Source organism: Thunnus thynnus, chromosome 9, assembly GCF_963924715.1.
Source record: "Thunnus thynnus chromosome 9, fThuThy2.1, whole genome shotgun sequence".
NCBI classification, from domain to species: Eukaryota; Metazoa; Chordata; class Actinopteri; order Scombriformes; family Scombridae; genus Thunnus; species Thunnus thynnus.
The window spans coordinates 9,416,325-9,469,293 of NC_089525.1; the positions used below are offsets into that span (position 1 = coordinate 9,416,325).

At 41.0% G+C, this 52,969-nt stretch overlaps 5 protein-coding genes across 5 annotated transcripts; 4 read left to right on the forward strand and 1 right to left on the reverse strand.

Moving 5' to 3' along the window:
- Nucleotides 1–6,162: 6,162 nt before the first annotated feature.
- On the reverse strand, nt 6,163–9,553 carry LOC137189076 (non-histone chromosomal protein HMG-14A-like). The gene is made up of 6 exons (XM_067598725.1): nt 9,393–9,553; nt 8,404–8,436; nt 8,185–8,214; nt 7,418–7,465; nt 7,205–7,324; nt 6,163–7,074 (listed from the first exon to the last, which is right to left on the reverse strand). The coding sequence occupies exons 1-6, from the start codon at nt 9,405–9,407 to the stop codon at nt 7,027–7,029; spliced, it is 294 nt and encodes a 97-aa protein (XP_067454826.1). The 5' UTR covers nt 9,408–9,553; the 3' UTR covers nt 6,163–7,026.
- A 959-nt stretch (nt 9,554–10,512) lies between these two features.
- On the forward strand, nt 10,513–22,599 carry sh3bgrl (SH3 domain binding glutamate-rich protein like). The gene is made up of 4 exons (XM_067598724.1): nt 10,513–10,776; nt 17,995–18,180; nt 21,207–21,287; nt 21,665–22,599. Exons 1-4 carry the CDS (start codon nt 10,732–10,734, stop codon nt 21,698–21,700), a joined length of 348 nt encoding a protein of 115 aa, XP_067454825.1. The 5' UTR covers nt 10,513–10,731; the 3' UTR covers nt 21,701–22,599.
- A 474-nt stretch (nt 22,600–23,073) lies between these two features.
- si:dkey-237j10.2 (uncharacterized protein LOC568721 homolog) lies at nt 23,074–25,292 on the forward strand. Its single transcript, XM_067598723.1, has 2 exons — nt 23,074–24,003; nt 24,220–25,292. The coding sequence occupies exons 1-2, from the start codon at nt 23,847–23,849 to the stop codon at nt 24,900–24,902; spliced, it is 840 nt and encodes a 279-aa protein (XP_067454824.1). The 5' UTR covers nt 23,074–23,846; the 3' UTR covers nt 24,903–25,292.
- A 5,514-nt stretch (nt 25,293–30,806) lies between these two features.
- Nucleotides 30,807–38,309, forward strand: LOC137189077 (sodium/hydrogen exchanger 2-like). Its single transcript, XM_067598726.1, has 13 exons — nt 30,807–31,146; nt 31,694–31,916; nt 32,764–33,004; nt 33,086–33,336; nt 33,448–33,665; nt 34,867–35,063; nt 35,168–35,257; nt 35,492–35,562; nt 35,755–35,889; nt 36,036–36,132; nt 36,225–36,353; nt 36,914–36,977; nt 37,997–38,309. Exons 1-13 carry the CDS (start codon nt 30,900–30,902, stop codon nt 38,170–38,172), a joined length of 2,139 nt encoding a protein of 712 aa, XP_067454827.1. The 5' UTR covers nt 30,807–30,899; the 3' UTR covers nt 38,173–38,309.
- A 378-nt stretch (nt 38,310–38,687) lies between these two features.
- On the forward strand, nt 38,688–44,853 carry LOC137189078 (transmembrane protein 182-like). Its single transcript, XM_067598727.1, has 5 exons — nt 38,688–39,035; nt 40,398–40,521; nt 40,859–40,957; nt 42,504–42,641; nt 42,977–44,853. The coding sequence occupies exons 1-5, from the start codon at nt 38,862–38,864 to the stop codon at nt 43,195–43,197; spliced, it is 756 nt and encodes a 251-aa protein (XP_067454828.1). The 5' UTR covers nt 38,688–38,861; the 3' UTR covers nt 43,198–44,853.
- The last annotated feature ends 8,116 nt before the right edge of the window (nt 44,854–52,969 follow it).

The following is a 52,969-nucleotide window of genomic DNA, read 5'->3' on the forward strand; positions in this document are numbered from 1 at the left end:
AGAGCGAGGCGAGAGGAGTGAGAGCAGGGGAGTTGATGGGGAGAGCGTGGGAGGTTGTCAGGCCTTCAGTCACAAGGGAGTCACTGTGAGGTGGCTGCAGTGACGGCAGCAGTGATGTCAGAGCAGGAGCACACACACACACGCACACACATGTGTACACGCATACACACAGCTGCATGCACATCAATTTTACTAATGGCCTGCCCACCTGTCTACCCTCAACAAACCTTTTTAAACTCACTGAGACAAAAAGAGAACATCACCCACACATATGTCCTTCTCTCTTTGTGTGTCTCACACACTGCGGCCAATATATTTGATTTGACTATCTTCTCTGTATCATTTTATAACCTTTTTATTCGTTCAAATTTCCAAATCTTTTAACACCTCTGAGCTAAAATAGGAATTGCTTGTGGGCACATTCAGCCTCTGCAGTATAAATGATAATAAAAGCATCAAGTTTGGGTTGGCAGAAGCTTAAGGGATGAAACATGTTGCTCTATCAAAAGTGTGAATCAAGAACCCCAATCTCCCTTCATCTCCCCTCCAAATTAATTCCTCTGTAACTTTCTTTCATTGCCAGCCATTTACAGTCTCATGTGAGTGCAATGTTATTGAATGCCATTATAAAATGGGATGAATAAACGTGCTATTATAAAACACTTAGTGGCACACAATAAATAGAAACCGTGATGACTTGTGAGTGTTTCATGCTCCTTTGCAGATAAGATCTATAATTTTAAGGTTTCTGTGACTGATGAATTCTAGGTAATAAAATGTATATATACTGTAGTATTCACCATTCATAATTTTTTTTCATTCACTACACCCTCCCCCTCACCCCCCTTAACCCGTACCACCCACGTCCTCTACCTTTCTCCTCACCCCCTACCCCCACTGTGTGCCTCCCACCCACCTGCTTCCTTGACTGCTATGACTCAGTCCTCTTCCAGCTGAGGATACAAGAGGATAAAAACCTGGATGAAAAACAGCCAAGAAAACCATTTTACTCAAAGAAATAGAGCAATTGGCAAGGAAAGTGGCTGCTGAATCTTTAGTTTTAATACCACCCACCACCCACTACACACACACACACACACACACACACCTCCAATCCCCCTTGTCAGATATGCACATACACCGCCCCCATATTGAAATTGATGCACTCTTACTTTATCCGCTAATTCATCCTTAAAAGCAAAATTGGAAAGGCAGTGAGGAGTGTTTCAAAAATAGTTTTTCATTTCTCTAGATAGATGTGTCGTCACGACTCTGTGACATGGATGGATGATTTCTTAAAGGCGAACTTGCCAAATACATGCCATACATGGAGGCTGAATCAGAAAACCTTGAGGAATCAAACCTGTCGATCATATTACTTTTGTTATTCTACTTGCGGCTTCAATCCATCTGGTCTGTTTCCAGGCTTAAATTGTACCATCATTACTCAAAATCCTCACATATCAACCAAAATTGTGTACTGATGCAGAATATGGTGGGTGATGATTATGTTTCCTGAATGGTGTCTGCGCTGCCTGTCTCTTAGGTATCAAATCCATTCAGGAACCTGTGGGTCACTGAGACCTCACTTTGTTAATTACGCAAACTAAATGCAGCATAATGGATCATAATGTTAGCCATGTGACAAAGACGCAAGCTTACATAATGGGTGATCAATCAGGCGGACTGGAAGGCAGATTTTCAACAGAGTGAGGTGCACCATTCACAGAAAAAGGCAGCACATGTGTACATGCAGCTGGCTGGTGTAGAAGTTTACCAATGATTTTACTTCACACAGAAGCCTATGTGTCACTGACTAATGTGTAATACATATTTTTGTATGGTAGAAGGAATGTGGATATCGTCCCCCATCACTTACATTGTCTGGTATGTCTGGTATAAACAGGACGCAAGATTACAGCAAGAAAAACCTGTGTCAGTCTTCATTTGGGCATAAGACTATTGCTTTAGAACAGACGTGAAAAGCTGCAAACCTAATTAAGATTAAGAGGCACTCAACCAATTTTGCACATAAAATTCAGTTTATTCACCATGCAAAGACTAAAATATAACTCTGGTGATGTCAACGTGATGTCATCAGGGTAATCATTTTTACTGTAATTGGAAAGCCTGCGAGCCTGCAAAGCCAAGACAGTGTTTACCAATAAGAGAGGGTTTAATCTAAGATGCTAGCCAGTTGCATTATGGGAAATGTAGGATCTAGTGTTTTTGAAGCTTCACTCATACTAAAAGTTAGGTTTGACAATTCATGTCTTTCCTCAAACTTTATGGAATTAAATAAATAAATATTATTATTATTATATTAAATAATATTATCATATTAAATAAATAAACTAAATTGCTGGAATACCCCTTTAATCATTGTACAAAGCAGGACAAAGTATGAAATACATGTTTTCAGACCCTTTAACCTTATGAATGATCCTACATGTTTGCTTTGTTGTGGAAACTTTTAAGATTTCTATTTTCTGCCTTACTGATTCTGACTGTGACAGAAAATAGGTATCTATGATTCTACTACATGATTGACAAAAATGAGAGCACGACATCATCAGACAGGTCAGAGATGAAACTCAGATCTGCGTGTCTAAGTGTGCGTATGTTTGAGTTTGGTGGGTGGGGGGTGGGGGGGGGGCTGTTTGTATGTGCTGATGTTTATGCCTGTAATCCGTAGCACTGCTGCTGTTTGCAGTGAAGCATGTATTAGCATGGGACTAGAAGGAGGAGGGGGGTGTCTCGGTGTGTGTATGTGTGTGTGTGTTTGTGTGTGTGTTTGCTTGTGTCTACACTGATTGACGTCACAGACGCCCACTGATTTCCATCTTGTCTGCGTGTGCGGAGAGAATAGATCCCCATCTGCATCCAGCTCTTCTCCCCCTGCACACTTCCATCTCCTCTTTGCTTTCTCCCCCCCCACACCGCCTACCCCTCTCCCTCTTCTTCCTCACCTCCCGGTACTTTCTCTTTCTCTCCTTCTCACCCTGCCTCTTTCCATTCATTCACTCTTGTACATCCCACCCCCGTACAGAGTGCAGCCAGCCTCGCGGATAAACAAGACAGTCGAACACAAACAGTTTAAGACGGCCAGACAACATCCTCTCAGAGTAGCATATTAGAGAACCTTGCCACTAAACATCTGTTCATTTCAAGCATCACCAAGGTCTGGTCTGGAGGGAGGACATTTGACTCAGGCTTTTTCTACACAAAATGGGAAAGTGTATTGTTCTATTGCTATTGTGTGTGTGTGTGTGTGTGTGTATGTGTGTGTGTGTGTGTGTGTGTGTGTGTGTAAGCATGTGCAAAAGTGTGACGTTTTTTCCACAACAAACGCTCATCCACATTTACACACTGGTATCCCTGGTGATGAGAGGACATCATTTAAATCACTTCCTCGCAAAAGGTCATCCTCATCTTTTACGCAGAGAATTCCCCCTCCTCCCCCCATCCCCCTTCTCCCTTCCTACTACACACTCATTCACCCCTCCCGCCTGCAAGACCTTGATCAGTTAACCACAATCATGTGGACAGTGGATATGACGTGGGGAAGGAGAAAGGGTGCCTGGAAATGCACGGGATGACAGAATAGGAAATGTTCATTTTTAAAAAGGGAAAAGGAGCTATTTTAGTCAACATATCATAACCCATCAAAGAGACAGAGAGAGAGAGGGGACAGAATGAGAGTGCACTGGGCTGGGAGGTGGGGGGAGGTGCGGGTGGAGGGGGGGGGGTCTGTGTGCAAGGCTGGGGCACAACTCCCTTGTGATTACTCAGGCTAGACGGCAAAAAGTGACAGAAGAAGAGGATGAACAGCAGACAAGCAGGCAGACTGGCAGATGGTCAGACAGACAGTTAAGCAGGCAGACAAACATTCAGTTGCAGGCAGAGGCCAGGCAACAAGCATGTACACACACACACACAGATAAAACAATACTGGAGTAATTAGCTCTTTGATGTCAGAGTGCCTTAGGAGAGAGGGCTATGTGTGTGTGTGTGTGTGTGTGCACGTGTGTGTGTCTAGATCTCAGTATCAAAGCCGGTAACGAGTCAGAGGCCTGATCACAGGAGACAGGATGAATGGACTGATCGATGAAGGTGTAGGAGAAGAGGAATATCACAAGGACTGCACAGATGAAAGAAGGTGGTGCGGAAAAGAGAGACCACCGTGGCTGAGATCAGAAACTTTCTGTCCGATCAATACTGTATTTCCTTTTAGTATCCCTCACATCACTGCACCTCATCAACAGCTCACACGGAGGATGCTGAATGCAAACAACCCGGGCCTGAGAATTTGCTCTTAGTTGAACAGTTTGATTAAACAGAAAAGTAAATGCATCAAACTTATGATGCTGACAGAGGATTAAAAGAGTATGAAGGGAGATGTGAATGGGAGATTTTTTTATAGTCTGGAGGGATTCACCTTTATAGTGCTGTTTCATGATCCATCTGCTATTATTCAGTCATCTAATACGCCTCGGGAGAAATAATAACACTTTTAATATACCAGTTAATAAAATGTAAGGTTAATCAAAGCTCTCCACAGGATGCCATGAGCACAGCTTCTCAATGAGGGGGAAAAAAATAGGACGAGGCTGCCATCTAGTGGCGGAGCGCCGCAATAACGCTCTCCACACGACAAAATATCGACAAAATGGAGCCCGGTGCTCGGCCATGACAATGCAGGTCAGAAGGGCTGCAAGTGTCGCACAAAATAGCGGAAGAAAAGTCGAAAACTAACAAGGCGTCGTGCACTTTGTAAAACGCGTTCAGTAATTCGTAGTTAAATCAACATTCACGGCTTCTGTAGCCTGCAAGAGAGAGAGAAAGAGAGAGACACACAGAGAGAGAGAGGCCTGCTGCAGTCTGCTGCAGCTGATCAAATCCTTTTAAAAAAAAAAAAGCTGTTTATGGAAGGCATTGCAAATTTGCACCATGTGATTAAAAAAGGTTACTTTGCACGTTTTAATGTACAGCAGAAGTATGGTTCAGGCTTGAAAGAATGCAGCAAACATGCATGAAGGATACACGCTGGACACACTGTCAGTGCTGGAGGCAAATACATACAAAAGCCTTTCATAGTGTGTTTGCTCAAAAGACTGCATGCGTTTTCTCATGCATGCTCTTAACATGAACTGATGTATGCAGCTTTGTGTATGCAGATCACTATGAACACTATGATGTTACTAAATAAACTGGTGATATGCTGTTTGAGGGTGGAGGTGAATGTGGGTTATACTCTTTGAGTTCATGTAGAGTTAAATCTGAGTGTATGAAGCCTAAAGGGGAGCACTTGTCTGCTCCATCAGTGGGTATACATGTAGGCCTCTGTAAGAAATTGTAACCTCCCTCTTTCTTGTGAAGGCTACAAGCATAAAAGGTATCTTAAAAAAGGCTTTACTAGAGGCCTTTATGGAGTTGTCGAGTATAATGTTCTTATCTTTCTGGAATAGTGTCCCAGCTGTGGCTGACTCTGAGCTGATCTGACTTCCCGACAGATCTGTGGAATAGCTCATGTTGCTTTGAAACACAGCGGACATAACTGTCCAGATCTCGAATCTAATCTAAATCTAGTCTAAGCCAACAAATACCAATTAAGTTCAGAGGATTGCTGAACTTCCACTCTGTAGCTTGACAAGGGAAACAAGTCGGATGTATTGTCTCAGTCGAGTCAGAATCTGCATCCTCTATCAGCAGTCTCAAATGTCTATATGAAAATACATTACAGGGATTTAGTCAAGAGGTCACAGCAACAGTCTGAATCCTGTTTAATGTCCCACGTCTATTAAAATGAATGCAACCATGTACCTTAAAGGTCTGATCATACATCTCCTTGTACAGATAAACACTGAAATGCTCTTACATGTGGTTAATAATGGAAACCACATTAGAACTAGGTTAAGCACAGGTTTATAGGCTACAGTGTAGCTTTAAATTTTCATTTTATAATGATACGTTGATGCCTTTGCTTACAAAGTGACAAGTGTTGGAATTTACAGCTAAGAAGTTTTAGCTAACACTGAAGTTGACTTTGGAAGTAGATGCATGCTTATAAAGTTCATAAAATTCACAATTACTGTGTCAATTTGGCAGATTCAACTTCTATCACTCTCTCTATCTCTTAAAGAAACAAACTCGAGACACAGATTCGAGGAAAATTCCCAGGACTTCTTTTTATTAAGAGAATTTCAGAACATAAGAGAGGGACCAGACACCTGCATTTGTCAGAGAAGGTTTCCAAATTCAATCGTTTTAAAAAAATCAGAGTGTTTAGAAAAGCTGACATGACAGCGTGGATGGAGCAGGAGCTGTTTTTTTTTTCTTTTTTTTTCTTTACACGCAGGGTCGTCTAGGAGACGGGTCGGAGGCATCGCTGTTCCCGGAATGTTTCACATGTTCGTCTTCCTCTTTCTTATGGACAACACGCTTCACACGCATATTTTTTAAAACACGATTTCAATGAAAAAAAAAAAAAAAAAAAGACCGTGAGACAGAAGCAAAGGGAACTCACTGCACATTTAGAGGTCTAAAAGAATCACCCACATTAACATGGCTGAACCGTTAATAAAACATGGATAAAAGGCTGAACTGTAGGAGAGGAAGGTCTAATCTGTGGAGGAGGAAGAAGAGGGGAGGAGGGGGAAGATCGGGGAGGAGAAAAAACACAGGAATACACAACTCACAACATAGCCAATCCGGCAGGGACACACTTTCTACACCAAACAAGCCTTTAACAATCATGAAATGCCATTTAAAAAAGATTTTAGTGTGTTCATCTTGCTTGCAGACACTTGATATGACCACTGCAAATCTGCAAGGCGCTCCATAATCAGCTTTGCTTTTTGTGCTAAAAATCTGTACGGATACTTATAAAATCATTGATAAAAATATTCCTCTGTTAACAATACGCCTTGGAGGGAAACCATGTGAGAGACTTGGGGGGGCTGGCTGGCTGGCTGGGGGGTTTGGGGGGGAGGGATTGTAGAGGAGGAGGAAGCTTGGGCAGTGGTGCTACTCGGACTTGGCCTCCTCCTTGGCCTCCTCGGGGGCTGCCTCCACCTGTAGGACAAAGCACACAAGCCAAAGTTAAAACTTTGAACTATCTTTAAGATGATGCTGTATGTTTAAAGACTACAATAACCAACTTTTACTGTCATTGAGAACTTTTTTCCCCCAGAAGTCTGCTCACCTCGTTGGTCTTGGCCTCTCCGTTCTCAGAGTGGTTTTCCTCGTTCGCCTCTGCCTCGGCGTTCTCCTTTGCCTTCTTGGTCTTCTTGTCCTCCTTCTTATCGTTCACAGCCTTTTCTTTCTGTAAAAGAAGCAACAGGACGAGCTGTTAGAGGGATGAATATTCAAACGCTACCTGTGTCTTCTCCTGCTTTGCAATGCGAGCGTTTCCTACCTTTGCTGCCTTCTTGACCTTTGGTTCCGGCTTGGGTGGGGCCGGTTTCTGAGAACAGAGAGAGAAAGAGATTAAGAAACAGCTCTACTTAAAGACAACAATACTTTCTTTGCTAATTTACAAATATTCTTGTTTTTCTGAGGACAATGGGTGGGCTTTGACTGAAGTAACACACTTCTTAAAGTGAGTGACAAAGAATAAAACCCTAATCTGTGCTTTCTTGAAGGAAACCTCTAAGAAAGATGCTTTATATCATTATTATGGCTCTCCTTAAAGGTTTATTGAAGATTTTAGACCATATTTAAATATTAAAAGTAATCAATCTGAGAACCCCCTTCATGCCATTAAAGGTAGTTAGTCAGTGCTGCAAGTAGTTACATGTGCAGATGTTTTTAATGCCCAGCCCTGTAGTTTTTGCTTACCAAAACGTTTCTAAATCAAGTTTTACTTGTGTTATAAGCAATTATAACAACTCTCATGTATTTGTGTCAACTTTACTGCAACCTAGTGCACTACATAAATGTTTTTGACCTATTTTCAAGCTTAATAATGTAAAAATAACATGTTTTGCAGTTTAGTGTTGCTAGAAATCTGATTTGAGTATTTAATAATAAGAAGATAAAGTTTTTATATGTGCTTTTGATTCTCTGTGTGGCTTTATATAGTTAGTTATGTGTGTGTGACTACTTATAAGCATTTTACTACTTTTTACATGTTCATTAACTGCATCTGATAATGTAAATGAGTTTGTATGTGTGTCTTCTTACCGCTGATAACCGAGCTGATCTCCTCTGGGGCTGAAACAGAACAAAGACTGTTATCACAGGGGATTCATACTGATTGGGACTGTATTCAGGAAACACACATTTGAATTGAATATAAAAAGTACTTTCTTCATGATGAAGCCCTCACATAACCCCAGACAGTGATTCAATTTTAATTCTAATCACATGTTTATGTTGTTACTTAACGTGCCCAACTCTTACCTCCTCCTTTTCTCCTCCTTCTGTTCCCTGTGACTGAAAAACACAAATATAACAGGTTAAGATGGAAAAAAGAAAAAAATAGCATTATTAAGAGTTTAACCAGTGTTTATATGAACAAGAAACAGTTGGTAAATGCTTCAGGCACTTATTACGCTTAATCACAAACCTGTTGAAAAAACTTTTTGGTTTCATGTGAAAACACTATTTTATTTCAAATACAGATGGTTTTAATGGATTGCAGCCCAGAAATAAAGGGCTAATGCGTGATTTCAGAAATGGGCTGCGAGAGCTCAGCCATGTGGGCCTCTGGGGACATATTTTGAGAGCCCAGGCCCTGCTTTTCCCTTTCACTCCCCCATCTCTTTCTCTCATTCAATGCATGAAGCTCAGATTTGAAAGCTGGCGCGGGAGTCTTTGAGAAGGGGGAGGGACCTGCGTGGGCTCGCGGGCGCCACCGGGCGGCAGAGCCACGCCATCGCAGCCATTTGGGACTATGAACAAAGAGAGAAAATATATTATTTTACCGAAACGCGACGGCGAATGTTTGTTTTTGCGGTCAAAAGGCAAAGGAAAGGCACTGATGTATTTTCTGGTGGCACTTTGAGGCGGTTTGGTGGCCGAATGGCGATAAGTGAAGCGTTTGTTCTCGGTAGGTCGGCGACGAAGGTGGACAAGAGCTGCAAAGCATGGCTGCTGCTTGTGCTTTAACTGCATGGAGACCGAAAGAGACTTCTGACTCTCCAAAGGACAGCGGCTCTGACATGAAAACGCGTTTTAAAGGCCGAGTCCGAGCAGGAAAATATTCATTCTAACACACAAAAAATGTACATTATATCTAGAAAATAGGCAAAAATTACCAGCGATATATAACAGCTATACGCTGCGTTATAATTGAGTAATGTCTCAGAGGGATGTCTTCTCAATCGTTTGCATTGCATTAATAGCTGATTTCCCCCTCAAACTATTTTTATTATTTTGAGAATACGTACCTTTCTCTTGGGCATGTTGATCTCTTGGAGGTTTTCTTACAAATACAACTAAAAACTGTTTTTCTCAGTGGGTTCAGTGCATGTGAAGACGAGTGTCTCCCTTATGCTCGGCAGTGTAGTAAACACACTGAACAGAGAGGCGAGTGGTTGAATGGGGGGAGGGGTGCGGCTAAACGCATGATTGATAGGCTCTCGGCCAATCAGGTGACGCCATTCGGGGCTGCAGAACACTTGGAATTTAGGAGCCGGTGATGTTCTGGGGTCTGCGCGAATGGCTTCTTGCAGGGAGAGATGGGAGGAAGCCTGCAAGAAGGAAAGGATTGCATTCGAGGACATATTGCCTGCACACGAGTGTGTTCAGAGACTGTGTGTGTGTGTATGTATGTGTGTGTGTGTGTGAGAGAGAGAGAGTGAGAGGCCGCGCGGCTAACCTGTAAGCCCCGTTATACAGGCCCCGGCGGCAGGCAACATGCCACTGTGTAAAGCCATGCATCCTTGTCTAAAAGAGCAAGCGCTCACATCTGCAGCGCCCGGCAGGGAGACATTTTCACCATATATTCACTTCGTGCTTGAGTCCAATATGGCGCCCACTCCTCTCCCGACACATTTTTTTTGTTTGTCAGTCGGCTTTCCTAAATTCGTTTCAGTAAAAAAGCCGTTTGCGTCGTCTGCCCCAGACGCCTGCAGGGGGCCCACAAAGCCCGTCTAATAATGAATGTGGCTGCTCAAGACGGCGCTTCCAGTGGCTGTGCTGTTACACAAAAGCGCACACGAAGTGTTCAAAAAAAAAAAAAAAATCACAGCAGAATTTGTATTTTATTCGCCGCCACAACACAAGCATACCTACGTTTTTACTTGATCACCTGCAGCGGTGCATGTTTGCAAAGTAAACAAGAACAATAGGTCTGTGCCCGCAGACAATAGGGTCGATGCTGAAATACTCAGACAATATAACCCTGTTGTCTTGCCATTATGATAGGTCTATTGCTTGTGTGCGTGTACGTGTCTCCGAGTGTGTGCACCACTCACACACACACACACACACACACACAGAGAGAGAGAGAGAGAGAGAGAGAGAGAGAGAGAGAGAGAGAGGCTCTAAGGGGCGGGGAGGCAGAGTAGAGGCGGAGGAGGAATGCAAAGCTCCATCCAGTGCTGAGAACAGGAGCATTTGCGCAGATTGTCTGCGCTGCCTACAACCAGACACACAGCGTTTCAGCCTGGGAACTTTGTTGTTGTTTGTTTCTGTGCCACTGCCGAGCAATCCGCCTGCAAAGTGTCCGCAAGGAGCAGAGCAAATCAACCGCTGCATACCGGACTCCATCGTCAGGGATTTAACATGGTGATCAAAGTGTACATAGCATCGTCCTCCGGATCCACTTCGGTAAGGGATTAAAGAATGGCATGGCTTTTATGTGTGAGGTTTTATAACTGTGTTACCATAGCACATCTGCAGCATCCAGTGCTTGTTTGGCAACAGAAAGGCGACTGAACTTTTATTGAACTCACTAACTGATGTCCATGGGGTTGTCATCCTCTCAGTCTGGAGTGGTCTGACTCATCACTAAACATGCTGCTCTGCCCTCCTCGAGACTTTGGAGACAGATGGAGTCTCTCAATGTCTCTCCCACCCTCTCTGTCTCTCTGCCTTTAACTTTGTCACAGAAGAAGAGACAGGGAGGAAATGAGAGGCTGGTTAATGAGCAGCCACACTTCTCTCTCAGCTGTGGTTTGTCACATTGTTTCTTGAAGTGACGGTTTTTTTTTAAACTAGGCTGAAAAACAAGACAGGCATGCAATAGAATAATCAATAAATACTTCAAATTCCCTGCTTTGTCACCTGATGCCAGGACAGGGAGTTTGTATGTTTGATAAGGGGAGCAGCTGCTCTGCAAAGTAGTTTTTAGTGTTTCCCCCACTGTCCTGCAGCCTCCTTCAGCTTCAGGCTCGCCAGTTTCTTCCAGAGTGGAGAGGAATGATGGTGATGCAATTCTCCGGGGCCCCCTTTTTAGACATGCAGCTGCAGCCCAGGATCACTTAGGCTATGCTCAGTTAAAAATTTGCTGGAGGTCTGGATCAGTAAGAACTTGTGCTGTTTATACTGTAGAAGTGCACTAAACATTGAATTCTGGCTACAACTTGTTATTCTTGTAATCAAATATATTCAAATTACAGCTGCTGCAAAATTCCTAACACAAACTGTGATGTAAAGTAGCACTAGCATCCACACAGTGTCAAATTTGAAAGATTTCTGATGGAAATGCAACAGAAATAGAGGCCACCACTGCACTGAAACATCCATATTTACTTGTTATCGCTGCACAAAGGTGCCTTAGATTAAAATTCACTTGTCATTTCATGTCATGTGAGGTTTAGATCACCTTAAGGATGATTTAACCTCATTTGGCAGCTTGTTTTCACAACTCACACACAGAGGAAGTGATCGAGCACAGAGGCTCTTTTCAGTCGGACAGCTCTGGGTAACTTTATTGCCCTTACAGTAAATGGCATTTGCAACGGCTCAGCAGCAGCAGCAAGCCTTACAGGACGAGACCTTCCCTGTAATGTCAGAGTGGTCGGACTTTAGAGCCAATGATGCCATCACCGTGCTGGAGCCTGTCTGGGAAAATGCATTACCTCTCATTGATTTGTCTCTAGTGTAGTCTGTTAGATCTACACAGACCAAATGGATGAGCTTATGTGCTTTTATGTGCTGCACGGACACACTTATACTCACATTATCGTCTCCATCCTGCATCCGTTTTTAGAGATGGCAGATCAGCAGCAATGTCAATATCTTGATCTGCTCTAGTGTGGTAAAGTCTTTGGATTCATTTAGATACTACATTACAAAGTACATAGGACTTACCCCATGAATTATATTTATTTATACATTTATTTTGTGAAAGGTCTCTCATTGCTTTCTTTAATGGAGTGCATCTGTAGTCAGACGAGTGAGAAGCTGCTTTATGATTAATTGTGGTTGAAACGCTCTGCTCTCACCAGGCTTGCAGTTCGATTGCATCAGTGGCTACAAAACAATGTGATTTCATTCCACTATCCAGCAGCATCTGCTGCTACATTAATCACTCCGGTCTAGTTGACTATGTGAACAGAGTAACAGTCAGTATTTCAAAAGCAACATTTTAAGCTTTTGCTCCACTGAGAAAATGATTGCAGGTCAGTGGGAGAGTTGGTGTAAAGTCAGCCGGAGGGATGTATCAGATTCAGCACTTCAGTCAGCATTATTCAGACAGCTGTACTTTCTAAAGATATAAAGTTCTTCTATATGTGTCTCTTATGTATAATGTGTCAGAGCACATTTATAGCTTTTAGTGATTTTATGCTGAATCAGAAATGGTTTTATGTAGCACCAAGGACGGTGACATCTTGAGAACAAAGTTTATTAATGTTTAATCTGATAAAAGGCAGCCACAGCTGATTCAATAAAGATGTATACTAATGCATAAAGGTCAGTTAGAGAGATGCACTGTTTAGTAATGAAACATAGTGAGCAACTGAGTTGTCTTTTTCTCCGTGCCTTCAAGTGTTGAACATGATAGCATGAATAAAGCTGCAAGGATTATTTGATTAATGTATCAGTTTATTATGCAACTATTTTGATAATCAATTAATCAGTTTAGTAATTTTTCAAACAAAAATGCCCAAAAATGTCTGTTTCCAGCTTCTCAAATTTGAAGATTTGCTGGTTTTATGTGTCATATATGACAGTAAACTGAATATCTTTGGAGTTTTGGACTGTTGGTCGGACAAAACAGGACATTTTAATACATTTCCATGAGCTGAGGGAAATTATAATGCACATTTTCACTATTTTCTGAAAACTGAAAAAATAATCGTTAGGTGAAGCCCTACAATACTGGAACAGTTGTTGCAATCCAGAAGTAAAGTGCTGCTATAAATACTAACTATAGTCTCATGATATAATGCTGCTTAGCACAGCAACACAAAGTGCAGTGTCATAAATCATTATGGAAGTGAATCATCACTATTTTGATACTACAAAGAACATCATAAACTTCACAAAATGAATTATCTCAACCATCAGCTATGGCTCCTTTTGAAGTGTCCCTGAGCAAAGCATTGATTGCCAGCTTAGCTCTCCCCTGACCCCTGACCTGTGCTAGTCCCTTGTGGAGGTTGGTATCCCTGCAAACTGACGTCATCATATTTCCACCTCTGTAATGAGAAGCAGAGTGAAGAAGTGGTGTTGTGACTCACTGCGAAGTCTGTGGAGAGACTTCTGGAGTCACTGGCGTTGCCTTTGTTAAGATTAAGTCGTACTGCTATGCGTATGCATGTCCTTATATAAACTTTAGCTGTAGCCTAAAGAAAGCCATTCAGAAACTTTAAAAGAAAAACACACTTGTATGATATTTGTACATATAGGTTAGATACATACAGAAGGTATACAGGTATGCAGCATAGTACCACATATTCTTGTTTCACCTGGTTTTTAGGTTACATTCAGGCCAGAGAATCATTTGAATAGCAAACAGGGATTTTTTTTAAGTACACACATGTAAATACAGTACATACGCTCATGTAAATACAGTACATACACACCTGTGGCAGTGTATACAGACTGTGGACGTCAGTGGAAATAGCCAAAAACAATGGCCAGAACCACAGCACACATTTACTGCCTCATTTCCCTTTACGCCCTGTAGTAACACTATTGTGCAAGTTCCTTATTGACACAATAAACGCACTAAGAGTAAGGTATAACTTCTTTTGGTGTGATTGTGTGCAGATTTATGTGTGTATGTCCAAGTCTTATGATTTCTATGTGTCAGATATACAGCTCTTTTCCCGCTCTGAGTTTAGCATCAGGTTCTATAGGTCAGGCTTGAGTTTGTATAATAGGTCAGGTTTGGCCTTTTGCTGTTGTTTCACCTTTTTGGCAGCAGGGAGGGAGCCCAGCCAGAGCAGCAGTGTAAGGCTCTTTTGTAACGATGTTGTAATGCTGACTGAGCTCAGGATTGGGCGGAGGCTACTGTTGCTGCTAAAATTCCAGTAAGTCTGTTTGCAGGACAAATCAGACTTCATCTAATCAAGACAAAACCTTTATCCCTTGCAAGCATACATGGCTGGAGTCTGATTAATGTTTCCTCTAGTCTACAGAGGGGATTTTCCTGTTTTCAAAAAAGTAGAAAGAAGGGCATTCAGTTTTGTGTATAAAAAAAATAGTGAAACACTTTCAGTTAAGATGTTTTCATTTTTATCCATGTGTGAATTGAATGTGAACTGACCCCCAGCCTCAGTCGACATCACCGATTGAATCAACTGTGCAGCATATTGATCCAAGCTTGTGTTGTGGATACAGTCCATCCAATCAATGCCTGGCATTGTCTGGCGGCTGCTAATGCCTGACCTTTTTAAGGGATTGATCAGGTCTGGATCTGATCTCACTGCAGTGCCACTACAACACTCAAATGATGAGGATGATGATGATGATGTGGAAGCCAAAGAGCATTTGGTGCAGATTCCTTCTCCACAGGTCCAACAATGATCAGTGCAACAATAGATATGTTCCTCTTCAACTTGAGAGGCATAGGATCTATTTCATCATTACTTCTTATGAACAAATATGTTAGCACCGTGAACTGTTGGTCAAAATGTGATTTTAAAATGTCAGTTACTGTATGAATTAGAAACTTTGTAGTGTGCAGATAAACACTCATATTGTTGCATCAGTAACTAAATGCAGCTGTGATCATTCCAGACTTACTAACTTTTATGAATCATCCAGTGATTGCTGCAGTTCTTCCATGGATGTATATATGGACTGTTTGGGAACATGATAACATATAAATAGAGCGCGAGGTCAGTACCAGTAATCAAATAATCATGGTATCAGTGTGTAGTAAATACCAGATCTGTTCAAAATAGTGTTTGTAATTGATTATCAATGTCTGTTTCAGTCAGTTTGTTAAAGCACCAAAATTAGGACCAAACATTTGAAATTAGTTCAATAAACTTCTATATAAGGGACAATTTACCTGGAAACATTTTCATGGCCCTAATTCATTACACAAGAATCAAAAGCCACACTAGCAGTATTTAGCACAGCGGTGCCCTGAGCTAAATGCTAATGTCAGCATGCTTTCATGCTCACAGTGACAATGTTAACATGCTGATGTTTATTAGATATAATGTGTACATCTTACTTAATCGTGTTAGCATGCTAACCATAGCTAATTAGCAAGCACTAAACACAAAGTATTGCTGTGGCTGATAGGAATGCCATTAGTTTTAGAGGTGTTTGGTCATAAACCAAATCGACCTGATGATGGCACTTAAAACTTATCTGCACAAAAATGGTGCCAATCCATCTAAAAAATGCTGCGATATTTCACAGCATGAGTGAAAACTTTGACCTGCTGGCAGACTAGAGGAAACATATATCAGTATCACATAAATCAGCAGGCTTCATCCTCTATGAATGTCTGTACAAAATTTCATGGCAGTCCATCCAGTAGTCCTTGACATAAATCACCAAAGTGGCAGACCAACACTGCCATCCATCGAGCCATGCTGCTAGCATGGCTAAAACACTTACATTACCTAGACAAACTACTTCGGTATTGTGAGAGAAAGCATGGACTATTGAAAACAAAACTGAAGGCCAACAGGTCCTGCCTGTAGACTGATTGCAGGCCCAGGTCTGGTTCAGCTCTCTCTTGTCTCTTTAGCAAGGTCTGAGGAGGCATTTTCTAGCATTCCAGGGAGATAGATAAGGAGTGAAAAATACGAGGCAACAGGAGAAGAATAGTTGTTTATTACCACACCCAAAGCTAGGGACAGTCTGTTTCCTTCCATATTAAAATCACCAGGAGCTCCACTCAAGACACCATGAGCAATGAAAAGAGCTAAATGGGCAGAGCTGGGAGCTCTCACTGTGCAATTAGAGTTAGGACCACAGATGGCATGTGGCCAGTTTCCCCTACAAATTAATTTTGCTTGGCAACAGTACAATGCAGGCTTGTTGAGGGAATAGCCAGAGTGCAACCAAAGAAAGGAGAAAAGTATGTTTAACTTGTCATTCTAACAATTTAAGCTAAAGTTAATCCTTGTCGTTTTTGATAAAGAAAAGTCATATCTACAAATCAAATATAAGTCAAATAAGAGAACAGCCTTGGAGTGGGGGGATGAGTGAGAGTGAAGAGGAGGCTGTGCAGATTCTTCCCTCAGAGAGGATTGTCTGTGTTTAGAGAGACAGAGCGAGTTAAAGTGAGTTTGAGCTCATTGCGTTCCGCTCGGTTGCTCTGTCCCGCGCTGGTTTCCAGAGCAGGTGGAGAGAGCTGGTTCTAGGACTTTGTCCTCCAGAGTGCAACTGCCATTAAATGATTCAAACGGCTAATCTGTCAGCATTGTCAGCTCTCTCATTTGCATGCCTCAGTGTTGTTCCAGCAGATGGCTGTTAAATAATCCACCTGTCTCATCTGCATGCCATAAAGCTGGGAGGAGCCCTCACGTGGAGGTCTCTGCACTGATAGGAAGACAGTATATTGATTAGCATCCGTGGAACCTTGTTGTGTTTTTTTTTTGTCATGAAGTTGGCTTAGTTTGGCTTTAGGTGTGTGTATGTGTGTGCAGCTGAGGCTGGATGTGTGTGTCTCCTTGCAGCAGGCCTTATTTGGCTCGTGTTTGACCAGTTACCTCCTCTCGAGTCCCAGAGGAGCTCTTGTTTCCGTCTGGCCTTGTAGGGCCATCCTCCCTCTTACACACACCCACCGAGTCTCCATTGGACCACAATTTCATACACTAAATCCCACACACACATCCATATAGAAAGAGGCACAAGCAGGAACGACACAGAGAGTCAAACACATACTTTTTATCCCTTGTGTAGCTTCTTTAATCTTGCTGTATGTGACTGTATTTGGGAAATACTTGGTGACATAACAACTTAGGGCCACACCTGAACTGCACTTTGAAATGGGTGGGATCCCTTAATGTGTGTCATCCAAAATAGATTTTTATTTCCTTTTGAGTTGTAGAGCTGCTTATTTGTGTTCTCAGAAACGTATTGTTTTGCGTTGTTGAGGATGTAATATTTTAAAGGTGGCAGAAATTAGACAAGTGAGAGAAGAGAAGAGAAAATAATCACATCTGGATGAAAATGATAGATAGTGAGACACAGTCTTTCCTTGTGAGGAAAACGCTCACTCTATTGTAAGAAAAAAAAAGACATAGACCATTGCTTGCTTTTGAATACACTAAGTGAAATTTCCTGTTTGAATGAAAGTGTGCGATGGACAGTTTTCCAATCTTGGCATTTTCCATACAGATAAAACATTATCTGTCCCTGACCTGAGTTCACGCTCTTCAATACTCTTCTGTCACCTCATTCACTTCATTCACTTGCCAGCAAATGAGTGGTAACTTAGTAACAGAGCAGCCAACCATTTCTGTCATGTAATTTCTCACAGCAGAGAGGAAATGTCCTTATTTTTGCCGCAGACTGATGACAGCATGGTGAACCTCAGCCCTTCTGTTTCCTCATACGGTTGAAGTTAACACATGTCTAACTGACAACTTCCGCCCTGTCTCCTTGTCTCATCTCCCCCACACGCAGATTAAAAAGCAGCAGCAGGATGTCATGGGCTTCCTAGCGGCCAATAAGATCGAGTTTGAGGAGTGTGACATTGCGGCCAATGAGGCCAACCGGAAGTGGATGAGAGAGAACGTTCCGGAGGAGTCCAGGCCGGCCACGGGAAACCCTCTCCCCCCACAGATATTCAACGAAAGCAAATATTGTGGGGTGAGACACAAACACACACATATACACACAGATGGTCTGCATTAATAGAATGTGACTGTCATGTAATTACTGCTCTGATAGCTCAGCCACTGGGCTGTAGCAGTACAAAGAAGGTACAATGCTGATTCTGATGTTTTTAGGCTACATATATAAGCTGCATTAATACATTTTTTTATATTGTAAAAAGTGCAGTTAATGGTGACAAATCCACCAATGATTATCACCTGACTTTGCAACTCCCCTCAGCACTTTTCAGTTCATTGGTTTGGTTTTACGGCCAACAACTTTACTGTTTTTGTTTTGGTCTCGCCGTGTTCAGCAACCTTGTTTCCACCTGTAGCAGGCAGCTGTTTTTAAATGAAAAAACTCAAAAAATCCTGCTGTACGGTACCTGTCCAGCACCAAACAGCACACAGACAAAGTTAGACGCTAGCTTGCAAGCATAGCAGAGCATTTCGCAGTTAAAGAGCCAGATATTTTTACCCAAGGAGTTCGAGGCTCAAACAGAGCTTTCAGGAGAGCAAATATTGGACTTATATTCATCCAGTGGCCAGAAACACAACCCCAAAGGAAAGTTAATGTTAATGTTAATGTTGTGGTGGATGTGTAAATCATTAGCTGCTAACATGTTAGGATATGTAAATGTTAGCTTGTTCTGTTTGCCCCCAAGTCGCAAAGAAGTCAGTTATGGTTGCTTTGACTTTGACTCTTGCAGCAAAAATATCACATTAAAATAAAACATAATAAAATGTATCTAAATTTTAACCATAATTATCTTGGCTGTGTTGAGAAGGTTTAAAGGAATAGTTTGACATTTTGGGAAATATGTTTCACTTTCTTGCTGAGAGTTGAATTAAAAGAAAATAAGGGTTAATTAGTGAGTTTTAGAGGTGCTGGTAGGTGTATTTTTATACACTATTTAACCTTTGGACAGAGCCAGGCTACCTGTTTCCCTGTTTCCAGTCTTTATGCTAAACTAAGCTAACTGTCTCCTAGCTGCAGCTTTGTGATTGATGGACAGCAGTGAGAACGGTATTGATCTTGTCATTTAACCTATGCATTTAACTCTCGGCAGAAAGCAAATAAAAGCATTTCCGAAAATATTATATTATTCCTTAAAACAATCATGTGTGGACATCAGATTTAGTTCATAAAATGAGAAAAACATAAAATCATCAGAAATTCATAGCCTTCATTTTTGGTCGCTACTGAAAAACACTTTGGGGGATTGGGTTGGGATGGGGGAATTTAAACAAATGACCTCAGTATTTCTAATACCCTGACTAAGGTCCTGCTCAGATACTCTACTGTGCCCTGACTCTCTGTCCAGTGTTAGCAGATGCTAGGTCACTGCCTTAACAAAGACACAGGGCCTTAAAGGGATCGTTTGAATTTTTTGAAGTGGGGTTGTATGAGGTAGTTATCTATAGTCAGTGTATTACTTATACTTGTATTACTTGTATTAGCCACTTAATTAAAGGCCTACCTTAAAAAAATCAATATCAGTTTAAGTGTATGCTATATATAGAATATTTTCACCTCTTCACCTTGCCATCAGAAAGCCCTTTCCTTTGGCACTAACCTACACATGCTGCTCACTGTGTTACACCACAACAGCACTGTTTGACCCAAACAGCTGATTTGCGGTGCAATACAGTACGCGGCATGTGTAGGAATATGGAAGTTCAACAGTTGAGAAAATGTAGTGCCAAAGGGAAGGGCTGTCTGAAGGCAAGATAAAGTGGTGAAAATATTCTAAATATAACGTACACTTAAATTGATATTGATTTTTTTAGGTGGACCTTTTTTTAGGTGGCTAAAATATATTTTGCAGCTGGCCCCGTCCACATTAGTACATTGCTTAGCTTCTGTGCCAAAACGCCTGCCTGCTTCTCCAAACTGGGAGCGTGCCGACCCAAATCTACTGCAGATAATACACTAACTATTATGGGTGCAACGGATCACAAAACTCATGTTTTGGATCATACCTTCCTCCTTTAAACATAGTGAATGAAACAACAGCCTGTGTCCACATCATCAAAACTTAATAACTTACAAACATGAACACACGTCTTGCCCTGCAGTTTAGCTTATTGAACGAGCCACCAAACAAACATTCACCGTGGAAAAGTGCACCGCTAACATCGGTTAGATAGCCGATCAGCTGCTCAGCTGCAGCACATTAAACAGTGTGTAAACATACCTGAATATCTCACTACTAGGTACTGGTTTGGACGCTGCTCTTCAAAATCCCTGTAAGCGACACGCTGTCTGTCCATGACTTGTACTTACAGCAGATTGTTTACTTTGTCTACAATGAGACATTAAATTTTGCAATTAATCCACGGTTCACATGTGTGCCAAACCGTGGGGGGGCAATCGGTATGGATCACAGATCAACTACGTTTCATTACACCACTACTGACTATGGATAACTACCTCATACAACCCCACTTCAAAAACCCCAGCTATCCCTTTAAGCCCAAGTGCACCGAGGCACCATGCTGTGGAGCTAATGGATGGCTGGAAGTAAAGTTGTACATGCAGGATGGGCTGTATTGAATGTCACAGACAAAGAGAACAGCATTTCCCAGGATACTTGCAGCTGTAAGGCCCTTTTGAAGAATATGTTTGTGTGTTTGTGTGTACCGGTATGTGTGTGTGGGAGAGACGAAGGAAAATACATGCAGGAATGAGAGGGAGTGAGGGATCAAGAGTGAGGGACATTGCAGACCCATTACACAGTAAATGGGTGAATGTGTAAGCTTGTTTACTCTGAGTTGCATTCTCACAGACAATACCCTCCTATCAGATTGACTACTGAGGCCTCTCCCTGGACAAATAACACAACCTCCACAATGACTTTTTTTCACAAAGACTTCTCCTTGTGGCATTTGCTGCTCAGATTGTCGCCCTCAGGCACTGATCCAAAGTCTTTTTCCTATTATCATTCCTCAGGTTGGAGTTCAGACTTAGGTGAACTGATCCTCCGATCGATCTGACACCTCTTACTCTGTCTTTCTCAGAACTATGAGGCCTTCTTCGATGCCAGAGAGGACAACGCTGTGTATGCATTTCTAGGTCTGACTGCTCCCCCAGGCTCCAAGGTAAAAGCTTATGAACCCAACACAAACACATAGCTGTCCTCTCTCCAACTTTCCTGCAGCGTAACCATATTTCTTGTAACACCAGCTTATGTGCTTTTAATATATATTTATCCTCAGAAAACAGACATATTACATAATACATCTGTTCATGATATCCTTTCACCCAAGCAGGCCTCTTCTCCTCTTCCTCTCACTCCTTCACACTGGCGCCTCCTCTCTGCTGCAACAGGAAGTGCAGGGAGGTGTGCCGGTTACCATAGAAACAGAGGGGGTTTCCTCTCTGCTGTGGCAGGGGATATATAAACCAATATCCTCCATTTTAATATAACACACTCTCTCCCTCCTTCCCCCCCCCCTTTGCCTGTGTTTCTCCCCAGGAGGCCGAGGCTCTAGCAAAGAAAGCACAGCAGTAGCTTTACACCCGGTTTCTACCTGAGACCTCAGGCTTAGACCCAGACCTGGACCTGGACCCAGACTGACCTGAAGCAACATTTCACTCAGCTTGTAAATCTGTCGGATTTTTTTTTTCTTTTTTAAAATTTAGTATGTTTTTTTTTTTTTATTATTAATCTATGTTCAGTTGTGCCTTGTCAGCTGTAGTGAAAGGAGGTACAAAAGCAGAGCATTATGGGTATCTTAAAAACAGCTCTGCTTCCTCTCATTAACCTCAGCCTGCTAAGCCTATTGGCCTAATGACATGTCAATCAACCATTAGCATGAACATGAACAGAATGACAAGACGTTCTGTGTAGCTTCGACACATCATCAGACTCAACAAAATGTGCGCACTTTGAAAATTGTAACACAGACTCATCATTTGGCCCACATTGCTCCATCTATGTAAACATGACATCATTAAGAAGTTGCTGCCATTTATTTAACTCATCGGGTTTAACCAATACATTGTAAGATAAGTCTTGTGTAATCCTGGAAACATTGAGGCAAATATTGTGCTCCTGTCAGTCATGTCATCGCCCAAACTGCAGCACTTTCTGTAGGAGTTACATATTACAATCCAATTCTTTATGTTTTTATTTACTTTATATTGTCTTAATGCTGTTTTAATAGCAAACTTTTTTCTACGAGATGATATATGTTTAAAAATGACAAAATTTACAAGTCTGCAAACATAGAGTGATGTGAAAGAGTTTTTTTTTCTATTTGCTGTTTTTTTTGTTTAGTTTGTTTAGGGGAGTTGGACAGCTGTTCCCTTTTGCTATAAGCATCCTGTTTCATACTGTGTCGGTAATCCCTGTCTTATATAAGTTGATATCTTCCCTAAAATAAAATAAAAGTAAGACTGCAAATAAAACTGCAAACCTGACTCAGTGCTCCTTAAATTGGTGGTTGATGTGAAAAGTCTGAAGAAGGATATGGTAAAATAAATCAGAAATCCACTCTGCTTCCTTATAACGAACAATAAAAGATTCAATTTGTAGAATATAACTGTCGTTTCATTGAACATAGCTAATAGTAACTGACGTATTATTGCATGTGTGATTAAATTACCACTGAAATATAAACATTTTAAAGAGGAAGTAGGAGTGCCTGTGAAAAGTACTTTTCACACATATTCTCCAGAATGTTCTTCAGCTACTTAAGGTATTCAAGTACAGTACTTTAAATACAATTTTGATAAACTTTTCTTGAGTATTTCCATTTTATGTTACTGTTCCATTACATGGAGGGAAATATTGCACTTTTTACTAAGATAAGCTCATGAAATTCAATGCATTTTTTAATATTAATGTATTTTTTAATATATTTAATATTATTTTTGGCTTGTGACCTTTTATAAAAAGCAGCTTCTGGTTTGTGATTTTTCTCAAGTTGTTGTCAGCAGTCATCAGCAGTTCCACCAGAGATTTTCCCTCTAAACTTTTCAGGTGACTCCATTTGAAGAACAGCTTGAGACCCAAAATGAAAATTAGCCAGTTTCCTACAAAAAAGGAAACTTTTTTGAAAAGTTTGTGTAGCAGAAGTTATTTTATTCTTCTTGTCCATTAATCCATTAATACCCCATTCATCATCTCATGACCCCCAGATTGATCTTGTAACCCTTTGGAGGGAGCTCGACCCCTAAGTTGGGAAACATATACATACTTATGTATAAACACATATAATAGTATATAAAAACAGCTACAGCTCCACAACCTAAAACAGTAAAATGCTACATACACATGAGTTGATACTTAAGTCCTACATTTTTCTTAAGAAAAGACTTAAGAAGGATTTTAAATGCAGGACTTTTACGTGTAGTTGAGTATTTTTAGATTGTTGCTTTGGCACTTAAGTAAAGTATTTGAGTACTTCTGCCTCTCAGCCTCTCTCAGCTTCTCTTTTCTCCCTCAACTGTGATTTTCAGTTATAGATTAATAAAGGAAGTGTGTGGTGAGGGTGGAGGGGCCAGTTGTCAGTTGCAGAAGTGAAACAAGCCAGCAGATCTCCACAGTTGCACACGCAGTCACACTGTGTTCTACTAGTGCTCAAGAAGACTAACAATAAGAAGCAAAGTGGGCTAAAAGTACACAGAAAAGAAGACAAGAGTCATCCTGTGCCATGTTGGCTGAAGGTTTTCTCAGAGTGCTGCGTTACAGGGAGGAAAGAAAATTTGCGTCTAAGCAGCACAAAACACAGGCACACGCTAACCGTACGGATCCGTTGAACTGTGATCTCTCAAACTCTACAGACCTACAGACAGATTCAGCAGTAGCAGGTAAACGGTCTTATTATAACTGCTTTGTACTGATGTAGTACACCTATTAACTGAGGTGTGAAGTCTTTTAGGACTTACTTAAACTCAACATGGCTAGTTCCTCTAACTAAAATGATTTTCTTCTCTGTCATATAATCTTACACTGAGCAGCCATATAGCACAAATGTCAAACTGAACTAAAAACATCTCAATAACCAGTTTATGATCTGTACTCAGGTCCAAACCAGGAACAACTAGACTCCAACCATGCCAGTGGGCTGAGAGTGCTGCCTCAAGGTCCTATGGGTCTCTTAATCCCTGGCTGTTCACCCATCCTCGCCCTGGACCATGACCAAACAGTCTGCTTAGACAGTTGTAGCCTCTTGGAGCAGTATCCAGACATACAGGTGGTTGACTCAGGCTTCATCCCACACAACCAACTGAGAGCCACCATCACTCAGCGCGAGTTGTACACTCAATCTCCATCAGCCTCTGAGGTTTGCACAGCCCAGCAGGATCTGCAAAATGAGCCTCTCTCATCGATACCAGACCAGGGTTATCTGGTTATGGGGGCCAGTGTGAACATCAGCCTGGATCTGCCCGGCTCAGGGTTGGAGCCTATGTCTAATTCGGTGCTGAACGGGCTGCTGGACAAACAGCTGGAGGAGGTGTACCTGCAGCACCTGACTGACAACTTGGCTCGGTGCAACTCCCACCTGGGGAACAGCCTCCTGCATGGCCTGGTGCCGCCCCCGCAGCCCAGCAGCCAGGCAGAGGGGCCAGAATCACTGGAGGCCAGTCTGGTGGAAAGCGGCAGGAAGATCAGCTACCTGAGCACCCACAACTTAGCTCCCTGCTCATCCACCTTCAGCTCCCCTGTGCTGCGGATTTCAGAGGCTGACAGTACCCATCTCCAGTGAAGCATGAGGGCAAACACCCAGAAAGAGTATTAAATATGGAAACTGAGAAGTGTAAACAACTGTATTTGCTGTTATTTTTGTTTACCTGTATCTACACAATGTCTTTGTTTACTTGCTGGATGAAATGATGCCTCAACTTTACCTGCTCTCATATGACACCTGCTGTTAGATTTAAGTACTACATCACCCTGAATTTACCAGTTATTCATTAGAATTCATGTTACTGACATCATAAGTGGGTGTGTGAAAGGTATTTAACATATTCATGCAAACTGTGATATAGTGTGAGTTTATCCTGTACAGTGAAGAAGCCTTATAAATAGAAATGTAACCTAGTGTTGATTAATCCCTCTGGTCTAAATGAAGTAAAATAAAATAATTATCAAATCATTGCTGTTTTAGATTCTAATCAATGAATAAGTAGTTATTTTCAACCCTCCTGTTTATCCTATGGGTAACAAATGACCCATTCATGTGATTAAACACATGCAACCAGCCTAAAAGTTGATCACTTTTCCTGAATTATATTTTTACCATCAGGGTACAAACATTGTCTTTAGGTTATTCTATGAGAAGTATAAATAAATTATTTTTAGCAACTATAAATCATTGTAAACAAGCACACACACACACTTTCTTGTGCATGTGCAGTATCGCCCTCACCAGACACCCGACAGAGTTTCACACCCTATTTGAAATGAAGTAAAATAATTTCTTTTGGGGAAAAAATTGTTTGCTTTAAAGGCAATGTACGTCTATACCAGTATGTCTGTGTGAAAAGTAATCAACAATAAGGATGGATTACCAACTGAGCATGTAGGGATAGTGAGCAACTGCCACAGGGCTGCAGACCACCAGGGGCCCCGAAAGCACCAGGTTTGCTCAAAGTCTAGATGCTTTTTGGTCACTTGAAAATTAGTTTGAGAAGCAGCACCAGTAAAGTATAATATCTAGATCCTACACTATACTTTTGTGGCCCTGTCTTGTAGAGGGGCCCTGTCAAAATCTGGTTTTGACAGGGTAGTATTACCCAGCACAGGAGCACTGGATATATCAGCATATCAGTACAAATATAATCATGCTGTTGACTTGGAGGCAGAGTTATGCCCTGTGGCCCCCATACAGGTTAATCCTGCCATGTTGTTCACGAGCCAACTGGGGCTGCAGACAGGGGAGGCAGAAGAGACGCCAAAATCTTTCCCCCAAAGAAGGACTGAAATACATCTGCAAAGGCTAGACTTGAAGACTTGCGTACTGGTGCATGTACTCAGTAGGGAAATACACAGACATGGCTAAGAGTGCAAGAAAGTTACTACCACTACTACTATTAATAATAATAATAATAATAATAATAATAATGATCAATTACTGCAAAAAACCCCAAACAGTTATTGTGTGTTTTGCAGTAAAAATGATTGATGTACACTGAATTATTTATTCAGAACAAGGATGATGGAGTCTGTTTTAAAGGGTAAGGCTGGCAATTTTCCATATTTTTCTTATTGTTAACAAATCTCATGTGCAGAGTCAAACCAACAATGAATCAATCCTACTTACAAGTATTGTGTGTATCCAAAGCCTGATACATCGTATTCCTCTGTGCCGTAGACCTCCGTTGTTGTCCATAAGTATTAAAAACACCTCAGTGAGCCACATCGTTACACTGGGTGACATGTTCCTTGTCCCTGAAGAGAGTGGTTTCGTTGATTTGTTTAGAAACGGCTCCAAAGACTAATAACAGCAATCACATTTTAACTCTCCAGAAAGTATTTCCATGGCAGGAAGAGGCCACCGCGCATGCATGAGGATGCGGGTCTGTTCACACCGCTCTGACTGCTAGCTTGTTGTGCTATATATCACAAAGTCTTGACTTTGTTTTAAACTTCTTTGAGAAATTTACAATGTCTGGGTCAGAGTCTGATCAATACAATGTGCATGAAAAATGGCGATAGTTTACTGTAAAGAGAGCTGTGTCCTTGCGCATGCGCTGTGGCCTCTGTTTCCTGACGTGGAAATACTTTCCAGAGAGTGAAAACTTGATGCTGTTATTAGTCTTTGGAGCCTTTACTAAATAAACCAAAGTAACCACACTCTTCAGGGACAAGGAACATGTCACCCAATGCAGCGGTGTGGTTCATTGATGCGTTTTTAATAGGTTTTGGACAACAATGGAGGTCTATGGTGCAGAGTAATATGATATATCAGGCTTTGGATACACACATAATACTTGTAAGTAGGATCAGTTCATTGTTGGTTTGGCTCTGCACATGAGATTTGTTGACAATAAGAAAAATATAGTAAATCACAAGGCTTATCCTTTAAAGGCACCTTCAGGTCCCAGTGAGGTCCAGCTGGACTGACCAATAGCCTGAAGAGTTACGATGCATCTACCAGCTTAAGGTTGATTTGTAACCGGTGAAGCACAGATCCTCACAGCTGGTGTCTTAAAGCACCACAGAGGAGGTAATGGTAATCCACTAACATGAACTAAGACATTCAGCCTTTAGGAAATCTGAGCTGATTCACTGGTCTCTGCAAAAAGATGAAAAATAGATTCTTTGAGGCTTTCCTGTAATGTGCAGATTTGAGTAGCAGTGTCTTATTAGACTTTGTTTCATACAGCCTCCAGGTCATTTGTGTTTTTTAATTTCCTAATGAACTCCTCAATAATAGTCGTAGGATGAAAAACTTTCTTAAAATGGTTTAGTAGAAACATGATTGCAAAACAACTCTCATGCATTTAAATGTAGATGTAATAACATGATAATATTTAATGTACAGTAAAAAAAGAACAAAAAAACAGTTACATCACTTTGATAACACTATACCTGTATTTATATGAAAGGGGCGACACACCCCCACAGGTGTTTTCACTCATGTTGCCTGATTAGACCTCGGGACTGTGCAAGCAGGTAGAGACTCTGCTTGACTGACATCTCCCTGACTGCTACTTGACTTTATCATTCTTATTAAAGGCCTTGTCCTGCCTACTCTGAGCTGTTTTCAGTTATTGTGGCTTATAAGACCTTTGCTCAGGTGAAAGTTGAGGTCATCAGAGTCCATAGAAAAGTGAGAATGGAAAAGGTACAACATTTAACAGGAGAGTGGAGTGTATATCAAGCAGACTGTACAGACCCACACAGTCCTGCAATAAGGACTAATTAGGCAACATAAAAGAAAATGCCTGTGTTGGAGTGCCATGAATCCAGTGGCAAGAATAAAGTTCAAATAAAGCAGAAAAAGAGAGTTACAGGTTGAAGAAGTATTTTAAATGCAATTTTAAAGCAAAATAATGAAATAAAATTCAAATAAAGTACTTTATACAACCTAACAACACTCAAAACAATCGAATAGTAAAACTATAAGAACACCAGTAAGTTCACCTCTTCTGTCAAAGAAAAAAACCCAACAAAAACATAAAACAAACAAACATAAAAAAGAGACACTAAAGAGACTCAATATCAAATGAGATTCAAGTTAACTAAGAGCTGCCCTAGTGTCTCAAACTGTAAATACTGCTCAACAGAGAGGGTCTAATGGAGGACACATCAGACTGCCACACAGCTGTTTGGCCACTTCATGTTAGCTTTGCAGAGGAAATTAGAAGAGAGATCATTAAAGTGTAAACATCCCTGTCCTCTTCATTATTTAGAAGTGTGGTAATGCCCTATTATCAATAAGAAAAGGAACGTATGTCTATACATGCACTTGGATTGTATTAACAGCACCATGGCATACTGGTTGCACAGTGAGCAGATGGAAACAGAGTGTGGAAGAGAGGAAGTTTTGCTTGGCATCTTGCTGGATCCGTACTGGACTGAGGGTCTGAGGACAGAGCGTGTCGTATGCTGAACACATTTTAAAGCCCCTTGTTACAAATTGTGATTTTGGGCTACATAAATAAAACTGACTAGACTTCATTCAAGACCATAGCCTTACACATAACACGATGCTTAAGATTAACTCAGTCCAAAAGCTTTTACAGCAGTAGACTTTTTTTCACGGCAGACCTTTTGACTGGTCATAGAGGGAAAAGCACAGGTGTTAGTAATGACATTAACGATGGCTCTGTTTCCTAAGATCATCCAGCAGCCAGCCAACTGGCACACTTTGAACTGTCCCATCTAAACTGAATGCAGTTATTAATCACACCTGTGACTTTTTATGACATGTCAAAATGTCTGCCATGAAAAAAAGAAAGCAAATGTTGTTTTTGTGCACTCCTGAATGAGGCATACTTAATAAAAGGTTTATTAAATGTTTCAGATGCTCTGAAACTCTTTTGCAGTCATGCAGGATAAACACCAGCTGAATAGATTTTTTGCAACTTGGCATCTCCCAAATGCCTCATATTAATTTCTATTACACATTTATAATGCATTAATAAATGAATAATTGAATTATAATTAGTTGAATTATTTATTGAACAAAGCCATTACTTACAGCTTTGAAAGTAAAAACATATTAACAGCAATATCACTTTCTCACTCTCTGGAAGAAACAAAACCATGTAACTGTATTTGTTCATTATTAAGCTCTAGTTTTATTATTCAGTATTTTATTTCTATGCCTTTTAAACTCTCCAATTAATAGTTCAGATGAAATCCAGGTGTTTTGTGAATTGTGGTGCTCCAGCAAACTGGATCCTTTTCAACATGTCTGGTTATTGTTTCATTAAAAATTCATCATAAAAACATATTTCAGAAAAGGACAAACCACAGATTCAATCTGTTCTCTTGGACCAGAGAAGCACATGCAACAACTTTCCAAAATCCACAACAGATTTGAAAACTGCAGAAAAATAAATATTTTCACATACCATCTGTCTGATGTATCTATCTGTTTGAAATCATAAAGTCACACCAACACGCACATGTGAGATATTTTAGAGCCAATTTTTTGTGGTCAAAGACCCGAACAAGTAAGCTCTCACTTTATTTTGGGTAATTACATGCTGTACGACCTTCTTCTGGTACCAGTCCTCACATTGGCCATGACACTGATTAGACTGTAAGCAGATGAAATGAGAACAATGTAGAAAGATGATAAACCCCTGAATTTAATAATAAGACGCTGGAGGGGAAGAGACTCTGTCTTGGCTGCAAATTAAAATCCTCTTGTGGCCACAAGAGAAGATATTTCTTTATTTGTGGAAATATGGTGAATGACAGGCTCCAAAGTAAATACGTGTTCTAGATCATTTTTAATCATTAAGTATCATAAAATAATTACACAGTGGCCTGTTAGTTAATTGAAATACATATTATTACATAGTAGTATCTATTTGCAAGTAGCCGGATATCTGTGTAAAATCAAATAAGCAACAGCAGCACACAAATTTCAAGAAATGAAGTTCTGTCATCACAGCAGGACGGTGAATGAAAAGAAAACATTTCATTATTTATTTCACACTAGAGCTGTAAGGATTAGTTGATTAATTGATTAGTCAACTGAGAGAAAATTAATTGGCAACTATTTTGATAATCGATGAAACGTTTAGGTTGATTTGATGGTTCCGGGTTCTTTAATGTGAGAATTTGCTGGTCTTCTTACATGATGATAAATTGAATTTGTTTAGGTTTAGAACTGTTTATTGGACAAAACAAGACATTAAATGATGCCACCTTGCGCTCTAGGATATTGTGGTGGACATTTTTCACCGTTTTCTGATGTTTTATAGATCAAACAATTAATCGATTAATTGAGAAAATAATCAACAGATTAATCGATCATGAAAATAATCATTAGTTCAAACTATCTGGACAGATGGAAACCTTACCGTCAAATGCTAAATTCCACTACTAATCTTGCTAGCTCAGGGATTCCTGTGCACATTAGGGGCTGCATGAGTTGCTGTCAGGTTGTTTTGTGTGCGCGCGTGTGTGTGTGTCTGTGTATAAGTGTGTGCGTGTGCCTCTCGCCCTCCCCCTATCTCCATAACACCCAGTCCTATTCTCTCTCTGTCTCTCTCTCCTGTTGTCCCAGCATGGCTGCAGGATGGCTGCTCTGTGGACTCCCTCTCTGTTGCTCTCTGCCTGCCTGTTGGGATGTTTGGGCCTGACCCCCCCCGCTGGGCTCCCTCAGCCCCACAACCTGCCCCCCTCGCTGGGCTTCAACAGCAGCGATGGCAGCCTGTCTGTGGATTTGCCTATGGCTCTGAGGGTTTTCAGTGTGGACTACCACCATGTGCAGGCTCCCTTTGAGATCGTGCTGTGGATCATGCTGGCCTCGCTGGCTAAGCTGGGTGAGCCTCAGCTGCTCGTACAGGAAAAGCAAACTTTTGATTAGAGGTGGTTAGATGTTAGTGGTTGCAATAGAACAAATAAACCGGAATTGTTTGACTCAGGGTTAAAATGTATGGGATGTATTCAGGATTGGAAATAATGAATAAATGAATAAAAGTTAGCTTATCAACTAGTGTATCAGTAACATAATCCAAGTTATTAACTAGTGTTTTTTCACATATACAACCCTGTATGAAAACAAGCCTGTATTTTTTTTTTACTTTTAAAAGTATTCTCATTCATAAATGTGTAATTTGAACACGTGATAAGGAAAATGTATTGAAATCCTCCTAATATTTAGAATAAATAAACCCAACAAAAGCATCTCATTACTACCCAACTGTGTGTGTTCATATATGATGTGTATGAGATGATGGTGCACCTCCACTTTTGTGCATTCAGTCAAAGTGATTGACTAAAGTGTCTTGCAGCTCCAAAAAAAACTGTTGACAACAATTAGCACAATGTCCTCTTTTCTGTTCTTCTCTCTGTGTCTCTCACCACCAGGTTTCCACTGGTCCGGTCGTGTCCCGGCAGTCGTCCCAGAGAGCTGTCTTCTCATCATGGTGGGCCTCCTGGTGGGAGGGGTGATCTATGGCGTCCGCCACTCTGCTCCCCCGACTCTCAGCGCTGATGCTTTCTTCCTTTTTCTTCTCCCACCCATCGTCCTGGACGCGGGATACTTCCTGCCAGGGAAGTTGTTCTTTGAAAACCTGGGTACCATCCTCTGGTTGGTGCACTATCATGATTTGATTTGAATGTTTTTCTATGTGTGTGTGTGTGTGTGTGTATGAGCTTGTGTTTGTGAGTGGGCCCAACAGCTGAATATACTAAATGTTTTATTTTTTCTTTTGTAAGACAAAGTATCACAGTTTTAACTCATTTTTGTAGACAAATCTTAATTTTAAAGTCCCCCTCCACTCAAAAATGTGTTTTTCCTTCAGTTGGATGTTTGAGATTCACTGTACAGAATGATGTATGTGCAGAGTTTGACACTCGAAGGCCTTTGCTCCCCAAAAATCAGAGTTTAAGATGTGTACCTATGAGCATGATTTGTGACATCACAACTAGTTTGGAGCTATTTGGCCAGTATACAACTAACACAAGTATGTGGAAACTTGGAGCCTCCTCTCAGCACAAATACTGAAATGGACTTTACAGTGAAGTGGGAGACGTCTTGTGTCCAACTTTTGAAATTAACAATATTTGCATATTCATAGATTCTGGATTTTTAATGAGGGAAAAGGTGAAGATGTAATGTAATGTCTTTAACCATGTGCGGAGTGGATCTTTAAATTCAAGTCACGATCATAAAGTTTTTGACAACTCAACTCAAGGTCTATTTACTTTTTCCAGAGCTTTTGACCACATCTCACAGTCTGCTGATGAAGGAGATATAGTTGAAAGCTTCCAAAAAACATAGTTGGTGGACCTTGAGCTAACATTTTATTGTCAAACTACTTTCATGGTTTTACCTTAAAGCTAAAGGGCTATATTGGTGAAATCTTACCTATCTTCAGTGATTTGCACAGCAGTATCATTCCCGTTTGCTGTAAAGCTGCTGATTCTCTCTCCAGGTATGCGGTGCTGGGAACCTTGTGGAATGTGCTGGGCATCGGCCTGTCTCTGTACGGTGTGTGTCTGCTGGCCCAGAGCTCTCTGGGAGACGTCTCTCTGCTCCACTGCCTGCTGTTCGGCTCTCTGATCGCTGCTGTCGACCCTGTGGCCGTGCTTTCCGTCTTCCAGGAGATGCATGTAAACGAGCAGCTGCATATCTTGGTGTTTGGGGAGTCGCTGCTCAACGACGCTGTCACTGTGGTGAGGGGAGAGGTTGACCTGTGTTCTTATAATGAAATACAATATTTAATAGTGTATGTAAAACACTTTTCTTCCTTTCAGGTGCTATATAAGCTGTTTGAATCATTCCTCCGCCTGCCGTCAGTGTCGGGACTGGATGTGTTGCTGGGTGGGTGCAGGGTGCTGGTGGTGGGACTCGGTGGCCTGTTTGTTGGCCTCTTCTTTGGCCTGGTGGCAGCTCTCACCTCACGATTCACCTCTAGAGCACAGGTCATCGCTCCGCTCTTTGTCTTCCTCTATTCATACTTGTCCTACCTGACCTCAGAAATGCTTCACCTCTCTGGTATCATGGCGTGAGTACTGCTGAACATCAACACAAAGACCTCCATACTATATGTTTTCCTCAGTAAAATCTGATTACGATTGTTGTCCCCCCCCCCCCCCGCCCCCCCCCCTTTCTGCAGCATTGTGACCTGTGCTGTGACCATGAAGCAGTATGTGGAGGCTAATGTGTCCGAGCGCAGCAACACCAGCATCCAGTACTTCCTGAAGATGTGGAGCAGCGTGAGTGAAACCTTAATCTTCATCTTCCTGGGTGTGTCCACCATACAGGATGTCCATATGTGGAGCTGGCCCTTTGTCTGCTCTACACTGCTGCTCTGCCTCGTCTGGAGGGCCACAGGTACTGTAGCTTTAAAGATCTTTCCTGCACTTTAAACAAGCTCGCTTCACACAACAGTGCACCACCACTAATGCAGTTTAAGTACAAAACTTTTCATTGAATCCCACTTTAAAGGATAAGATAGTTTAAAGGATAGGTTTTGTTTTTTTTCCAAGTCTGTCTTCCTATAATACTGACATGCCAATATATTGGTGGAAATTGGTCTTGGTTGCTATAACAATTTCTACTCTCCATACTGGCCTTGAAGATATTTTCTCAGAACATGACCACACTGTAAAAAATGGTAAAATACAGTCTGTTTAGTACAAAATTCCCTGTTTTTGTTTCTGCAGAAAGAAGTTTCTCATTGCGCTGTGGCGGAGGGATACATTCTGGTAGTAGCGTGTAAGTTTCTTGGTGTTACCTGCCTTTTGGTACTCAAGACATGTTCAGAGTAAGCTTGAGGTGAATTTGCTAGCTGAGATATTTTTGCAGTCTGTCTTTTGAGGCTTTTTGTGTGTGAGTGACATCTCAGAGCCGATCTCCAGCTGTTCTAGTTGTCCTCCATGACTTTGACTTGCTCCTGCCTCCGTTTCTAATAAGACATGGAATGTGGTTCGCATCTGAGTTTATCTGGTGTGGTCTGAAAGAAACAAGCAATGGGAAAACTATGTTCCAGAGATTTCCTTTAAGAGATCCTAAGATGACTGAGTGGTGGCTAACACAGTCAGAATGGAAATAAATACAGCGTTTGCAAGACTCAGTAGAAGAGGGGCTGTGAGAAAATGTCTCAAGATCATGGTTGCACCATCACCATCAATGGTTAATACATAGTATGTGGTTCACTCTGTAAAATGTGAGTAAAAAGCTGGTTCCGGGGACAAAACTATACGTGACCACTAAATTGTGTCCTTCCGCCGCAGCTTGGCAAGGAATGTTCTGGAAACAAAAAGAGTGAATTTTATACAAAAGAGACTGTAACTTTGGAATCTATCGAGTGAATTTAGTGAATTCAGTCTACTGAAGCTTCATTTTAACTTTAGCTGTTTCAGTGAAATAGCTTCAGGGCCAGTATGGAGAGAGTAGGAACAGTTACGGTGACCAAGATCTATTTCCGCACAGTATTGGCACATCAATATTGTATATAGATAGACTTGAAAAAACACAAACCTATCCTTTAATGCCAAATTAAAGGTCTCATCACTTTTTCACTTCTCTCAAGGTGTTCTGTTGCTGACTGCTGTGGTGAACAAGCTGCGGAGGAATGTCGTGACCTTTCGGGACCAGTTCATCATTGCCTACGGTGGCCTGAGAGGGGCAATCTGTTTCTCCTTGGTCTTCCTGATTGATGACTTCCCCAAGAAAAGACTCTTCATCACGACAACCATTGTAGTCATCCTCTTCACTGTCTTTGTGCAGGTAGAAGAATAGTTTTTCTTGTTTGTGTTGCATTTGTTTGGTTTAATGGAGTACTTATTTTGGTCATACTGTTTGTGTTGAGTTTGGTTTTGTTTGCTTTCCAGGGGATGACCATAAAGCCTTTAGTAGAGCTGCTGGATGTGAAGAGGAAGAAGAGAGCTCTGCCGACTGTCAGTGAGGAGATCCACAGCAGGGTGAGAAATGACCAGTGTGTGTAATTAGTCAACTTTTCCATTGGGTGATGGGAATGAAGACACCAAAATACTTCATGTGTCTTCTGTATCATTCATTCCAGTGAAACATACCTCTAGTAATAAAGAATATTGTGTAACTTTTTTAATGCAACTCTTTAATTATTCATATTAATTAATACATTATCGCAATATAACAAGATTTAAGTGACAACTGATTATGTTGTCTCTTCTTAGCTTATAGATCACCTTCTGGCAGGGATTGAGGATGTGGTTGGCTACTGGGGACAGCACTACTGGAAAGACAAGTTTGTTTTACTTGTTTTGCTTAAATGTGCCTCAACTTCCCTCGTTGAACATGATTCTAAAAACATAGGCCCTGAGCTCACCAGTAGATGGCAGCAAATACCACATGTAAAAGTTCTTGATCATGTCTACATCATAATGTGAGCTGGTGCCTGCAGTGAATCTCATGTGCATGTATGTTTGTTTTCTGTGAGGTTTGAGCAGTTCAACAAGAAGTACCTTCGGCGTTTCCTGATCCGTGAGGATCATCAGGCTCGCTCCAGCATTCTCAGAGTTTACCAGGAGCTGGAGAGAAGGGACCAGAGGGGAGATGAGGAGGCGCCACCACTGTGAGAAATCATTTTTCTATGCAATCTATGCATCTTTGTGTGTTTGGTTAGTGTTTGGTACATGTAGAATATGTCATCATCACGACTAAATAACTTTAAGCTGGTTTTTGGCTAAGTGAATGTGAATATTCACCCCTCACTTTTAGAGTGGACCCTCGCTCCCACAGCCGTCCTCTTCTGCCAGAGGAGATGGACAGCATCAGGCGTATCCTCTCCAGAAACCTTCATAACTTCAACAACAAGGTAAATTCAGAGCTTTTTTCTTAATGTAAAGCTTGTAATGTACTGTATGTAATATTCATCTGCCCGTTTTTATGCCCATATTATCACTCCAGCAGACGCCGGCGTACAGCAGACACACTCTATACCAGGACGCCACCATGGAGAGACCCAGGAGGCCCCTTCACAGACACCAGAGCCTGGGAGAGAGATACACATATAATACAATCACACACTGGCGACAGGTACTGCACCTGTAAGCACACAGATATGCATTTACAGACATTCACTTTAACACCTTTTTTCTGATTATTATTTTTCTTGAAGCTAGTGTTTTCAACAAATGAGGTAAGATGATTCCATTTGAAGTTGAAAGGAAAATTTAAACCTGAAATTCACCAGGCAGTACTTGTAGTACAGTTAAAAAGTATTAAATAAGCAAATATCATTTATAATATATTTTAGTTTAGAAGACACCTAAACATCAGTACTCCACCATCAATATGATTGTGTGAATGTGGGTGGAATATTTCAGAACAGTATTATTATCAGTATTACTATTTTTGAATAAAGCAAAGCAAATTTTCATTCTCGCCTAATGTCAGCTGAGATTGGCTCCAGTTCCCCCACGACCATCTAGAGGTTAAGCGGTAAAGAAAATGGATGGAAATTTTCATTAATCACTTACCTGAGCAATTACTTGGAATCATGTAAAAACTAAATATTAAGATTCAGTACTGTAGGACTCTTAAATAACTTGTTAAAAGCATGTTTTACATTTTACTGTATATCTCCATTGTCACAGGGTGAGGATGGGGAGTTCCATGGATCACACAGAGTGAGAACAGGACTCAGCAGGTCTCACACAGGTAAAGTGAAGTACAATTCAATACACAGTACATAAAAATTACATATGTTGTTTTTACTAATATTATGTTTCAAGAAATAACCACTTTTTATGCACAATTTAAGTTTTGTCTCTCTTTCCTTTCCTTTAATTCTCATCAGAGCCCTCATCAGAATATAGGGAGGCATTATGTAGCACATGGCTCCTAACACTATTAGTAGTGGAGTAATGCAGTAAATTAATAATTTGAGTTGGTAAAGACTACAATTATACTGGACCAGAGGATACCAGATTTTAACAGGAGGCAGAAAAGGCTATTTGTAATATTCAATAACCACACAAGACAAAGAACAATGAACTGGTACCTTGTATTCATGGGGTGGGGTGGGCGGGGGGCAGGGGGGGCAGATCACCCGTATGCAGGCGCCAACAGCGTCAACAGTGTTTTTGTAATTACTCATAATTCCAGAAGGGGGAGACAAAAGTCCTGCACTGCAGCTTTAAACCAAATAAAATAAATGGCCATAGGTTCAATGTAATTCCACAAAGCTACCTCAGTTTCATTCCTTTTGTCACTCCTTCTTTGGTTTTGAACCACTTTCTTTCCAACTACTTTTCTGTCTGACTGGGTGACCTAATAAAGGTAATTTGGAATCTCAACTCTCAATATTTGGATTCAACATAAGGAAGGTAACAATATTAAAACAATAACTGTTTCCATATTTTTTCCAAACCCTCATCCCTTTACAACTCAATTCAACCTTACAATAGTTGACTATTCACTGTATCAGCAATAACAAAATAACTGTAACCAAGGCACAATAATACACCATATCAATAATATGAATACTCAGTCCGTTCACTTAAACCAGTGATGGTCATGACTCAGTCCTTCCACAGGCACAGGGAATGTGTTTGAAGAAGTGTCTTTGTGACCTGGGTTACAATTACTTGCCTCATCAGGTTGCCCCTCTCTTGACCTTTGACCTTGAAAACTCTTTGTGGCTCCTGAGCTCACTGTAGCCTCTCCTGTCTTGGTAGTGTGCTCCATAAGCCCAAGGCCCGCCCTCCAAGACTCCGCAGCTCAGAGTGGGTCGGTGGACCCAAAAGCCTCGACTGCCGGAGGAGACCAGGTCTGCACACAACACCAGACACCTTTGGGAAGAGCCCAGAAGAAACAGCTCAGCTTTGTTTTGGAGAATGAGAAGCAACAATGAAGAACAAAGACAAAAAGAGACAATATCTAAAGCAGTTAATTCTGTGTGTTCAGTCGACTCAAAAATGATAAGTACCTCATTCTATTGGCCAAAGAGTTGTGGGGTGCAAGACTGAGTTGATACAAGGTTTTTCTTCAAAATAAAAATCATTAAATTAATAAAAATAATCCACATTCTGGTTTTATCATAGTGTGTTTGAGTAGAGTGTTTGCAAGACACAATAATGCTTTCCTTTTTTCAACTCCTGAACAGCTCTTCAGACACATGGTGGAGGTTTGGGGGTCATTTGCGTCTCCAGTCTAATTTATTTTCAAAGTGGCACTCCAAGAGTAACACCTAGCTTAGAAATACCTTGCAGTCATAAATGCTTATACTCCACATTATAAACAGACACACAAACCAATCCTCCTTGCTTTTATAAATGCGCAGCACACCCACGGTAATTTGACAAGGACAGGCTTACTGCTTCCTAAAATAACTCCTGTCCCCCCGCCTAACCTCCTCAGTTACTGTAGCTTCTTTTCCCCACAGCTCCCAGCATGCCAGGGAGTGGCTGGGAGTGTCAGACTGTTTTCTTTTGGACTGGAGTCGTGCAGTGGGCTATAGAGTGGACACCAGCAAGGACTCACTGATCTGAAGTTTGAAGGCTAAAGAGAATAGAACAGTGAAGGAGGTTTCAGGCTGGAGTTATGAAGGTGGGAGCTGCAGCTTTGGCTGGGGGTATATTTGGGGCATTAGGGACCCTGTGTTTCTTCCTGGCCTTTGGGACAGACTACTGGCTGGTGGCCAGTGACAACTGCGGACCATATACATGGTCGACACAAACAACACCAACAGGGGAGAAAGATGCCAATGGGACTGAGGTAGGAAAGATACGCATGTACACATGACTGTTTATCTTCATAGAGAAGCCCATAAGTGTGTGCACATATAAACTTATACTAATACATCAATAGAAAACTTTATTACCCGCAGCTAGAATTGATAGATGAGAGATATACAACCATATAATAGTAGTCAGAGAAGTGTTTATTTTGATCACTGAAACATCACACGATCACCACAAAAAAAAACAGTGTGAATCCTGATCAAATGCTCCATAAACAGTGGTGTTAACGCTATTCCACTATAGGATATAGGAGATTTAAAGATGTACTGAAGTGATTTTGTATTGCAACTCCATAAGGATGGGGAACTTTATGGGGAAAAGAAAGACAGATTTTAAAAAAGAATGAACACAAGCAGTGCAGTGGAGGCCAAGAAATCTTGACTTTTAGTCTGAGTTTTGTGACTTTTGGTAAGGATCAAGCTCCAGAAACACTGGATTCTACACTTCCTATAATGCAGCTAATACCATCATTTCATGAGACTCTCTGTCTAGTAAATGCAAATATCTTTCACAGTTTCACAGTCCCCAGTTTGTAATGCAAGTGTTCAATTAACAATACTAGGACTAAGCTTTGTGAGTTGTGTGTTAGCATGTTAACATTTGCTAATTAGCGCTAAACACAAAATTACAGCTGAGGCTGATAGGAATGTCATTAGTTTAAGCCAAATTATTGGACAAATTAAAATTTTGACCTGATGATGGCATCATATGAAAAGTTGAGGGATCATCAAAATTCATCCTCTGGGGACCAAGTTTCATTGCAATCCATCCAATAGTTGTTGAGATGTTTCAATCTGGACAGTCAACTAACAGACCGACAGAATGAGCAGTTCTCCCCATAAAGAGTCAACTGATCTTTAAATGTAAAATCGACGGACTGCCCCTTTAATCTTCCAGTTTATTCTTCCATGCCACATTTGTGAGAAAGTTCACTTGATGCAAAGTAAGGGATATATTTATGAAAGCTAATCCCCCAGTGAACCCCTCCCTAACATCACAGCACAACAGAGTCTTTCATTTCCAATAAAAGATGATGATTAAAGTTGCTGTGTGTTATTCTGCACCATCAATCATATTTTTGACAAGCAAGTGGAGGGTATCATTCATGCGTGTTTCATAAGTTCCCCTTGAAAACCTCACAGACCAGCAGGCCATAATCAGAACCACGTTTGATGCTGTGGCACCACTGAAGTACAGAGCGGCTAACACAGCCATGTGTTGACAGAGCTGACAGAAATTAAGGTTCAGCCATCTTAATAGTCGTAGTAGTAGTACAGTTAGGTGTCTATCTCGTTATTTGTCTGCTGATTTTTGTCTGTCTCTTATTCGTCTTTAGATCCAGTTTGTGAAGGCAGTCACTGTTGCTCCTTCATCTCTCAGTCTCCACCATGAGGGCTTTTTCTGGCGTTGCGTGTTCCAGGTGGACCCCACAGCACACGCAGTCCTGGCTACTCTCTTCAGTATGTGGGCCTATGCCAGATTTTTTCTTAAGACAACAACATTTTTTCGTTGAGGCTTGTCCAGTGTGGTTGTATGTCTTGTGCTCAGCAGTGTGGTCAGCGTGACGTGCTACCAAGGGCAGGAAAGATAAATGTCTATAATTTGGATATTTGACAGAAAATATATAGGAGGAGAGCAAGAATGAATTTCAATTTATGATTTGACATTTTTCAGTCTTGTGGTGTTTCTTATGTTTTTCCTATATACAAACAGTCTTTTTAAAACCACATCATGGGGTTGACACTCTCTTTGAGCCATAGGACACATTTTAAACTTTCCTTTTTCTTTTTCCTGTAGCAAACCAGCCAGAATCCAAGGTGTGTATCCATGGTTACCTCTTTCCTCTGCCAGTGGCACTTGGACAAGTGCCTCATCCAAGTTATGATGCTACAGCAGGTAATACTCTCAGTCACATATATACAGGCAGGTGACAAACTAAAGGAAAAACCTGTAGGTTAGTGAGGGAACATAATCAATGCAGATGCTTCCATACAGGGCGTGAGGGTTCACTTGATGATTTGATATGAAAATGATGGAAATCATATGCTGTGACCTTCAAAGTCACCAGATCTCAACCCAACTGGACACCTATGGGAAATTTTGGAGCGTGTGTTTAAACACAGAGTTCCACAGACTTGGAGAATATATGCCAAAGAGCATTGAAGCTGCTCTGGAGGCTGGTGGTGGCTTAACTCCTTACACTTCATGTTGTTTTTTTCTTTAATTTGTCACCCATCTGTATCTGCATATACACACACATTTGGCCATTTACAGTGAGTGAAACATTAAAATAAGCTTAAATTTCCAAGTATGTAAGTAACCAACAGTGGGAAGCTGAAGGGTCATGGCATCAACTGAATGAGCCTAAAAATTACTGGGAGAAGGAATAAATTAAGTACAAAGATGGTGTTTGTATTTCTTCTTCATTATGCAAACCAGAGAAAATTGAGAATTTTAGAAATAGTGAGGTCTTGGGTTAAAGTCTCCTAATGCAAAATTTAAATTGAGTCTAAAAATACTGGACTCTATCAATAAAACACCCACCAGTAAGTCGTTTGGAATAGTTAGTACATTTTGGGAAATACACTTATTCATGTTCTTGCTGATTTTGATACCACTCTCATGTGTAAGCTAAATATGATGCAGTAGCCAGCAGCTAGTTAGCTTAGCTTAGCACAAGGACTGGAAACAGCTGGTCTGGGTCTGTCCAAAGTTGCGGGGCAATTTTTATGACCCCTGTAAAACCACAAATTGTTGTTTTCATACTTCACTTTTTGCATGGATTAAACAAACATTAGCATGTTCAAGAGATTTAGAGGTGCTGATAGGCGGAATTTGCTAACTTGTTGACAGCTTATTGCACAAAGACTAGAAACAGAGGGAAACGATTAGCCTGGAGCTATCCCTAGATCACAAGTTAAGCCTACCAGCACCTCTAAAGCGCACAAATTAACACATTATATCTTATTTTTTAATTTGTAAGAAGTCACTGCTTCTGGAGAAATAGTTGCATACATAACCCCCAGCAAAACAACTAATTATTGTTTTTACACTTTTGTTTTCATACAGATAAAACAAGCAAGACATAATGTGTTAATTCGTGAACTTTAGAGGTGCTGGGCAGATTTTTTTTACCTTTGGACAGAGCCAGGCTAGCTGTTTCCCCTGTTTCCAGTCTTTGTGCTAAGCTAAGCTAACCAACTGTAGTGTCATATTTAACGGACAGACATGACAGCAGATAGAAAGTAGATAAGCATATGTCCCAAAATGTTGAATTATTCTGTTAATTGTGGAGCATCACTCCAGATTCCCAGAGAAAATACTGAGGACATAACCTCAGTGTCCTCAATGATAGCTACGGCCTTGATGTAAACACACACTCTCCATAAACACAGACTGGTCAACTTTTTTGATGGTGGTGGCCTGGTTGTACTTCTTGCAGTGTTTCGGGGTTTCTGGACTGTGCTGATAATCCTCGGGCTGGTCTTGGCTCTGACTGGAGGTTTCCTCTTGGTCTGTGGTGTCCCGTTCATCAGCCACAAACTGTACAAGCTGGGAGGGGCCTTCCTCATCGCTGCTGGTAAAATATAGACTATATGCATGTGTGGCGTTCACAGTCATAATGTCTGCAGTGTGAAATATGTTGCTAGGGGAATAGGTGAAAGTACACAAACACATGTTGCAGTCACTGTTGCTGCTGTCAGCTGTTCATACCTGTCACATGACAAACACATACCCACCACACAGAGCAGCAGATGTCACTCTGCAGCACTGTCGCTATAACAACAGCAGGTGTAAACATTGCTACCGTGGTAACAGTGGAAATGAATAGAAGCTGCATTCCTCTGGAACAACTTCCAGCAATGATAGGCTCTATCTCTCTCGCTGTCTGACTCTCCTTATATCACTCCACAGCCTGCTTGTTCCTGGCCGTGCTGCTGCTCTATGTGCTGTGGATGGAGCTGGTGGATGTGAGGCGCTACATCCTCCAGGAGAGAGGGGAGGCATGTCCAAGTGCACACGTTTCAGTGCTCTACGGTCTGTCATTCATGGTGGCGGCAGCTGGCGTGCCTCTGGAGCTTGTTTCTGGGTTGGTCTTCATGCTGGTGGGCCGAGCGCTGCAAGCAAGCAAGTGAGCTGGCCATCTGGCCTGTAGGAGAAGAGAGGACTGACCTTTTTATGTCCCGCAATGGGACTCAGCAGGACACTTCTGGGATGTACATAAATACTGGTTGGAAAGATACGACCAACATTATAGCACCACCTTTTGGATATTAAGTAGCATGCAGTCGCAGACACTAGTTTGGTGTATCAGTTCCACTTATTTGTTTTGAATGATTTCTATTTAAAAATCACTATTGCTAGGGAATAATAATACCACAATATATCAATTTATGGGATTAACATGGTGTAATATGGATATGCTATTAGCAGTAAGGAGCAATATTTGATGTGCCAAGTTTTTTTTTTACACAAGACTGTGTTAATACACTCAGTTGCATTCTACTGTCATTCTACCAATTGCCATTTTTATTAATGCTGCAAACGATGGGTCCACAGCACAGAAAGTGAGAAATGCATGGGTGAACCAGCTGTGTCCCCTGTCCTGACTTTGGCACACGATCAAAGAAGGTTAGCTGGAGCGGAGTGAGATGGGAGGGAGGAGTGGCTGTGTGGCTGGATGGACTGGGGACAGAAGTGGTAGGTTTTGATAGTAAGGGGGGGGGGTAGGAGGGACAGAGAGAATTGATGCGTGTAGGGGGGCACATGGGGGCTTTGAGAAATGAACAGCTGTTTGTGGGTTTGGTTGGTATAGCCTACAGCAGGCCAGCCACCTGCCTCCTTCACCCCAATCACATTTCACTCCCTCATTCAATCTCCTATGCTTTATTTTTTTCTGTAACACATTGTCACATTTATCTTTTCCATCTTACATGTTTACAGAAGCTTTAGTGTTAGACTAAGGCCAAACCATTTCAATTCAAGTGTAAAACTGTTTAGTTATGTACCTAATGTGTCATTATGGTGTCATACCAACAAGGCCTCATACAGATAATTCACACCTGCCACTATTATAGATAATCTATTGACAACCTCCTCTCTTATTTTTTCAAAAGAGAAGTCATAGATAAAATATTAACATGCACGCACACACAAAGTGACTCACACTGTTATGAACGTTCTGTCTTTGGCTCAGTGTTATCCAAAAGGGAAACACAGATTTGTGATTGTATCATATCTGCTACAATATTAGATCATACTCCTTTTTCATTGGTCTGAATGGGCAGCGGGCGGAATCTCAATCACGCATATCAGCTTTCATCTGCTCCACTGAGGAGCAGGAGGAGAGGCATGTTTGCTTCAAAGAACTCACTGATATCAAACACACACACACACACACATGTTGTGTGATCAAACTGTCTATGAGAACACACTAGTGTTAATTATTAACATATACTGTGTATAGCTGCACATGTATTGCTGATCCCAGATCAGACTTGTAGGATAGTGTACTTCAGAGCCGTATAATGTAATGGAGCACCATAGCCAGCCATCAAATGTTATAGGTCAGCTAAGCTTAGCTGTGCTGTGATATCAGTGGTACATTGTGGTTGTTTGGTACATGTGATTTTGTAATTCTGTGATATTTATTTCTGATTAACATCACAGATATATGTGATATGTTTGTGCCATTTGTCTACAACAGCTTAATTACTACCTGTTTTGGCTTTGACAAAAACTTTTAATCTCAATGAAGCTTATATGGTAAATAAAGTTTGCTTAAATAATGATTTATAGACTGTCGTCTCCAGCATCAGAAAAAGTTTCTCTGTGATATTAAATTTGAACTTTCGGGCCTCAGAAGCAGAGAAACCCAGTTCACAGTTTGACTTTAAAGGCATTTGGACTTCAAGAAAACACACCACTCCGGATCTGAAGAAGCCTGAAGAAAGTAAGATACAGTAGATAAAAAGAAATAAATATGAGAGGTTAGGAAGAAAGAGAAGAAAAGACAAGTCAGAAAAAGAAGAAAACACACAACTCCGTTTGAAGATTTTTTGAGGTGTTTAATTGACAGCAGAGCTGATTGAGAGATAAATCTGACAATTTTAAAACACAGAAAAGGAACATAAGTAAAAAAAAATGACAAAAAAACACCATAAACAACAGGGACAGGGATGGGTTTTTTTATGTCTGTCTCTAACATTTCTGCCGCCACCCTAATACATTGGAAGTAAATAGAGTTTTGTTTGTGGTGCAATTAAAATTTACATTTACAAAACAGCAACATGTCTTTCCAGAAACTGTTACTAATACACAGACACCACTGTGGACAGTTTATAATTTGACCCTATCTGATGACAGTAAAATCTAAATTATTCTGAGTATCCAGGACATTGTGTCATTATTTATGGAAAGACACACTATTTTTTGTCATTGTTCAATGCTTTGAATACCATACATTCTCATATTGCTGAGGGTAAGTGAGAAAACTTTTTTATTTATGTTGTTTACTTTTCCTTTATGTTGTTATCTGAGCTTCTGTCTGACCAGCAAAAAATAATATTTGTATGATCATATACAAAAAGAAATCAAATGCAGCAGTAACAACTAGGAAAGGCTGAATTTTTGGTTAAAATGTATGTAAGGTTGCTTCAGCTGAAATAGTTCAGCTTAGTTCAGCTGAAAAACCTTAATCCTTTTATTGATATGGGAGTCATAGTTAAGGTTGAAGCACTTAAAGGACCTAAAGTGTCACCTGAAGTACTGAAAGAAGTTGCAATGAAAGTTAACCTGCAAACACTGAAGGGAATTGAAGCCTCAGTTGAAGTTAAAGAACTGAAAAAAAAAGTTGAAGTTCCAGTTAAAGTGTAAGCAAAAAAAGAAGTCGAGGTGTCAGATGAAGTATTGAATAAGTAATAAAAGTAGCTGAAGTGTCAGTTCAGTCAATAAAAAAGGAGCTAGAAGTTTTAGTTTAGGTGTAAACACTGAAAAGATTTGCAGTGGCAGTTGAAGTGTAAGGCCATGTTCAGACTGATTTTAACCCTAAGTGAACAGACGCCCCCCTATTCATTTCAATGTGGCCAGCAAGGGTACCAATGAGATGGCTCCAGCAAAAATACATCAGGTTGTCCTGCAAAAACATAGAACCCTCCGAACCTTTTGCCAGATCACAACACAACATCATCCGGAAAAGTGCTTTTGTGGCCAATTAAATGTTTATCATTGTGACAAAAGACACATTAAAAATAAAATAAGATAATTTCCATTGTGATAGTTTTTCAGAGTTTCATTATGAACCACTGTTCATCTGATAAACCCATGTCTCAACCGTAACCAAAACAACATTGCTGCTAACGCAGCTCCTTGCATTGTTTTAATGCAGGGTTGCCAATCAGTGGTTAGTACTGTTGCCTCACAGCACAGTTCCTTGGACTGAATCTCATCCCTGCTCCGTTCTGTGCAGAGTTTGAGTTTTCTCTTTATGAACCATTGAAGTGCCAAAATACAACAACTATGTCAAAGAAGCAGCTTTAACTTCAAATCTGAAACATGAACTGTTGAAAAATGACTTTTATTCTGTGCACTTTCAACAAACATTAAGCTGTCCAGTAAACTATTATAGCCATTAAACCATTATCCACAGCTTAGATAAATAGTTGGCAACTGGTCCATATGTTGACTAGTTTCATCAAGATGGTTGAATTCCCACAATCGGCCAGCAGAGGGCTCTCCAGCTCTCCCCTTCAAAAGGAAAATTTCCCATGCATGGATGGACAGAAGGGAGAAATATGAGGGAGCAGCCGGTGTAAAGGGAAGGAAAGTGAAGGGAAGGAAAGGAAGCAATTACTGAGCGGAGTATTGAGCTAGAACCCTGGCTTGTTCAGTGACTGTAGCTCTTCCTAATCATAGTTAATTAACTCTTATGTCTCCTCCCTTGTCATCCACAACAATGGAAACACACTATCACTTCATTTAAGGAAGAAATAATCTTACACTTGAAGTGTCAGCAATTATGGTGTTATAATATTATGCATATGGCATAGCGAGCATCATGTGAATAAAGACATGACATGATAATAAAATAATAAATGGTTTGCAAATTAACCCCACCAGACCTAAGGAACCCGAGGAGCATACATCTTGTTGATTGGGGATAATGAGTGTGTATTATGTATGTGCGTGTGTGGATCTATATATGTATATATCAGTGTCTTTACAGGCACGGCAGCATTATTCACTGCTAATTTTCCAGTATTTGCCAAAGGCCCCATACATGTGATGTGTCAGACAGCAAACAGCAGGATGTGGTCTCACAGGAGGTAGGGAAAATTAACCCTATGCAGACCCCTCACCCCTCCATCCTCCGGAGCACCTGGACTGAATACTGGTGGGCTCTAATCCAGTCAAAGAGGGGATACACTTGGTGAGAGCGCTTTCCTTCCTTTCTCTAACCCCCTAACTCTACTAGTGAGCCGATTACCTGCTCTGTGTGTGTGAGCCCCAGCCCGCTAGGCCCTGAGCATGGCTCTTTTTGTGTGTGTGTGTGTGTGTGTATGTACGCAGGACCAGACGGACACAGTTTCTCCCAGATAAAGGCTTTTCTCCTGTCAAAAATGACTGCCCTGATAAGAGCTGATATGAGAGAAAAGCAAGCCTTATGGCATCACTCTTGCTTTTTTTGTTTCTATTGTACACCCCAAATCCCCAGGAACGGGATACACACACACACACACACACACACACACACACACACACACACACACAAACTGCTAATCTGTATTGAGGGGTAGTTGAGGTAGAGAGGGAGCAGGTGGAGGGATAAAGAAGAGTTGCTGTGTGTGTTTCTTTTTCTATTTTACCCTAACCCAACAACTAGTGTGGTCTTATTAAAGACATCCCTCCCCTCAAACAACGCCTCAACACACACACACACACAAGCACACATAAACACACATGCATACACACTGTTCATGCAGACAGATTATGTCTCAGGCAGTCAGAGCTCCTGCCTTCAATTAACCTCACAAAGACAGGATCACTTACACACACATACTCTGATGATGATAGCAGGAGTGAGACAGTAAAGAGGTGCATGTGAATGGCTGCTATGTATACAATAGGCTCTACTACATAGCAAGGTATGATACAGTAGTCGATTTATTAATGAAGAACATTATGTCATATGCTGTATCTTCTGACTGAGAGAATAAATGTGTTCCTGTGTATCATCCACCATGTGAATACATTAAATATGTTTTCAACTGTTACAACAAACTCACCAGATGTTGTTTTTGTTGCTGAAAACAGTAAAAGAAATTAAAAATTCAAGGTGGAATGTGCTGGAGAAAATAAATACTGGACGTATAGTAAATGAAAACAGCTTGGTTTTATATTGGGCAGGGAATTTCTTTAGCCTGGTGGCTAGGGGGTTGCAAATAGCAGAAATGTCTGAGAAAAGGGTTCAAGTTTGTGAATTACGTTAAATTGTATATTTATTGTATTGGGGAAGGTTTTTGTCACTGAGGATAAAACTTGTGTTCCTGTTTTGGTCTCACAAAGCTAAAATGCTTTCTGACTTTATTAGACCTTGGTTAAGGTCTCAATATGCTGTAAACAAAGGTCTTGTCGGACCGTCTAATGAACCCCTTCCCACGGAGTAGAGAGCTAAAGTCATGATGTCACGTCCGGGCTCGCCTCTGTTCCACAAGCTTCTGTGACTCAATACAATCTGTCATTCAGCATTTCTTTCATTGGCCTTTCTGAAAAAACGGAGCGTGTTGCTGTGGTTTACTTTCCATATTCGAAGAAAACTCTTTACTTTCTTAAAGTAAAGAAAACTCTTTATTTAGCGCAGATAAAACTACAGCTCCCATGAAAAAACTACAAATGCAGTAGTGAGGGTACTTGCACCACTGTAACTTGGTTTCATTTATGTCCATAAAACTCCCCAACACTTTCTTCTGAATCATTTTTCAACCCTCTAGTTGTTCACTCCTCTCTGTCCTGCTGTTATTACAAACATATCTGAACTAGCCACAACCCCTTGACTTGCTAACGGACTCACCTTCTCTGTTGAACTGTGATGTTTCACCCATGAATGTCTAAGGATTTTCGGAATTGGTGATTGATAAAGGCTGCTAATAAACGTAAACGTAACGATATTAGATTTTTCAAAAAACAACTGTCCTTATCTAAACATATGAAGCAGGCAACATACTGTTCTGTTCCAAGGCGCTTTTTTTAGTTAGTTACACGTTAATGGGATGTCTGAAATTCCGGAGAGATTTTTTAGTATGTCCGAAACCTTAGTATGAAACCAGTAGTGCGTGAAGTGCATACTATTTCCAGGGAAATATTACAGTATGCAAGCACTGGACACTATGCCAACAAATACATCCCACAATGCAATGCAGTAGGGATGACAACAACAACATAACAGACAATGGCCGACAGCGACCAAGGCAGCTCTGGCATAACGTCAATAACACTTCAATTTAAGTAAGACTTCACTTTCCTAGGCGTAATATATTTTTTAAATGAGTTCAAACTTTATGGTTGGCATGGGCTACCATGGTTACACGTCTCCAACCGGCAAGGGGGCTCTCAGGAAGTGATGTGATAATTACAGCTCAGTGTGTCAAAAAAAGATACACACTACTGTTTGTTCACAGAAAAGTATGTTGAACGATAGTAAACATATTGGATATGTAGTGCATTATATGCGATTTCGGACGCAGCGTGAGATTTTGAATGAAGATTTCTTACTTCTGGAACAGAGCCCAGAAATTCTGGTTTCACTCCACCTCTCTACTGGGGGACAATTTTTGTAACTTTCTGAATTAGATAATCTGACAACCACATCTACTTTGTACATCGCTATGTGCAGGGGTGCAGAGTGTGAATGCTAGATTTGAACTTTTCTCTTAAGCTCTCTTTTATCATTCTCCACACAGCTACTTGACGTACGATGCAGTTCGTTTGAAGCAGATTGAATTCTTTAGGGTAAGTCATGTATCAGGCCAGCTCCATTGGATGAGTCCTCCCACTGGTTGACTATTAAATTCTTTAAGATTACTACCCTGTAAATACAGCAGTGTGATTGATAGAACACACAGCTATACTCATCTTTGTTGCAGCTGCCTTCTTAATTCACCTCCTGCTGATCTGCAGGGGGATGTAAAGCTTTTTTGGCCCAGTCTGTGTGTGTGTGTGTGTGTGTGTGTGTGTGTGTGTGTGTGTGTGTGTGTGTGTGTATTTTGGCCCTGGCACACACCACTGGAGCTACCTGGACACACGCACACACACAGAAATCACTGTGTACATGGACTGCAAACTCTCTGAGCTGTCTGGCAAACAAACCATATCCAGTACAGATACAGTAGAATCCATTTGAACAATAAATAAATACAATAAAGTCAAATAAAAACAAAGAGCTTTGCATACAAGCAGGAAGCGTTCTGTGTGGGCAGACAGAACAGAGGAGATACTGCTTTGGGCTCGTGTCTCAACCATCCCCTTTCTTCTTCTCAACTATATGTCTTTATTTTCTTTTAACATCCCCCCTTCCCTCCACACACACCATTCCTCTCCCCAACTCCTTTCATTTATGCTGAAGGAGAGGAAGAGGAGACTGAGGAGAGAGGAGGAGGGGGTTGCGATTAGTTTCAGGGTTCCAGCCCACTTGATTGGCAGCTGGCAGCATATGGAGCTGTGAGGAAGGTTTGCCCACGCTCACTTCTGAGGAAACAAATATTTGCCTGAAGGGGAGAGAGAGAGAGTGGGAGAAAAAAATATTAATTAGTTTGCAGACGCACCGAGAGATAAAAGTCGGCAAGACGTATCCATCAAAAGGCTGCAGAGTTAGCTGCAAAATGGAAATTTTCCCCAAGTTGACAGATCCAGTAGGCTGCTGGCAGAGCTGAGGGGAAGAACACATGCGCACAGGGAGAGCACTGAGGTGCACAACACAGGAACCCTACATGGAGTCTACATTAGCATCTGTGCATACGTTAACATATTCTGAGTGGAATTAACTTTTAGGCATGCATCTTCCACGCTTGAGAAACATTGCTCTAGCCCCTCCAATTATTTCTTAATTACCATCTTCACACTGAAATAGAGTTGTGTGGAGATAAAATCGACACATATGCAACACATCAGGTGCACTCAATGTAAACATGCAGATATCATTTAAGAAATGTTTGCCGTCACCCCATGACTCCAAACCATCAACATAGAGGATTTTTTGGATTACTTTTTGATAAATGTAGCAAATATATTGTTGTACTTCTCTAAAAGCTCCAAACCAAACATGCGCAGGCGTTATAGGAGCTTATCCTCTCGTATAACATCTCAGTACGGATACACATCTACTAGGACTACTCTGCTTGTCAGTCTGACCTTCATACACCTTCTTGCTCCCAAATCTTAAATTGAATAGTTCAACATTTTGGGAAGTAATAATTTCCTTCCGAGAGAGACCAAGAGAGATAGGCTATATGTCAAGATAGATACTGAGTCTGTGCACTGAGTGTGAGAACTAGTCAGGCTTAGCATAAAGACTGGAAGCTAGCCTGGCTCTGTGCCAAATGAAACAAAAAGTCCACCAACATCTCCGAAGGTCACTAATTACTGTCACGTGTTCTATCTTGTTTGTTTGATTTAAAAGCAAAATGTAATGGAAGTAAAAGTGCAGTTTATTTTCTCCAACAATGTTAGGTGACTCAGTTGGAGCTCTTTTACTTGTTACAATGTTGAGATAACAGATATTACAACCTGAAGCTTAAATCAAATCACCTTTTGGATTTTGGATCTATCTTGAATGAAGTCAGTAACTATCGTGCCACATTTTGTTCCCAACTGCGAAAACAAAGCATTTGAATTTGTTACCACTCTGATTCACACCTCTGACTGTCTTCTCCTTCATAGCAGTGGTAGCCAAGGCTTATGGGTATTGTAGTATTCAGACCCTTCCACCATGCCAAAATAACAGACAAAGCCTGATCTCTCAAACAAAACAAAGTTGAAATAATTAAAACCGGTGGTTGTAACATAAACATAGGACTGTACCATTATCAAGAATAGTCCATTGTTTCTCATTTAAATTACACTGAGCAGGTTATTAAAATAACATTTTTAAATGGGAATACAGATTGAGGAAAAACACCCCCAGAAACAGCGCCCCTTCCCATTTTGCACCTCTATTTCTTGGCAAACAACAGCCAGGCACAGTGACAGTGCACAGCTTCCCAAGTCTTGTCATCACTGTGAGGTTGCCAGGTTTGATATAATCATGCCTCTACAGAAACCAAAACCTGTGCTCACTCACCATATCTGCCAACCAGCACCACAGCCAAGGACACTGCACAGAAGTGCTGGGTGGATGGATAAACTGTTGTCGATCAAGAAATAGCTCCAACATGTAAACCTGCCAAACATCAGAAATAATCATTTTTACATTTCTGTTTATGTGTGGGTTAAACAAATAACATGAAATGTGTTGATTTGTGTTTACAGATGTTGGTCATCGTCTTTTTAAAACTTTGGTTACAACCAGGCTAGCTGCTTCCACTGCTTCCAGTATCTAAACTAAGCCTTCCATCTCCAACAGCATACTTATTACACAGACATGAAATTAATATTGATTTTCTCATCTCATTCTCAGAAAAAAAATAATCAAACAGGCATTTCCCAACATGATTAACATCATCGCTATGAGCCGGGCCAGCACATTGCTTTCATTACTCCAATGACACCAGAGCCTCTCTCTGGGGCAACAATTAGATACACAAGAGCACCACTACACTAATAAAACAAACACACCTATTTCTATTTTTTCTTCAAGACATTAATTGTCTATGCAAATAACTAACTTCATCTGCAAACCACTGAATTCACTAATCA

Coding starts and splice junctions, on each gene's coding strand:
- LOC137189076 (XM_067598725.1), bottom strand. Junction 8,215..8,403: donor AAGGAGGAGAAAAGGAGGAG/GTAAGAGTTGGG, acceptor GTTCTGTTTCAG/CCCCAGAGGAGATCAGCTCG. Junction 7,325..7,417: donor AGGTCAAGAAGGCAGCAAAG/GTAGGAAACGCT, acceptor CTTCTTTTACAG/AAAGAAAAGGCTGTGAACGA.
- sh3bgrl (XM_067598724.1), top strand. CDS start 10,732: ATGGTGATCAAAGTGTACATAGCATCGTCCTCCGGATCCACTTCG. Junction 10,777..17,994: donor CGTCCTCCGGATCCACTTCG/GTAAGGGATTAA, acceptor CCCCACACGCAG/ATTAAAAAGCAGCAGCAGGA. Junction 18,181..21,206: donor ACGAAAGCAAATATTGTGGG/GTGAGACACAAA, acceptor TGTCTTTCTCAG/AACTATGAGGCCTTCTTCGA.
- si:dkey-237j10.2 (XM_067598723.1), top strand. CDS start 23,847: ATGTTGGCTGAAGGTTTTCTCAGAGTGCTGCGTTACAGGGAGGAAAGA. Junction 24,004..24,219: donor GACAGATTCAGCAGTAGCAG/GTAAACGGTCTT, acceptor ATCTGTACTCAG/GTCCAAACCAGGAACAACTA.
- LOC137189077 (XM_067598726.1), top strand. CDS start 30,900: ATGGCTGCTCTGTGGACTCCCTCTCTGTTGCTCTCTGCCTGCCTGTTG. Junction 33,337..33,447: donor CACCTCTCTGGTATCATGGC/GTGAGTACTGCT, acceptor CCCTTTCTGCAG/CATTGTGACCTGTGCTGTGA. Junction 35,890..36,035: donor GATGAGGAGGCGCCACCACT/GTGAGAAATCAT, acceptor CCTCACTTTTAG/AGTGGACCCTCGCTCCCACA.
- LOC137189078 (XM_067598727.1), top strand. CDS start 38,862: ATGAAGGTGGGAGCTGCAGCTTTGGCTGGGGGTATATTTGGGGCATTA. Junction 40,958..42,503: donor AAGTTATGATGCTACAGCAG/GTAATACTCTCA, acceptor TACTTCTTGCAG/TGTTTCGGGGTTTCTGGACT. Junction 42,642..42,976: donor GGCCTTCCTCATCGCTGCTG/GTAAAATATAGA, acceptor ATCACTCCACAG/CCTGCTTGTTCCTGGCCGTG.